The sequence below is a fragment of the Lissotriton helveticus genome, chromosome 3_1 (assembly GCF_964261635.1).
Source record: "Lissotriton helveticus chromosome 3_1, aLisHel1.1, whole genome shotgun sequence".
NCBI classification, from domain to species: domain Eukaryota; kingdom Metazoa; phylum Chordata; class Amphibia; order Caudata; family Salamandridae; genus Lissotriton; species Lissotriton helveticus.
Genome location: NC_136061.1, coordinates 1,533,221,169 through 1,533,290,379, shown reverse-complemented (window position 1 = coordinate 1,533,290,379; position 69,211 = coordinate 1,533,221,169). Strand labels below are relative to the sequence as shown.

At 49.2% G+C, this 69,211-nt stretch overlaps 1 protein-coding gene across 1 annotated transcript; it reads right to left on the bottom strand.

Moving 5' to 3' along the window:
* Positions 1-39,197: 39,197 nt before the first annotated feature.
* Positions 39,198-39,841, bottom strand: LOC144825030 (histone H2A). The gene has a single exon (XM_078683939.1). The coding sequence runs from the start codon at positions 39,747-39,749 to the stop codon at positions 39,315-39,317; it is 435 nt and encodes a 144-aa protein (XP_078540065.1). The 5' UTR covers positions 39,750-39,841; the 3' UTR covers positions 39,198-39,314.
* Between the last annotated feature and the right edge of the window lie 29,370 nt (positions 39,842-69,211).

Sequence of the window (69,211 nt, the reverse complement as noted above, 5' to 3'; positions counted from 1 at the left end):
TAGCTTGCTGGATGTGGTCCTGCGCAGTTGGCGCATTTTGCTGGTTCGGTTTCCCGGTTCCTAGTGCATTGGTTGGAGGTGTGCTCTCCTCCACAGCGTACGCACTTTGGCTTCTGCTTGCAGAAGGCAGAGGTGTGCCCCAAGCGCTGGCAGTTGTAACACATGATTGGTCCTCGTTTCCCTCTAGGTGCTTCTGTGGTGATGACGCAGCCGCAGAGACGTGTGACTCCCGAGAGGTCAGCTGGCTTCCCATCGTGGCTCGCTGACAGGGTCACAACGAAGAGGGGAAATTTCTTGTTCTTATCCGCTGGAGAGGTAATCTGCGCAATATTTTTGACTGGAAGGCCTAGGTCAGATAAATCCCCAGAGATGTGTTCAAGCGATGCGTTTGTTGGGAGCCCCCGTATTACAAAGCGCTGGGCTTTTGCAGTGGTCATTGGGAAGGTGTAATACTCCATTTTCTGGGCGGTAAATATGTCGGTCAAGCACCTGTAGTCCTCTGGGGTGGTGAGCATGATCTTGGCATGGTCCTGCCTGGGCTTGATTGTGTAGGGGGAGGCGCAGTATTCATCCAGTATCCCCACCAGGGCCTTGTGGGTGGTTAGGTTCTTCAGGATGATGGGTGGGATCCTTAGTCGCTTGGTGGGGGCTGGAGAGGTCTCAGGTTCAGTAGCATTGGGGTCTTGCAGGGGGGCGTCCCTGTCCTGGATGTTTCCGAGAGCCATATAACGGTTTGAGGTTGGAACTGCGCTTTCTGCAGGGGGAGGGCGGGCAAGCTTTGATGCTTTCTCTGGTGATGTTGGGCACGAGTCACGTCCCCTCTTCGCTTTAATCTGCCATTGCCCGTCATCTTCGGTGGCAGAGCTGGGTTGAGCCATGTCGGCCTCCATGATCAATTGGTGCAGTTGGGTGGGGGAGGTAAGGCGTGGCCCTTCTCCTTCCCCTCTTTGGCGCGCAGCCTGGCCCCGGTCAAGCCAGGGAGACGCAGGCCCAGCGCCTTAGAGGAGCGGGAGGGAGGGCAGAGCGGGCTGGGCCGAGTATCGATGAGCGAGATAAATCAAGTAAAGCGCGGCTAACTAGGCTGTATTCGGAGTGTTAAAATCAGTCAAGCAGTGAAAATTTTAAGCAGGCAAGCAGAGCGCAGGCGAGCAAATTGGAATCTGAAAAGTAAAATCAAATCAATCTGGCAGTGGAATGATTCTACAAGCAGAGCGCAGCAATTACAATTACAAGGCGCAAACTGTAATTATTATCACGTTTTGGAAATGGATTGAACACAGTGCAGCAATGCAAAATTGCAATCAGAGCGCAGCAATTACAAAGTAAGGAAATTAGTCAGTCAGGCAGGGCTCAGCAAGTCAAATTGCAATCAGTAGCAGCAGAAGTAACAAGCAACAAGCAGAGCGAGGAAAAACGAAATTCAGTGTAAAGCTGTTAAAGTAATGAAAAAGGCCAGATCTACCACAAAGGATAGAAAATGGCGCCTACTGCGTTTCTGGAATCAGCTGATGCAGTCGTCCGTGGTCGGCTCGGCAAATCCACTGGTCAGATCAAGTCCTCTGGGGGCCGTCTCGATCCAGGAAGCAAATGGCGGCAAATGGCGGCCGGGGCGCAGCTCCGACGTCCGAGCACCCACGAGAGGCTAGCTGGGTAGGGGCAACCACTTCTCCGTCCCCTCCTTAGTGCGCAGCCTGGCCCCGGACAAGCCAGGGAGCGCAGGCCCAGCCCCTTGGAGGAGTGGGGAGAGAGCGTGGAGCGAGGAGCGAGGGGAGGGGGAGAGCCCTAATCAGGGGCTGCCATCAGCGTTGACGATCGTCACAGAACTCTGTCATCAATCCAATCTGGAGCTTTGCCGCTCTCCTGCCGGTATATATGCGAATCGTCTCACGGCTGATGACCAATGGGGAAGGGTGTAATGTCGATAGGCGGAGACTAGCCGCCCCCTAACCACTCGCGTGCCATTGTGCTAAGGATGTGATACATACTGACCAATCAGCCCGCGCATTTTCTGCGCAGCCATTGAGAAGAAGTCAGTTAGTGATTGGGTGTTCATCTCAGCCACCGAAAATGCTCCCGGAAATGTTTTCAAGCGCGATATCCCCTAGCCAATCGGCAGTTAGCGCGCGAATATTTAAATAAATAAAAAAAGTAGACGGATAGCAAATCTATTCGAGCGAGGCGCCAAAATGAGCGCGCAGATTTCGGGGTGGGGGAGGGGAAATGTACATTCTTAATTGATTACCTAGTTTGTATCAACTATATAATCGCGCACCCACGCATTTGGAGAGCCCTCGCTTTTTACACACCGGTTTACGGCGTGTTTCATGTAACGCCGCTTTCAACACTGACTTTTTACATTTTACTTTATTTACCCTATAAAGTGTTAGCGCGACCCCTTCCTTTAACACGTGTCCTTTGATGGGGGTATACACGATAGGGTTCAAGATACACTAGTCTCAAACCATTGACGTGCGGATGAGCACATTGGATGCGGCTGAATGGCCGACTTTAAAACCGGGGCACAAAATTCTGTGATTCTGGGCAAATCACTTAATCTCTCGTGCCTAAAAATGAATGTGTCCGTCTGTAACGCAACTGGTGCTCAATTAACTCGCTCGGATACCTCTGGGTCGAGATTGTGCAATATAAAATTCCAAAAATATTATGTATAAAACAGAGTAGCGTTTCCTCAAAGAAGCGCCAATAGACCCGATTTCCGGCTCCCTCGTAAATCGAACGCGGACCCTTTCGATGCAACGTTGACGGGGGGATCTTCACTTCAAATTTCTTTCGGGGGAAGTGGTTTAGCGGCGATACCCTTCATGCTCGCTCTAGTCCATGTGCGAGGTGGCTTTTCATCCGCCTATTAAGCAACATGAGGGGGTTCCCTTCCTACTACCCCACAAGGCAGTTTAAATGCGTGGTATCTTACAACACGTCCCTTCTTCTGCCCAATTTAAAGCAGTGTGCTTCGCAGGGGCGGCTGGTGACATTTGAAAGTGGTGAGGCGTAAACTAATTTGCATATTGCAGCGAGTGAGCCCGAACCACCTTGCATCCATCCATACATCATTCATGCATCCACCCTGCATCCATACATCATTCATTCATGCATCCAACCATCATGCATTCACCCATCATGCATGCATCCATGCATCCATCATTCATGCATCCACCCACCCATCATCATTCATTCATCCACCCATTATCACCCATCCATCCTGCATCCATCATTCATGCATCCACCCATCCATCATGCATGCATCCATCCACCAATCATTATTGCACCCACCCTGCATCCATCATTCATGTATTTTTATGACCATATAACTTGCACACAGCTTGTCAGTTTTCACACCTTAGTCGGAACATCATTTTTATTTGTTTTTTAAAACATCTATTTATTTAACACCAAAGTCATGTATACATTTTTATGGCTCGATAAGAGGCTTGAACCTGGTTTCACAGCACCAAAGTCGGCCGCGCTAACCGTCAGACCACATCCTCTCCCCTTTGGTGTGGTCCTTCAGTTTTGATGGTACATATTCACACCAAAGTCATGTATCCATTTTTACAACTTCACACCAAAATCGGAACATACATTTTGAGCCCAAAGTCATGTATACATTTCTACAACTTCACACCAAAATGGGAATCCCCGCTTTCTCCCATACAAGCTCATTTTGTAATGCGCTGATAGTCACTGAAGAGGGCAGCGTCTGATGCTGCTTGGGAGGCAGAAGCGAACCCCCCTCCCCCTCCCCACACACACACACAGTGTGACATATGTTTGTACTTGTACGGTTTGTACTATGTTACGGTAGCGGATGGTGCGAAGTCACACAGTGATTGGCCTGCACGTAGACCACTGGACCAGCTAATCCTGGCGCTGCATTCAGCGCCAGGATTGGCTAGGGGGGCACCATGACCGCTCGACCAGTCCCCTTTAGAACCCCGGGGGCTGCGGCCCGCCCCCTGGTCCTCTCTCTAAGGGGGACTTCAGCAGGGAAACTATCTGCTCATGTTCGGGCTAGTTTCTGCCCAAACATTCACTTGCGCAGTACTGCTGCAGCTGAGTGGACTGTCACTCAAGCTGCAGCATGCCCCCCCCAAAGGGAAAGTCGGGTGTCTCTCGGATTCCCGGCCGGCGGGTAGCGCGATCATTCTATATTTTTATTTTTATTTCAGTGACGACGCGACGGTGCAGTGGGTCCATGGGGCTTAGTAGGGCTACACCCCTACACCCCAATGGACGCACCGTGCCTGGTGCTTCGGCGTGCTACTCCCAACACCGAGACTGTGTAAAACTTCACTCGAAGCAATGTGGGAAACTTTCCTTCAACGTTTTACCCGAAGCAATTTGTTAGGGCCCATCTAAGCAATGTTTTGTGTAAGTAACACTGATGGAGCAAGGATTCGCACGTAAAGCGACTTGCTTGTATCAAGAACCTCAAATAATGTTAATAAAATATAATCAACCTGTTCGTGTTACTAATATTGCACATTTTACATTACACGGGGTGTCCCCAGTGACGCTTGCTTATGTGTTTACTCATCCTAAAACGCTTGCCACTAAAATGGCTGCTGCTACGCGGGAATTTCTTCTGCGCATGCGTCGGTCATACCCATGTGACGTGACGTACTCGCAGTTCTGGTGGGAATCCTTTGCACTTGCGCATTAGCAATAAGATGGCTGATTTATGTTCTCACACGCCGAAGCTTGCACTGCAGCTTTCCTCTATGCTGTTTGTCTGCACTAATCCTAATGCTATAGTTATTATAAAGTAATGGAAGTTATATAGGGATTCCTGGTATACAGTGTACGCTTTTATTTCTGTTCTAAATTGTTTTCATTTACTTTTCATGTATCGAATCTTTTGGGCCTGGGAGGTGCTTACTACTCCATCTTTGAAGTCCCTACTGCGCATGTCACCCTGGCAGAGGGAAGAAAACCTTGTACCAGTGGAACCCAGCCAGCTGGCTGCCACAGCCAAGATGCTCCTGGGAACCGACCTGTGACCCAGCAAGATGAAGCTGAACTGTACTGCAGTTGTAAGAATTGTATATAAAAATTGTATTCTCCATTGTTCCGTGTAGAAAGCATGTCATGGGAACCCCAAAATCAATAGGCGGTCCGAAAAAAGATGTAAATTAGGGCTTGAGAAAGTCAAATCCTAGTTGGTGTGATGACCTGTCCTTACTTTTGACCAATCGAAATTGGGGATTCTTACATTAGCAACATTTGGGGGGGTGGTACACTGACCCGAAAACAGTATAACTAGCCTAGGTTTAGCTAGAGAAATTGTCCGACTTGTCCGAATAGCTGACCAGTCACTGACCCAACGCACTCAATACCTGATCCAGAAACAGAGGTGCTGTGGAGCACTCTGTCCGACTGACTCACAGACCCATTCGGGATTTTGAGAACCTCAAGTGCTGGCGGAGCTCTTTGCTGGGGAATTCGAGAACCCAATAGGGGTTTTGACTGATAGCTGCAGAGAGGGAGTAGCGCAGGCTTTGCAACTGATCTGCGGGTGCTGGTCTTACCTTGTGATCCTGTCCTGATCCTAATCTGGTTTTCCTGTCCTGGGTTTCCATTCTGCACCTGCTGGCCTACTGGCGACCGTATTTCTTTGGGGTTTCTCCTGTCCTTAACTGACCCGTGGCCAGGGTTGGTCTCCACACTGTTCTAGGTAAATATAACTCTGAGGGAACCTATTTTGCATTCTTTATTTCTTTGCTTTTAATAAAATTGTACTTGCGCATTGTTCCTTTTCTTACTCTCCCTGTGCTGACCAATGATAAAGTCCTACATTTTAGTTGGTATACTAGCATGTTCCATTCTTCCCCATCCCATTAGTACATTCATACCTACAGTTCATGAAATATAGATGTTCCTTTTCTTTACCCATTCCTTTAGTTGATTTAATGTGGGTACTCTGAAGTATATAGTGTGTTCCATTTTTTCCTTCCCTATAGCTACATTTTTCCTTTGCATCTTCTATAGATTTATTAAAGTTCTCCTGCCTGCCCACGTTGAGGGTTATTCAATCTGTGACATTCTAGCATGTTCCTTATTTATCCTGTCCTTTAGTTACTCCACATCTAAATTCCTGAGAATTCTTACTAGCATGTTCCCTGTTCTTATCTTCCCTTTAGGCTTCTAAATGGTTGGTCTTATTATTTTCTTACACGGATATACCCTTTTTATGATGTTGGTTATTGATAGCTTGCTCACTGTTAATTTTCTGCTTGCTGAGATTGATGAAGATTAGATAAAGTTTTTTCCAAAACTTCCTGAGTCTGTGGTTATTACAAAGAGTGCAAATATAATAAATGATAGCGTATTTTGTGGCTGCTTATCTTTTACAGCTAGCTCCCTGATCCATTGTGGTCATTAGGTACCCGTAACGTGGATTGGTAAGTCGGGTACATTGGTAATACATAGGAAGGAACTGGGTTACTGGTAGTAGAGTGTAAGGTTACCCGATTAATAAATATGGTGAATTGAATTTAAGAGCCCAAATGTGCATATGGTAAAAATTATAGTCGGGTGACCTGCGCGCTCTATCAACACCCCTTCCCCAGCAGTGTGTGCGTCTGAGGCACCCTCTTCTAACTCCCCACAGCGATTTCGAGGCGCGATTCGGCTTAACGGCTAGGGGCGGCCAGCTTTGAAGCAGGGAAACCAGGTTTGAGTCAGGCGGGAGACCCAGCCAAACATCTTGTGATTTTGGGTAATATCACCTAATCTCCCCGTGCCTAAGAATGGATAAATAAATGTGTTTGTCTGTAATGTGGCTGATAGATACCCCAAGTTTGGGTCGTTTTCGCGTTATATAACACTGCACACACAACAAAATTACCGCGCGCACTTTTTAGGGCTCGACCTCTGGCAATGCGCATGCGCATTGCAGATGTCGAGACATATTGGGGCTTATCCAAAGCTTAACCAAAGGGGCGATTTGATGCTGTGCCCGTGAAAAAAGCGTGTGCACGCATCAAAGCCACCAGCCTCCCCCCCACAAGCTTCCCCCAGCGTGCGCTCTGGCATTTCTCCTCCCCTAATTATTGACTGCCCACGGTCGGCCGGCACATCAAAGGCTGCTGCTCCCCGTGCGTCTCGTCACCCTTACTCTCACCTAATGCTCCCATTCGCCCCTCCTTTTGCTAGTGTTCTAAAACTACCAGTAGTAATCATTACAGAGGTAGTTCCATATGTAGTAGAATCACATAAGTCGACTGCCAATTTAGAAAGTGCAATATGTAGCTCAGATCGAGTTAATCCGTTATTCCTTTTGGCACACATCATTTTGGGGAATGAGGAATGTGTTGCCTGAGTTGGACGCCAAGCTGAGTGTTAAAGAAAATGTGTCGCAAATTTGGAAACAAAGTAATTCATGCTTTTTATTGTGCCATGCACTCAGTTGTTAGTGTATAATAGAAGCTATTTCTTCTTTGTGTCTGTCTTTGGTTATTTTCATCGCGGTGACTAGTAAGTAGGATTGTTGTGTTGCCTTCCTCCAGTCTGAAGCCATCACACACTTAGGACTGTGTGAACAGCTGTCTGTCCCAATCAGTGGCACAGAACATTCTAGGCATGAAAGTGCCTTCCTATCTTAAATGTTTTGTTGAATTAAATAGCTTTTCTGTGGCCTAAATTTAATCGTCCACGTGATGTACTTCACCCTGTGTTATAAAATGTTCTTATTTACCTGGTGTTTTATCATGACAGATTTTCTGGTTTTCCACACAATAGTCTATTATTTTGCAAGAATCCTAGTTAAGGGACAAGTCAAACAGATCGAAGCACAAGCTTCAGTTAATAACGGCAACACGTCAATGGCACAGACATCACAATCACTTGCATCACAGAAACAGCTTGAGCGAATGAAAGACTATGTATACCCATGACTGAAGGGCGCTGAGCTAGTGTGGAAGCCGCGCAATCTCTGATCCTGTAGCACCATTTCACAGTGCCATTTTCCCACCCACCCAGCCTTTCGCTGACCCACCCACCCTCCCTTTTGCAGACCCACCCTCCCTTTCGCGGACCCACCCTCGCATCTTTTCACCCACCCACGCATCTTTTAACCCTCCCACGCTTCTTTTCACCCACCCCGAATCCATCCATCCATTATCCTTTCATCTATCTAAGCATCCTTTCATCCATCCATCCAAACATCCTTTCATCCATCCAAGCATCCTTTCGTCCATCCAAGCATCCTTTCATCCATCCAAGCATCCTTTCATCCATGCACCCATGCATTCTTTATCCAATCCACCCATTAACTTGTTCTTTCTCCCAGCCACGAATCCTTGCACCCATCTTTCCTGGTAATCATTCATCTTTCTTTCCCTTTTCTGTCATTCCATCTCTCTTCATGCGGTTTTATCTCGTGAGTTGCGGACAGAAGAGGCCGTTAGAGCCGCGCCCCTGCGGTAGCTGCTAAAGCGGGAGGTTTCAGCACGCCCCTGGACAGATTTGCCTGGTACCAGTGATTTATCACATGTACTTGTTGCCTCAGCCTGGTTTGGCAGCTCAGCCGCGCTGTTTTCATCAGAAGGGTGCAGCACGCTGGGTCTTTACTCTTTTCGAACACAACGCTGAAGTTTGACTGCAGCGAGACCCTCTATCCAACGCTGAGTAAATGTTGGTGTTTCTTACACATGCTCCGCCATTGCCAATTACTAAATTGTGGCCAGAATTAATTGAGGCGTTAATTATAGCAACCGCTTAGCAGTTTAGTCTGGTGGAATCGCAGTGGGTGTTGCACGTGATGCCTCCCAAGCCTTCGTCGAAGACTATCTCAGCTCAGCTGGAGGCTGGTCCCCATCCCTGCAGCTCTGGGTGCGGCGAGGTCTTACACCCTTTGCTGTAGGACGCATGTCCACTCTGCAAAACCACAGCGAGCTTTTACTCTATTTTATCGGTTTAAAAACGGTTATATTCAGAATTTCAAGCTAGTACATCACATCATTACGAAAAAGCTGCAATGGATCGAAAAATTTGCAGCAACATTTTTGGATCCACTCCATCCATCCATCCCCCCACTCCATACATCCATCCCCCCACTCCATCCATCCATCCATCCATCCCACTCCATCCATCCATCCCCCCACTCCATCCATCCATCCCCCCCACTCCATCCATCCATCCAACTCCATCCACCCACCCCCCCACTCCATCCATCCATCCCACTCCATCTATCCCCCCACTCCATCCATCTATCCCCCCACTCCATCCATCCCACTCCATCCATCCATCCATCCCCCCACTCTATCCATCCCACTCCATCCATCCCCCCACTCCATCCATCCCCCCACTCCATCCATCCATCCCCCACTCCATCCATTCATCCCCCCACTCCATCCATCCCCCAACTCCATCCATCCATCCCCCCCACTCCATCCATCCATCCCACTCCATCCATCCACCCCCCCACTCCATCCATCCATCCATCCATCCCCCCACTCCATCCATCCATCCATCCATCCCACTCCATCCATCCCACTCCATCCATTCTTCCCCCACTCCATCCATCCATCCCCCACTCAATCCATCCATCCATCCATCCATCCCCCCACTCCATCCATCCATCCCCCCACTCCATCCAACCATCCATCCCCCCACTCCATCCATCCCCCCACTCCATCCAACCCCCCCACTCCATCCATCCCCTCACTCCATCCATCCCCCCACTCCATCCATCCATCCCCCCACTCCATCCATCCATCCCCGCACTCCATCCATCCATCCCCGCACTCCATCCATCCATCCATTCACCGACTCCATCCATCCCTCCCTGCCCCACACTCCATCCCTCCCCCGCCCCACACTCCATCCCTCCCCCGCCCCACACTTCATCCCTCCCCCGCCCCACACTCCATCCCTCCCCCGCCGCACACTCCATCCCTCCCCGCTCCACACTCCCTCCCCCGCCCCACACTCCATCCCTCACCCACACTCCATCCCTCGCCCACACTCCATCCCTCGCCCACACTCCATCCCTCGCCCACACTCCATCCCTCGCCCTCTTGCCCTGCCTCTATCTTTCGCCCTCCCTCTATCTATCTTTCGCGCTCCTTCTATCTATCTATCGCCCTCCCTCTATCTATCTATCGCATCACCACAGCATCACTCAGGGGCACCACAACATCACTATGCGCTACCAGAGCATCACAGAACGCCACAGCATCACTCGTCGCCGCCACAACATCATTCAGAGCCACCACAGCATCAATCTGTCCAACCATTCAACAACAACTGATTCAAATATGTTCTCTCAATGTTTCAAACTTTATTACAAATGTCACAAAAAAATGTTAATATTTCACTTCTGTTCTTGTATTTTCATCACAATAAAATACACTAAACATAATCTTCCAAAAAGTTATTTGCAAAAGTTTAAGCTATTGCCATTATAAATTACAATAACTTTTTTTTAAGTATTAAATATTGAAAAAAATACAACCCATTGTTATTTTTATTATTAATACATCTAAGTCATGTAAATACAACACATATTGCATTACAAATGCTATAGGTGTCACGTTTGCAAAAGTTAACACTATTGGCATTGTAAATGACAAAGTTATTAATTTCGCTATTTTCAAAACAAAAACATAAATAAAAAATGTGTCATTTACAATACTAATACCTCTAACTTTACTAATGCGAGCCCTATTGCATTGCAAATGCTTGTTTGAAAATCCGATGACTCAACTGACTGGAGTGGAGGCGTGGCAGACGAAGGGCGAGGGAAAAAGACAAAAGCCACTTTTGGGGGCGGAGATGCCGGAGAGCTGTACGCTCAAGGAAAAGAGCGAGCAGAGCAGTGAGCGCAGCTAGGCTTTTAAACCTAAACTGGGGGCAGGGAAAAAATATACACATATATTTTTTGCAGTTTTATATAGCACGAACTCGACCTAAAGTTTTCGGAGCACTTTACATGAGCACCAGTTGCATTATCGAAAAGTGGCGTAGTGTGGGGGTGGGGGAGTGAAGCGAAAGGTGTGTGGATGCGTGGTTAAACAAAGGAACATACTAAGGCTATGGAGAACAAGCATTCATAGGTCTTGGGTTAATTAAGTTCGAGCTATTGGCATTGCTAAATATTGCAACACCAACTGCAACAAAAGTCTATAAATTATAGTCCCAAAAAATGTGTATTTATGTTTGTGGCAATGGTGGCATGCTGCGCTTTAGATGAATATGTTTAAAAGTAAAATGTGCCATACTGCGATTGCTACAATAGTTAATTGTGGATGCGTTAACAATTGATATGTGCACTGATGGCTGGTGGTGTGTGTGCCTGTAGAAATTGTGCACTGATGGCTGGTGGTGTGTGTGCCTGCTAGAAGCGTGCACTGCCGGCTGGTGGTGTGTGTGTCTGGTGGAAGCGTGCATTGACGGCTGGTGGTGTGTGTGGCTGGTGAAAGCATCCACTGACAGCTGGTGGTGTGTGTGTGTGTATGCCTGGTGAAAGCATGTGCTGACGTAAGGTGGTGTGTGCCTGATGGAAGCATGGACTAACGGCTGGTGGTGTTTGGGCCTGGTTAAAGTGTGCACTGACGACTGATGGTGTTTGTGCCTGGTGAAAGTGTGCACTGATGGTGTGGTTGTGTGTGCTTTCTTTACTTAAATAGCTATCTTGAAAAACAAGATGCTCCTTAAAACAGCATACATGAAATATAAGGGTGCTTAACTTGGCAAAACCAACAAGCATGGGAAGTGAGGACAGCGCACATTTAAGAAATTAATCCACTCAGAACCATAGTCGGCAAACTCCCGAAGATGCATTTGACGGTGTGACCATAAAGTACAAAACTGTTCGATTACAGCGTGTTACAAAATTATTATTTGACTTGGAAGTCACCGAGCCCGCTTTATTTACCACCATATATTAATGTAGTTGGCTACGATATGGTGCGCGCCTCATACCACGTCACTGTCACACCACTTTCCACAGACGCAAACACACACAATATGAAAACAAGTCACATGAAACATACCTACATATTAGTGACCTCAATCTTTTTCCTGCACTTTTTATGGTTCGTCCACAATGTTCCGATGAAGACCTCTATAAAATTTTAGTGGGGTTGAAACATAGATGAATCTCAGTTTTTGATGTGGATTAAAATACTTATTGTAGAGTGAACGATGTTTAACCCTGAAAAATTGGCCCTGACTAAAATCGAATACGATAGACAATAACTGTTTCTTGAGGGTTGCTCTATTTCACTTCCAATCACTCTTTTCGCAACTCATGTTCAGTGCACTGTTTCACATTTTGGAGCATCCTTCCATGACTTAGATGTCATTTTCTTCAGTAGTGGCATTCGAACACATGACTGCGAGTTCCAATATGTTCTTTTGAATAGGTTTCCTTTTGGGAATATATTCATGAATTTCCCTTGCAAGATGAAAGTATTGTATTGAATGATTGCAAAGGAACCGTTGTTTTGTTTTTATTTTTTCGTTGTGGTTGGCAGCAAAGATGATATAATGGGAAGTATTGTTGGCTACTATGGTGGTTGGCAGGCATTGGTAGGAAATACGAGTGATCCCAAGAAAAAGTCTCACCTCTTAGACACTGAGAATGAATAACCCTAGATGCCAGGGCCTAGCCACAAGTGCTTCCTGTGTATACTGGTGAGTTGCAGGCTGGTTGGTAATTGGCAAGGTTGGTATTGTAAATGACAACTGCAGTAGTAAGGCTGGCACGCACTGTTGGGATGTGAATGCGGTGAGGCAGCACGAACAAAGGTAGGGTGGGTGGGAGTGAGGCAGCATGGACAAAGGGAGTGTGTGTTAGGCAGCATGGATGAAAGGAGGGTGGGTGGGGGTGAGGCAGCATGGACAAATGAGAGGCAGCACAGACGAGAGGGTGGGTGGTTGGGTGCGAGGCAGTACGGACGACAGGAGGGTGGGTGCGATGCAGCACGGACGACGGGAGGGTGGGTGCGATGCAGCCCTGATGACTGGAGGGTGGGTGCAATGCAGCAAAGACGACGGGAGGGTGGGTGCGCTGCTAGGCAGCACGGACGATGGGAGGGTGGGTGTGAGGCAGCAGAGACGATGGGAGGGTGGGTGCGATGCGAGGCAGCAGAGACGATGGGAGGGTGGGTGCGATGCTAGGCTGCACAGATGACTGGTTGTGAGGCAGCACGGATGACGGGAGGGAGGGTAGTGGGGTCGAGGCAGCATAGACAACGGGAGGGAGGGTAGTGGGGTCGAGGCAGCATGGACGACGGGAGGGAGGGTGGGTGCGATGCAGCCTGGACGGGGGGAGGGTGCGATGCGAGGCAGCACAGACGATGGGAGGGTGGGTGTTTGGGTGCGAGGCAACACGGATGACTTGGGTGCGAGGCAGCACGGACAAAGGGAGGAAGGGTAGTTGGGGTCGAGGCAGCACGGACGGATGGCGCGAGGCAGCATGGACGGGAGGGTGGGTGGGTGGGCGCGTGCAGCATGGACGGGAGGGTGGGTGGGTGAGCGCGAGGCAGCATTGATGGGAGGGTGGGTGGACTTGTTATGTTATGCTGGTTTTTTTATAGCGCACGGCTACTCAAAGAGTGTCCCGGCGCTTTGGTTGCAGACCTATCTCATAACACAACAAGAAAAAAAGAAGATACAGAGAAGAGAGAGAAACAAAACCCAGGGCGCAGCTAAGAGGTGAAAAGCCAAGTTTTAAGCCCTTTCCTAAAAGCCAGTAGGTTAGACGTGCTGCGTAGCACCACTGGCAGCGTGTTCCAGAGCTGGGGGGCTAGCAATCTGAAGGAACGGCCCTCCGGTCCTTGCAAGGCAGCATGGACCGGAGGGTGGACCTGCGAGGCAGCATGGAATTGGACTTGCGAGGCAGCATGGGCGGGAGGGTGGGTGGGTGGACTTGCGAGGCAGCATTGATGGGAGGGTGGGTGGGTGGACTTGCGAGGCAGCATGGACGGGAGGGTGGGTGGACTTGTGAGGCAGCATGGACGGGAGGGTGGACTTGCGAGGCAGCATGGACGGGAGGGTGAGTGGGTGGGTGGACTTGCGAGGCAGCATGGACGGGAGGGTGGGTGTATAGACTTGTGAGGCAGCATGGACGGGAGGGTGGGTGGACTTGCGAGGCAGCATGGAAGGGAGGGTGGGTGGATGGACTGGCAAGGCAGCATGGACGGGAGGGTGGGTGGGTGGGCGCGAGGCAGCATGGAGGGGAGGGTGAGTGGGCGCGAGGCAGCATGGATGACGGGAAGGTGGGTGGGTTTGAGGCAGCATGGACGACGGGAGGGAGGAAGGGTGGGTTCGAGGCAGCATGGACGACGGGAGGGTGGGTGCGAGGCAGCATGGACGACGGGAGGGAGGGTGTTCGGATGCGAGGCAACATGGACGAAGGCAGTGTGGGTGGATGCGAGGCAGCACTGACGAACAGTGGGAGGGTGCGAGGCAGCATGGATGACGGGAGGGTGGGTACGAGGCAGCATGGACTTGTGGGCAGCATGGACGGGCACGAGGCAGCATGGGCGGGTGGGTGCGATGCGAGGCAGCACAGACGATGGGAGGGTGGGTGTTTGGGTGCGAGGCAACACGGATGACTGGTTGTGAGGTAGCATGGTCAAAGGGAGGGAGGGTAGTGGGGTTGAGGCAGCATGGACGACGGGAGGGAGGGAGGGTGGGTGCGAGGCAGCATGGACTTGCGAGGCAGCATGGACGGGCACGAGGCAGCATGGGTGGGTGGGTGCGATGCGAGGCAGCACAGACGATGGGAGGGTGGGTGTTTGGGTGCGAGGCAACACGAATGACTGGTTGTGAGGCAGCACGGACAAAGGGATGGAGGGTAATGGGGTCGAGGCAGCATGGACGATGGGAGGGAGGGTGGGTGCGAGGCAGCATGGACGATGGGAGGGAGGGTTGGTGCGAGGCAGCATGGACGATGGGAGGGAGGGTGCGAATCGAGGCAGCACAGACGTTGGGAGGGTGGGTGTTTGGGTGCGAGGCAAAATGGATGACTTTGGTGCAAGGCAGCACGGGCAAAGGGAGGGAGGTAGTTGGGGTCGAGGCAGCACCGAGCAAGGCAGTGTGGGTGGATGCGAGGCAGCACTGACGAACAGTGGAAGGGTGCGAGGCAGCATGGACGACGGGCGGGAGGGAGGGTGCGAGGCAGCATGGACTTGCGAGGCAGCATGGGCGGGTGGGTGCGATGCGAGGCAGCACAGACGATGGGAGGGTGGGTGTTTGGGTGCGAGGCAACACAGATGACTTTGGTGCGAGGCAGCACGGACAAAGGGAGGGAGGGTAGTTGGGGCTGAGGCAGCACAGACAAAGGCAGTGTGGGTGGATGCGAGGCAGCACTGACGAACAGTGGGAGGGTGCGAGGCAGCATGGACTTGCGAGGCAGTATGGACGACGGGAGGGTGGGTGGGCGCGATAATTGAAGATATATGGCCTCTGGTGCGCATAACAGACACCAATAGGCAGTGGGCGGAGCTACGCAACCCCCCATGACCTATTGCGTGTTCTGTTTTAAAAAAACACGCACGCAAAGGCCAATGAAAATGGACCAAGGAAATAACACGCACGAGCTGCGTGGAATTTCCAGGTCCATTTTCTAAACCCCGGGAAAAGGACTCTCGCTGCGCGACACTGCATGCGCAGTGTACGCTAGGCCCGAGACCTAAAAATAGGCAATTGGATCAGCAAGGCAGGGAGAAGCAAACCTAAACTATGAGGGTGGGTTATCCTTCTGCTGTTTACTGTGTGTATGTAAAGCACTCTGATACTTACGGGTCAAACTAGCGCTATACAAAACTTTTAAAATAAAAATAAGGGGTCGCAGGAGAAGGAGAGATTTTGGTCTGACGGCTAGACGGCTGACTTTGATCTGGGAGCCAAGGTTCGAGCCTCGGGGTCCAGTCCACATCCTGTGATTCTGGGCAAAATCACTTAATCTCCCCATGCCTACCAAAAATGTTTTAAAACAAAAATGAATGCGTCTTTATGTAATGTAACCGGTGCTTTGTAAAGAGCTCCAATACCTTTGTGTCGAGTTCATGCTATATAAATCTGCACAAAAAAAAGAAGAAAAACCTAAATAAACGTCGATAAGTACCAGAACAAGCATTGGCACAGCCAATAGATCTTGCCTTTGGGACCTTTAACCCCTTGGCTGCGGGGGTTATTCCCCCGCTGTGCTGTGGAGCGGGGGGCGAGCACAGCACCCCCGTGCTGATGACGAGCTGAGCTCGTCATCAGCCACGGTGCTCGTGTGCTGATGACGAGCTGAGCTCGTCACGGCCACACCTGTTTCCTTAGAACGCTCAGCACAGCGGGGGAATTATCCCCGCGTGTGAGCGTTCTAACGGCCATGACGAGCTGAGCTCGTCATCAGCACACGACCACCGTGGCTGATGACGAGCTGAGCTCATCATCAGCATGGGAGGGGTTAAAGTGTTTAGCAATGCAGCACACACAGGCTTTAAGTTATACATATTTCCTGCACTGGAGCACAGCGTTCTAGGAGACAGTAACCTCACATCTTTCCCAGTTTAAATTCAGAACCACTCTACCATTCTAGGCTTTTCACTTGAAAGCTTTTTTACACCCAAGTAAAGTAAAGAAGAACAAAACGCAACAATAAAAAATCTTATTAGAGCAAAGTAGTGTTATTATGGAAAAGGCAGCAGAAGAAACACTTTACAATAATTTAACACGTTATTAGGAGCGGTTTCATATTTACGCTTGGAATGAATGGTAGAGGCAGTATTATTCTAGCACCGCAAGAACTCACTAAAATTAAATTAAAAAGCAACAATGAGCTAAGAGTAGGGACAGGTGGCAAACAACGACTGGAGGTGGGCTTCGCAGGGAAAAGTTTCGCATGCCGTCTTTGCACCAGATTTATCCTCAACTGAAAAGTCTGCGGTACGGCTGCTACTTCCATGAAAGCCGCTAGTGTCACGGCTCTCTTGGGTCGGTATGACCGGTATTTGTGGGAGTCCCTGCAGCAGTTTCTGGAGTACCTCCTAGGGACAACGGTGGGGGGAAGCATACAACATTACTTGGCAGAGTGGAGAAAAAATACTCAGGACAAGTGAGTGCTGAACATTGTTTGCAATGGATACAGTCTTCGTTTCGTCAGCCCGCCTCCAGCGATTCCACTGGTTTGCTCGCAGTTCCAGCTGCGCGAGCTTCAGGTGGAGGTCGATACCCTGTTAAGACAAACAATGAAAATGCAATAGGTCTCGCAATAGAAGAGTTTAACATTTTTCGTTTTGCAAATGGATGAGTGTGGGTGAGTGGCGTTGCGTGGGTGAGTGGCGTTGCGTGTGTGAGTGGCGTTGCGTGTGTGAGTGACGTTGTGTGTGTGAGTGGCGTTGTGTGTGTGAGTGGCATTGCGTGGTTGAGTGTCTCGTCTTCATAAACGTTGGACAGAGTAGCGGATTGCCTCGTTGACAAAGGCCACATAAATTAGACAAACGGAAATCCAGGTAAGCACACACTGACACGGGAACTGAACAGAAAAAGACAAGCATGCACATGCATTAAAGGACATACACACAAGCTTATGAAAACACATACAATGCTAAACTAAAGCACTAGTTAGTCAGATGAGACGTTATGCAAACTTTCTTTACACAGTAATCCCGCACCAAAATTAAATAGCAGGGCTAGATTTTCCTAGAGGTTAGAGAAGCTATGTGGCCTTTAATTGAGATAGATGGCCGCGTATGACAACTCCATGTTTGTTCTGGAGTGGTTTATTGTCCCAGGAGAGCCGCAGAGTCTCATGTGAAGCAGAGGCTTGAGGAGTGTCCGCATTTTGGCAGCCCCTTTATAACAAGCATGAGATGGGACCCGAAAACACTGGAATGAGAAGGGGCTGAAAGGAGCTAGTGACAGAGTTCAACTGGAGGAGAAGTGGGCAAAAACAATGAAAAGGTGGACAAGGGAGGAGAGAAGGAAAGGTGACAGAGAACTGCTGGAGGAGCAAAGAGGAGAAAAGAAATGCGACACGGCGGGCAGGGGAGGGGGCGGAGCGGGTAAAAAAAAAAACAAGACGGAGGGAAAGGCAGATAAGGGGAGGGGGAGCAGACGGTTGGCAGTGTCCTCGGCTCTGAAGTAAGTGTTTCTTAGCACATGTGTTTGCAGGGATGCCTATCATCAGGAGAAAGGGGTCGGAGGAGGCGAGGATCGGCCGTAAGCATGTGTGCTTTCTGAAAAACAAAAATGTTAGGGGACGGCTGGGGGGGAGGGGTAAGGATAAGCTGAAAACACAAGCTGCAATCACTTGTGTTTTCAGCCGATCCACGTTTAGTTTGCAAAGCAACTAACGAGGATCAGCTGAAAAAACAAGCACTTGCAAACTAAAGTAGGATCAGGTAAGTTAAGTGAAATAAAAGGGTGGCAAATAAATGTTTGGATTTTTGTAACGTGGTAATAATTCAGCCCAAAACGGCTGCAAGGCTGAAAGATGAAGCCGAGGCACTTATGTGAAGTGCTTGTAAGCCTGTGAAGTGAACAAACAGCGCAACGAGGGTTAGGTGGGAGATAAAAAACAAAACAAAGTGAGGCTGCAGGCATGAAGGTTTGAGACCCGGCATAGGCTCAACAACCTGGGAGTGTGGGCAAATCATTCGGTCAGCACGGAGCATGATGGCTTTATTGAGGGAGGCCCCCTGCGGCAGGGTAAAACCCTCGCTGGTGGCATATCACTCGGTCAGCATGGAGCATGTTAGCTTTATTGAAGGAGCCCCCCCGCTGCATGGCAAAACCACCCGCTGCTGTGACCGCATGCATACGCAACGCAGTGTAGGCGGAGGAAAAAAGCAACACGAGGTCTGGTGTTGAAAAAGCGAAAGAGCCGTAGGCGACATGGTAAAAAATACAAGCAACATGAGGTCTGGTGGGGGAAAAGAAAAAGCGCCATAACACACTGATACAATGCCTGGTGTTGGAAAAGCGGAAGCACCGTAACACACTGATATAATGTGCGGTGTTGGAAAAGCAAAAGCGTTGTAAGATGTAGTAGCACACACGCAAAATGAAACCCCACAATTTGCCAAACTGTAAGCAGCTGTAAAAGCGAAAGCGCTGTAAGACGGAGGGAAAGGCAGATAAGGGGAGGGGGGAGGAGAAATGCGACACGGCGGGCAGGGGAGGGGGCGGAGCGGGGAGAGGGTGTGAAAACAGCAGGGGCCTGGAGTGCGGCTGAGGGAACTGATGTGCACGCGCTTTTAAGCTCAATGCACATGCGCATTGAGCTTAAAAGTCACGGGCACTGCAAGGAATCGCCACGATTCCTTGCAAGTTAGTTAAAGAGTGGTTAAGCCCCAATAGTCTCGCAAGCTCGATGCGCATGCGCATCGACAGGCGAGACCTAAAAAAGGGCGATAGAAGACGTCCCTCTGTCTCAAAGGGGAAAGGGTCTTTACTCAAGGTTCTTTCTGGTGTGCAAGAAGGACAAGAACGAGTTCAGGCCCATTCTGGATTTGCGACAAGCAAACAAATGGATTCGCAGGGAAAAGTTTTGCATGCTGTCTTTGCACCAGATTTATCCTCAACTGCAAAGGGGAGACTGGCTTTGCGCAATAGATCTGCAAGATGCGTCCTTCCATGTGCCCATTGCACGGAAACACCGGAAGTTCCTGCGATTTCTAGTCGGCACCAATCACTATCAGTACACTGTACTACCGTTTGGAGTGAAGTCTGCACCCAGGACGTTTTCAAAATGCATGGCAGTGGCAGGGCCGGCTCTAGGCTCACGGAGGCCCTGAGCAGGGAGTGTAGGTAGGGGGCCCGAGGCCGCCAAATCCCTGCCAGGGGCCGCCACGCAAATATGTATCTACGGATATATCTTGGCGTGGCGGCCCCTGGGGTTTGGCGGCCCTGTGCAGGTGCACAGCTTGCACATGCCTTAGGCCGGCCCTGGCAGTGGTGGCAGCGCACCTGAGAAAGAACAAGGTGTTTGTCTACCCGTACCTGGACGACTGGTTGATCAAAGCCTCCACCTTCCAGGAAGCGCAACTGCACTTCAACAGGACGGCCGTTCTGTTGAACCCGCTGGGGTTGCACATAAACATGTCCAAGTCTGTTCCGACGCCTGTCCAGTGCTTACAGTACTTGGGAGCCTCCATCAATACTCTGTCAGCAAGTGTGTCTCCTTCGGAGGAGAGGCGCTTATCAATCCTTCGGAAGGCTCTGGCTCTCATAGCTGTTCCATCTACAACAGGGAGGACGGTGTCTTCTCTACTGGGGTCGATGGCCTCTTGCATCTTCCTCACGCCACACGCACGCCTACACATGAGGCCGTTGCAGGAATGTCTGGAGGATCAGTGGGACCAGAAGTGGGGGAGCTGGGACGACAGGATCAAGCTGTCCCTCCACGCTTAACAGTCCCTGAGATGGTGGTGCTCCGCAGAGAATCTCCTCAAGGGGGTTCCATTCCACAAGGACATTCCCATTCAGACTGTTGTCACGGATGCTTCTCTCCACGGCTGGGGAGCGCATTCAGACCATCTACAGATCCAGGGAACGTGGTCCCCGGTGGAATACACGTATCGCAACAATTTCCTGGAACTCAGAGCTGTGCACTTGGCACTGAAGGCCTTTCATCCGTCCTTCCAGACAAACTCCTTGCTTGTGCAGATGGACAATACGACCACTATGTATTACCTCAACAAGCAGGGGGTTCGAGATCGCGCACACTGTCGCAGGAAGCGCAGGCAATCTGGCACTGGCTACTAGCCAGAGGACTGACGATAACGGCTACCCATCGGCCAGGTGTGCAGAATGCTCATGCGGATGCACTCAGCAGGCTGGTGCAAGAAAACCACGGGTGGGTTCTAAACGACGAAGTGCTAGGAGACATCTTCGACAGGTAGGGTACTCCGGACGTAGATCTGTTCGCCACCGCCGAAAACAGAAAATGCTGAGACTTCGCCTCCAGGTATTACCAACCGGAGACCCATGGGAACGCACTATGGAAAGCTGGTCGAACTGATTTCTGTACGCTTTTCCACCCATTCCCCTGATTTCGGTGGTGCTCATCAAGCTGTCTCAATCCAGAGCACAGATGATCCTCATTGCTCCGGAGTGGCCCCAACAGTGGTGGTTCACGGACCTGCCTCACCGGTCTCTCCTACCCCACATGCGGCTGCCGTGTCGGCCAGATCTTCTCACGAAGTTCGGGGGGCAGATGGTGCACCCCAACCTCTCATCGTTGAGTTTGGCGGCATGGCTCCTGAGATAGTGCAATATGGACACTTGAATCTCCCTGAAGATTGCATGACTATACTTAAGGAAGCTAAGAGACCCTCCACTAGGAATTCCTATGCCTACAAGTGGAAGAGGTTTTGCATCTGGTGCATTTCCAAGCATTATGATCCGACAACCTGCTAGGAAGATGTCATCCTTCCATACCTTTTGCATTTGGCTCAGTCTGGCCTTAATTTTCATTGTATTAAGGTTCACCTAGCAGCATTGACTGCGTATAGGAAATGCCCTTCACAGACATCCTTCTTCCAGATCCCTATGATTAAAGATTTTTTGGAAGGATTGAAGAAAGTGTTTCCTCCTGTCCGGCGTCCTTCGCCATCATGAGAGCTGAATGTGGGGCTGTCCAGGTTGATGAAGGAGCCTTTTGAACCCATCCATAAGGCTTCTCTGCAGCACTTGTCATGGAAGGCGGCCTTCCTTGTGGCCATTACATCAGCCCACAGGGTGAGTGATATTTAGGCGTTGTGTTGCCAAGAACCTTATACTGTATTTCATGCTGCTACGGTTGTGATGCGTACTCACCCTAAGTTCCTTCCTAAGGTGATTTCTGATTTCCATGTCAATCGGACCATAACTTTACCTACGTTTTTTCCAGAATCCTTCCACTCCAGCGGAAAGGTCTCTCCATTCCCTGGATGTCAGAAGGGTGTTGAAATTCTACTTGGATAAGACCAAGGACATTCATAGGTCAGACCAATTGTTTGTCAAATATGGGTCGGTCAGGACTGGTCTTGCCACCTTAAAACAGTCCATCACCTAGGTGGATTGTGTCCTGTATCCAGTTATGTTACCAGAAGGCTAACAAGACCTTAGGGGGTAAGCCTAAGGCTCATTCTACCAGAGGCAAAGCAGCTACAACAGCTTTGTTTCGTAATGTTCCCATTGCAGAGATCTGCAGGGCTGCCACTTGGAAGTCGGTGCATATCTTTGCTAAGCATTACTGTCTGGACTCTGATGCCAGAGCAGATGCTCAGGTTGGGCAGGCTTCGTTGAGAAATCTGTTTGCACAGTAGTGGTGTTGTCTTTTTCCTCCGCCGCCGGATTGGTTGTTGGGATGGGCTTGCCATTATTTTTACTAGATTGACTATACACAGAGATCCCCTACTACAGAAGGAGTAGTTTCTAACTTGTAACTCCAGTTCTGTAGTAGGGGTATCTCTGTTATAGTCATAAGCGCACGCCCTCCTCCCCGGTGGAAAAAATGGTACTGTTTTGTATGCTACAGGCCTTGCTTTATACACCTTCAAAAAGAACTGAAAGTAAAAGGACTTTGGCTGTGCATCCTGGGATACCGAGGGTCTCTGGAGAGTTCCTTAAAGGCACGGTATCCCTTTTCAAGACACATAATGGCAGCCTATGGGGGCTTGTCTGTCCAACCCTTCCTCTCTATCATTTCAAGGATTTTGGGTGAAGGGGAGTTTTCCCTGTGAGGAAAACTTGGTAAATAGTGTAAAACCGGACATGGTAGGCTATCCTTTTCATGGTTTAGATGAAATGGTGGCCTTTGTAGCCTTGTATATGTTAGGCTGCATTATTTGTCTTAATTTTCTCTTAAGTGTCTATGCAGGACTGCAAAGAAGACAGCTTAAGAGATTATTTTTCATTGCTCCGGGGTCCACGCACATGGGCGGGACTATTCACTAGATTATGACTATAACAGAGATACCCCTACTACAGAACTGGAGTTACAGGTAAGAAACTACTCCTTCCTTTGTCTCATTCACATCACTTATGCTTGCCTTCCCCTTGAAACCATGCCCACGCATCTATACTGACCCTGACCCCAACACTGAGCACTACTTTTGATTTATCATTTAGGACGCCATTGACAAGAGACGCCACCCTGGGCGGTACTCCTGAACTTTGAGAAACTGTTTTGAATTTCCACACAACTTTGAACAATATAAGCAGTGCGCTTTTACCTCTAACTTTTACTTGTTGTATCGTACTTGTCTTTGAAGCAAGCTGCACACCACAGAACTAACTACGATCGTACTGCAATTCAAACATCTGGACCAATACAATGCAATATGAGGAGATCAGTAAGAGTACAGAAGCAAGGGCAGACACGTTCGCCTTCCAAGAAGGAGAGGTGTCCAGGATTTATTAGTTAATACAAGAGGAGATTGACCATACATCCTCCAGCAGGACCAAGGCACAAAGCATAAAACAATTACTGTATATCTCAAAGAGACATCAACCAGAAGCTGCATGCTAGCACACTGATACGTTACCATAAGATGCAACGCATACCAAGAGGGCTGCGCATAGCACTGAAGCCTTCCCTATGTAAAAATTCAAAGACTTTCCAAGACAAATGGTACGCTATACTTAATAAGTATTCGCTTGACCTTATTCTGTTGATAATCGAAGAACTTTCAGGAGTTTTGTGTGAACTTAGTAAAGAAATGGAAGAGATTTCAGATGAATTGTCCAACATGATGACAACAGAAGAATTGGCTACAGTCCTGAGGGACATTAATGAACAAATTGAAAAACACACCCAAGATATCAACGAACGAAAGATCAGAAAATTCAAGCGTGACACATTGGACTACAGATTGGGAGAGGTGTACACATGGGCAGATGTGTACGCACAAAGAAGGAGAAACCGTCCCTTTACACCCTAAACCGACACCTCCTCGTCAGGAAGCGACATGTCTAACAAACCATCTTTCACTAAAGGTCAAGTACCCAAGGGAGGCCCTCCTACCACCCATGACGGAACTAGTGGAGATGCAGTACCTATGACATTAACAGATGGGAATACCACACAGGTGTCTTTTTTAGAGCAAAGCCCGGCACAAACCGACGACCCAGGAGGGGAAAACGTTCCTCCAAACACAAGAAGCGTAACCAAAGAGAAAGAGAAGAAAAAACACACGGGCAGGAACACTTAGTTATCAACATCTCTGATTACACACTTACAGATGAAGAACTCACAGTGCTGCAGAAAGGGACGTTCTTTGTCCCCACAATCCAAACAAACTCATTAGAACTTGAGGTTATCTTTTTTAAGTTAATGCGGAAACTGAGACTACGACATTTCTTTGATAACATTTCACCCAGACCATTAACTCAAGAACCAGATCAATTGAAGGGTCTACGACCAAAGAGTATTTTTATGGCTCCCACGAGCCCCAAAACGTTGGATCTATTCGAGACAATTGTAAAACAAGATCTCAGAGAGATTAAATGTGAAACCAAAAGGAAAAAAAACATCACCAACAAAGATTTGAGTCTATTGAAGAATCTGGCAAACAATGAAAATATCACCTGTGTAAAGGCAGACAAAGGCGGAGGCCTAGTCATTATGAACACTACCATGTATCAGAGTAAGATAGCGGAACATTTATCAGACATCAACACCTATGCTCCTTTGGATCACAATCCTACACAAGAATATTTAAAAAAGCTTACAGTCATCGTCTTAAAAGCGAAGGATGATGGAGTGATCACTGAAAGAACAAAGAATTTTCTGATCAAATCTAACCCTAGAAGTCCCACTTTCTATATGATGCCCATGGTGCATAAGAATTTGTTTGATCCACCTTTACGTCCTATTGTCTCTACTAAAAACAGTATACATGAACCCACAGGTCAATTTATTGATAAATATATGCAACCTACAGTGCAACGCATGTCGACTTACATCAGAGACACTACTGACTTCTTAACGAGATTGAACATATTACAAATGGAAACCAATGAACAACTGGTGCTATGCACAGCGGATGTTAAATCCTTGTATACCTCAATACCACATGGAGCGGGAATTGAGGCGATGGAGGAAGCAATACTGACAACAGAATATGACTTACCTTTTCAAACTTTCCTTATGGAATTAATTGTATTTACATTATATCACAGGTACTTTAAAGTTGATAACATCTGGTACCAACAACTGGTTGGAACGTCGATGGGCAATTGCGCAGCCCCAGTGTATGCCAACATTTACATGAAATCGTACGAAGAACACAACGTGCTGAATGACCCTCTTTGGACAACGAACTTAAAAATGTTTGTTCGTTATCTCGATGACATCTTTATTCTATGGAAAAATACCAAAGAATCATTGGAAAGAGCATTATTGGAACTCAATACGAAGGACGAGAGAATACAGCTCACATGGGAAATATCGGATACCACCATCACTTTTCTTGATGTACGAATTAATCTACACCCAGGTGGGATAGAAACAGAAATGTACCGTAAAGAGACAGATAGAAATAACATTCTGCATTTCCAGAGTTTTCACCAAGGGCCATTAAACCAACATCTGCCCGTATCGCAAATGATGTGTGCTAAAAGAATCACATCCGACTCGGAGAAAGCCAAACTGAAGATAAGGGAAATGGGCAACAGGTTTCGAAACAGAGGTTACCCTGACACATTGATCAACCAGTCTGAACAGAAAGTCAACAACATGCAGAAAGCAGATCTACTGAAGACACGCACCAAAGACAAACAAAATAGGATGACCATCGTGTCCAAATACTCCACTGTGAGTTACAATTTCAAGAAAGTCATTCGTAGCCATTGGAATATCCTTAAAGCTTAACCTGATTTCAAAAATGCATTTGATGACCAACCTATTTTTGCTATTACAAGGGGCAGAAATCTTGGTGAACTACTTAAAATCAAAGCAGACCCTATGGAGATTTTTCGTGGAACCAGACCTTGTTTACAATGTGGCAATTGTAATAATATCATTAGAGGAAACTGTTTAACACACCCAATGAAAGGAGATAAAATCAAACTTCGGGTAAACGCTACCTGTGATACATCTAATACCATTTATATGCTGAAGTGCCCTTGTGGGAAGGTATATGTTGGTAAAACCACACGAAAAATCAAAGTGAGACTGAACGAACATAAATCCAAAATCAGAACTGGCAATGTCAAATAATCCGTAGCGATGCATTTTTCTGAAGCACACCATAACATTTCCCAGTTACAATTTCTCATTTTGGAAGTTATCGAAAAGAAAGAAGGTCGTGACAAAAACTGTTTTTTGTTGCAAAGAGAAAATAATTGGATCTATTTGCTAAACTCTCATAAACCGTTCGGTCTCAATGACCGTACGGAATTTACGTGTTACCTTTAACTAATGGCATTTACAGAGCCTTGGACCTGTGACATGGGATGTAAGGTCCTTTGACTTTACGATCCACGCAAGTATTTTTTGGTTATATTACTGCTTATTGTTACTTTTTTTCTTTTGTCATCATTCAGGTTATTGTTATAACTTTATTGAGACTATCAACTACTCTGTTGCGAGTTCACTCGCTATAGTTTACCTTATTGGCCGACTTCCGAGCACGTGATCGGACGCCGAACCAACCAGAGAGGGAGTAACATAGTGGGGATCAAATTGAGATGATACAAGTACAGAGAGTGGCGGCCGTGCACGGCCGCTTTAAAACACCGTGAACACTTCGTATAGCTGGTGAACTTTTGGGGGAGACGCCTCGCGTCTTAATAGTACGTTTTGTTCATAAAACATGCAATCCAGGGCGACTTTTTAACGATGGGAGTATGCAAGATTTAGTGTGTATAACGCAAACTTTTGTGTATTTTCACAGCCGGGTTCCTTTGAAAGCGAATTGATTTACGATCTGATTCAGTTGACAACTCATTCATGTGAGTGCCTGAAGCCAGCTTATACTCTTGTGTCATTTCACAAAGTCACCTGGGGTCTTCACATATGCACACACAGTTGATTGCTATTGTTTTTCTTATTTTGTTCATTTTTTATGTCATATTGATTACACCATTATTGTACCTTGTTTCAGCTTATGGTCCCCGATGAAGGGCCACATAGCCCGAAATGCATTGGACTGATGAATTAAGAGAATGTTAATTGTGATGAAATGAATAAACTATAAGTTAAAAGGACATATAAAGAACATCCTACAGATTTATGAATAAAATAAGATCGTTGGATAAAATGAACTATTGACTCCACAGTATCATTTGAATAAGGAATCCTGGCAACCCCAGGAGACTAGAGAGAAGTGCGCCAGGGGATGCTTTCAATATTCTATTGTGAGCACTACTTTTGATTTATCATTTAGGACGCCATTGACAAGAGACGCCACCCTGGGCGGCACTCCTGAACTTTGAGAAACTGTTTTGAATTTCCACACAACTTTGAACAATATAAGCGGTGCGCTTTTACCTCTAACTTTTACTCATTATAACAGAGATACCCCTACTACAGAACTGGAGTTACAGGTAAGAAACTACTCCTTCCTTTGTCTCATTCACATCACTTATGCTTGCCTTCCCCTTGAAACCATGCCCACGCATCTATACTGACCCTGACCCCAACACTGAGTATACCTATGGTTAGTTTCTAAATCCAGGTTCCAAGCACTAATTTGACACATACTTGGATAACCAGAATACAGGGATAGGAAGATAAAAAAAAAAACATCTGAAGATGCAAATACAGTTATAAGATGACATGACCAATAGTGCAAAGATTACAGTGACATTGGCACAGGGAGAATGCCTTACACTTGGGACTGGGATAGGAGGCCTATGTGTGTTACATAATGACTAAGAGCTTTCGGGACATCTTTTTTGCTACTCTACACCCAACCACTTCCCCCTGTGCCATTGCTTAAAAAAATTCCTTCACCAGTGCCTATTGCAGAAAGCTGAACATTGATGGTATGTGTGCGCTCACAGAAAGAGGATGCGTGTCTATGTATGCATCAAAAAATCTTCCAAAAACAGGTTCAGGTCCCACCACTTGGATGCAGGGTATGTGCACGTTGGGAGATATGGAAGAACATAAGTAGTAGGAGCAACAGTGGCTATAACCCTACCTTCTCCCCCCTTTCAGAGCGCAATTTTAATTTAATTAAGAGACTTTTGATTATTCAGACAACGCTCCTTGGTTGGATTTATAGTTTGTGGACTGCTCCGACTACCAGTGCAGCTCAGCGCCAGTTGATGGGAATGCTCTTGCCATCAGATGGGTGATAAGAGCTGAGTGAATTTCTTTCTTGTCTTTTTACTCTCTACAAATATACTTCCATTTCTCCCACCATTGCTGACAAAGACTCTGAAACAGATGCCCGAGATTTGGGCAGATTATTTGTAACTGTTAAGCGCTCAACAAACCTCAGTTGCACATGGATATTGTCTTCCTTCTACCAAGGAGAATCCTAAAATACCTCTGGTTGTCTCAAGTTAGGTTTGTGTGTGCAAATATTTTGGGAGGTTCCATGCCCTTTATGACCAGGCCCTACGCTGAAAGAAAAAACAATGATTCTGTTGGGTATGCTTAACTAATTTCTTGTACAAGTAATTCAATTATCTTATTTCTTATATGTAATCCTCACATGTAACGCGCAGGGGCGGCTCTAGGCTCATGGCGGCCCTGGGCAGGTAGCGTAGGTAGGGGGCCCGGGAAGAAGGGGTCCGGGCAGGGCGGAGCCCCCCCGGAGCTCAGGAAGGTGTTTTAATAAAACGTCCAGAAAAGGCGTTCGATGACCAGTACCTGCGGCTGCTCCTACCCTTCTGAATTCGTCTCAGAACGATAAAATTTAGGAGGAGGAGGGTAGTGTGACACACGACGTGAGGGAGTGGGAAGGGAAAAAAAGAAGCCAATCAGGAACCAGGAGGAACGCAGGCGCGGAGGCCAGTGAAGGGGGGGGGGGGAGGTCAGGGTGTTTGGAAGTGGAACAGAACCGGAGGCCGCCAAACCCCTGCCAGGGGCTACCGCGCAAATATGTATCCATCCTCAGAGGATTATTATATTAAGGATATATATTGCCGTGAAGGCCCCTGGGGTTTGGCGGCCTGTGCAGGTGCACAACTTGCACATGCCTAAGGCCGCCCCTGTAATGCTAAAACTATTTTATCCATAAGGAACACACGAAAAAGAACAGTTGGATGGGTAATAAGTTGTTTTATATAAATTGCATCATTTATAAGTTACCAATACTTGAATAAACAGCTGTCAACAAGGTGAAAAGTGATCAGTTGACATATCGTGCTCAGTAATACAGTTGAGTGCGTGTTATGTACAAGGTGATTAAAATATGTACACGGGAAGGGAAGGCCAGACTGAGGACAATGACTGCTGCTAATCCAATGTTACGTTTTCGTGCAGAGCCTTGATGTGGACCGAGAAGTAGCATCGACGTTTCAACCCAAACTATGCACTATTGAGTGGTCATTGCAGGTCTTCATCAGGACAATGAGGAGGCGGGGGTCTGGTCACAAGATAAACAGATGTTGCACATAACCTGTGTGGCACTCCTTGTAGGTTCCTTCACAGTACGATGTTGGACCAAAGACAGGAGTCAGTCTTGCGTCTCACCCAAGATGGACAGTGTATCAGCAGTGCGGTACATCAACCATTTTGGGGGTGACCAGATCCAAAGCCCTGTTAAACCTGGCAAAAGACGTTTGGCAGCACTTCCTGTACCACCATGTGTCCGTTACAGTCTAGTACAGTGTTCTTCAATCTGTGGTGGGCGCGACGCCATCCCATGGGGGGCACAACGCCATCCTAAACTCTTACCATTGTTTCCCACGTCGCAAGTCGTTTTCTTTCCGGTATTTCGTTACCGATTTCAAATGGGAATTTTAGATTGGCCAGCTCCGGAACAGCAGCCCAATCAACACATAGGAATGTCACCACTGACGTTCCACCAATGAGGCTGCAGCAGCATAGATGGCAGGAAGTGCCGCGAAATTTGCTTGCAAGTAACTGCTGCATACGCCAACTTGTTTCTTCATTCCTGCTGTTTGTTTCGTGGTTTTACCGCAGCGCAGTGTGATATATATTGTACACACTTTCTGTTATTGTTTAAGCTTGCCTGATCTTCATGAGCTCTAATGTGTGTTCATTCTGTTATTGGCATGTGCGCAATAGTTTTTATACGCGCATGCTGTGTAATTATTATTTTAAAAAGCACGCGTTGAAAAAGCATTCTAATGCTTCCAACCTCCTCCTTGAAGTATGATCGGTCTCAACTTACAGATTCTGTTTGGACTTCAAGGAGGAATGACGCACTCCAGTGGAGACTTCATTATACTTAAATAAATCATCAAATTATCTTCAAACCTGCTTCGTTGGATCTTCTTTATTTTGGCAAGAAGCACTTCCTTTCACACAGGGCAGAAGTTTGCTGGTCTCTTTGCGCCTTGGAAGATCACCAACAGGTAAGTGGAGTGGGCTTTTGTAATGGAATTTCACCCTAATATACTGCTGGGCCATTTAGTGATGCCCAGTTTTCGATGGTAGGTGAGTAAGTGAAGGGATGGGTGGATGTCAGAGTGGTTTAGTGAAAAGGTGAATGGATGGATGAGAGAAAGAATGGATGGGTGAATGGATGAGAGAAAAGAAAAATAGATGGATGGATGGATGAGTGAAATGATGGATAAGTGAAAGGGGGGATGGAGGAATGAAAGGGTGGACGTAAGGATGGATGAGTGAGTGAAAGGGAGGGTAGATGAGTGAAGGAGTGAAAGGGTGGATGGATGAGTGATAGGGTCAATGGATGGACTCATGAGTGGTTGAGTAGATGGTTGGGTGGGTGGATGGAAGGCTGGATGATGCCAAAGAGAAAGGGGGATGGAGAGAAAAAGTGAGGATGGATGGATGGATGACTAAAAGGGTGAATGGGTGGAAGGGTGAGTGACAGGATGGATGAGTAAGTGAAAGAATGGCTGGATGGGTGAAAGGGTAAATGGCTGGAAGGATGGATGAGTATATGGATGGATAGGGTTAAAGGGTGGATGGAGGGATGGATGAGTGAAACGATGGATTGAAGGATATATGATGGATAGGTTTGCAAATGGTTAAATATGTGTGGCCACACAGATGGAAGGACATGGTGAAATGAATGAATGGTGAAAGACTGAATGATGGATGAAAAAAATGATTACACCTTGTAGCCCCATTATGTTCAGAACATTGACTTTCACATTTATATGAGTCATTATCTTTATATAATATGTGCGTGATGTAAAGCACTCCAACACCCTGCTGTACATACTTGAGATGAGTAGCACTATAAAAGAAATCAAATACACATGAGGGACGGTCTATGCGAAGATGAGGGGCACCAATGGAGGGTGGTAGCAAGGCGGACTGGCCGCACCGAGTATCAGGCATTTCTCTGAGAGGCTGGAAAGGTGGGGGCAGGTTTGTTACTGGGGTCTGACACTGCAAAGTTCCTTATATATCCAGCATTCTTTAGGCAACAATAAAAGCGGCATCACATATTCAGGTGTGGTTCACCAGGGTCTGGTGACTAATATACCTGCTGGAAGATTGAGTTTTGAGATGTGTAATAAGCCTGTCATACAACCACACCCATTCACAAACCTGCAATTAGCCTAACACACTTATTGTGTTGGACATTATTTCCCGGATAGTGCCCGAGATATGAAGGTGGCGGTCGGCTATGTGGTGGACGAGATTCCAGAAATTTGTGTCAGGTGGCGGGGGGCCAACATTTAAAAAAAAAATCAGCTGGGGGGGGGGGGGGGGGGAACTCAGTCTACAAAACTTTGAAGACCTCTGGTCTAGTATCTTCCCTGTAAAGCACATTGGGTGGCAGATTGGCACTACTGTCATCTCCTTGATGCAAGTCTCTAGAAGCTGGATCCGGGGGGTCTTCTCCAGGTTGTCTGGCAGGTATGGCCCCTTCTCAGTGGGCCTGTTGGACTCCTGTGTGGACCATTTCAACTGGACACCGGATCCCATGGCTTTCTCAACAGATACCTTCCTTCAAGATTGGACACCTGAGGGGCTATGCGTTTCCCCTGTTTTCAATGATTACCAGGGTCTCAGCTCAAGTGAGTACCTGTGGGCAGGTATATGCCACAGCACATTTAGGAAGAGCGATGACAAAGGTGCTGGACTACGTTAAACAAGCAATGTTCTTACTAGGTATCTTGGTTCACAATAAGAACAAAGAATAATACTATAACTAATAATAACGTATTCCAGCACTTTTGTCATCGCTCTTCCTAAACGTGCTGTGGCATATGCCTGCCCACAGGTACTCATTTAAGGTGGTCCTGGTCACTCTTTTCTGGAGATCTAAAGTTTGGTCCTCAGTTCTGATGGAACGTTCTTCGGATTCTCCAATCCTTCTGGCCCGGTTTCAATCGCTTCTTCTCAACCCCAATCACACACCTCACCGGTTGGTGACTGACAGCTCCCAATGCCTGTTGGCATGGCAGATTGCAGGCAACAATGACACATCCCGGTCCTTTTGAGATACATTGAGAACCTCTTGTCCAAAGCCTGGGCAGACAACACTGTCAAGCGGTATAGATTGGCTTGGATGAGCTGGTGTGTACAACGAGACTTGTATCCCATGGTTGCAGATGTAGTCTAGAGTCACAATTTTTTGTCTGCCCTCAATTTGGAAGCATTGGCTTACTAATCAAGTACTCTTGACGAATTGGTTAGCAACTGCCACAAAGGCAGTCAGTGGAATATTTGTGAAATAAAATTTACTGATGCAGTGAAAAAATCCATCAAACGGAAGACCCTGTGCTTCACCCCAAACAACCATTGTGTCTGATATACTTGGCTGTATACCTACATTTTAGTCACGGAGATCCACGCGCATCTTAGTACTTTTATCCCAGCCTTGAGCAGCTACGAGATTATTCCACTCTTTCCAGCGCTTCATTTCAATAGTTCTAACATTAAGGTTGAACAGTTATGTACCACCATGTTTGCCCCTTTTTTCAGTACTCATGTCAAAAGCTTTCCAGCACTTCAAGTCTCTCCTCAATCACCCTCTGGAAACTTCTTAGTGTTATCTTCGTCAACCCCCTAATGACGAACCAGTATTACTTGCTGCGCAACATTGGGATTAAGCATTGTGCCATAATGTCTCTCTCCCAACAAATTGATGCATGTTTTGGCCACATACTTTACCTACTGTATCAACGTTTGGACATCGTTTTTATCCATCTAAAGCCAATCTAGGTATTAACCTAGCTGCCTGTAATTATGTCTAGTTCCAGTAGTTTGCCTCATCCACAAATACCGTTCTCCTCATTTTATTGCCAAAAAAGGTGCTCTTGAAACTGTTGGTAGTGTCCCGACTTTCCACCCCACCGTCACCCTCCCGCAAAACAACCTTTTCATATCGACTTTCACCTCAATGGCTTGAAAAACAATGTCCTTCATACCTTAAATCACTTCTATGCCGAATCACATAATGGCTGTTTATCATACTTCCTGCAGTTGTTAGCAAAGCATGTTGCACTATTTAGTATGTATCCCAAACTTCCACACCTGTCTTTCCAACCATGATTTTGCTACTATTCTCACAAACACTAATCTTCTGTTATGTGCTTTTTTTTTATCACATCGAAAACCTTTTATCCTGGTAGTTTCACCCATATTGCTGAATCGCTTTGATCCACCCTAAAGTATGTTCCATGCCTCAAGTAGTGCAGTTGGGATTCGATGCCAAAAGTATCTCTTGCACCATTTTGCATTGCTGGTGCATGGTACCAATTGGATTCGCATTAACAAGTTTTTAAATGTACATGTGGGGAACATGTCCCTTAGGCTTGCAGCGTAATTATATGGGATTTGGAAGGCAATCCATATTAGTTTCTGGGAACAGGCCCGCAGCAAGCGACAAACATAGAAATACTGGAAGGTCACTGAATGGACACCATGCATAACTTTTACCACGCATATGCCTTTACCGTGAATTGTGTTGTAAAGGCATGAATAGTAGAGCCATGTGTTGTAAAGGTAAGCAAATATATAATAGAGAAAATATTTTTATATAAAGGGTTTAGGGTAATTTTAGGGTTTTGGGTGGGTATGGATTTTTGGGTGGCAGGGGTAAATAAGAGGGCGGTATGGGGTCATAGGAAGGCGATGTGTATTTATATATATATATATATATATATGTATTTATATATATATATATATATATATATATATATACACACACTTCAAAGTATTTGTGTGAAAATATATAAAAATAAACAAAATATATGCACATATTGAAACAGATCGATGTATTCAAGAAAGGTGTTTGTCCTGAACTATTTTTTTTTGCAAGAATGTGCCTTTACCAGGCATGCTTTTATCACATGACTAAGTATTTTACAGGAAAATATAAACCCTTTACTTATGTATATATAGGGTTTATACTTACATATGACATACTTATAATTGCTTGTAAATCCATCCAATGCATATGCCTTTACAACAGAATGTGTTGTAAAGGCCTATGCACTGTAAAAGTGTGGCAATGTTACATGTAAAATTGAGAGCGAAAATTGTTCACAAAGTATGCCTTACCTAATTTCTTGATTGGGAAGCTCCAGATGAGATTCGACAGGAAGGGTTAGGGTTCAATTGGGTATATTGGAAACAAATGCTTTCCCAGATGTAAACATTAAGGGGGATATTTACTAAGTTTTAGATCCGTGTTTGCATCACTAAAGCGACGAAAAGCATCACAATCTTTTTTACCCTAATTTACTTTCATAACAGAAAAGTAACGTGAAGCAGCGCATTTCACTGCTGCGCGTTCCTTTGCGCAATGGGTGGGGGACGTGCGTGCCAAGGGCGTTCCCATATATATATATGTATTTATATATATATATATATATATATACACACACTTCAAAGTATTTGTGTGAAAATATATAAAAATAAACAAAATATATGCACATATTGAAACAGATCGATGTATTCAAGAAAGGTGTTTGTCCTGAACTATTTTTTTTTGCAAGAATGTGCCTTTACCAGGCATGCTTTTATCACATGACTAAGTATTTTACAGGAAAATATAAACCCTTTACTTATGTATATATAGGGTTTATACTTACATATGACATACTTATAATTGCTTGTAAATCCATCCAATGCATATGCCTTTACAACAGAATGTGTTGTAAAGGCCTATGCACTGTAAAAGTGTGGCAATGTTACATGTAAAATTGAGAGCGAAAATTGTTCACAAAGTATGCCTTACCTAATTTCTTGATTGGGAAGCTCCAGATGAGATTCGACAGGAAGGGTTAGGGTTCAATTGGGTATATTGGAAACAAATGCTTTCCCAGATGTAAACATTAAGGGGGATATTTACTAAGTTTTAGATCCGTGTTTGCATCACTAAAGCGACGAAAAGCATCACAATCTTTTTTACCCTAATTTACTTTCATAACAGAAAAGTAACGTGAAGCAGCGCATTTCACTGCTGCGCGTTCCTTTGCGCAATGGGTGGGGGACGTGCGTGCCAAGGGCGTTCCCATGCAACCACTCAAGGTTTCTCACGCTAAACCCACTTTACTAAACAAAGTAGATTGGGTTTAGCGCAGTGGTTCCCAAACTTTTTTGACCCGTGGCTCCCTTGACCTAATTGGCAGTTGACCGTGGCTCCCCACCAATTTTTTTTACCCGCGGACCGGGTACCGCGGCGCTCCCTTAAGGGAACCACTGGTCTACATGAAGAATCAAGCCTAGACCTGATGAAGGATTCAGAGAGTAGCCATCACTACAGAGCATAAGGTGCCCACCCAACGCTCTCCACCAGGCCTCTGACCCTGCACCCACCCAACGCTTTCCACCAGGCCCCTGACCCTGCACCCACCCAACGCTCTCCACCAGGCCCCTGACCCTGCACCCACCCAACGCTCTCCACCAGGCCCCTGACCCTGCACCCGCCCAACGTTCTCCACCATGCCCCTGACCCACCACTCACCCACCCAACGCTCTCCACCAGACCCCTGACCCTGCACCCACCCAACGCTCTCCACCAGGCCCCTGACCCTGCATCCACCCAACGCTCTCCATTAGGACCCTGACCCGGCCCCCTCCTTCGCAACGCTCTCCACCAGGCCTCTCACCCTGTACCCACCCAACAAGAAGCACTTACTTATGCAGTTGTTCATATGAAACATCCTCCACATGGGCCAGTGCCAATGAACAAAGTGCCAAAACTCAGGCCACTTGAAAGCATTTCACCTATCCCTGCACAGGAGCAGTACTCGCATACAAAGTGCCAAAGTCCAGGTCACGACTTGGCACTCCAACCATTCATTCACAAGTGCTAGTGCCCCTGTAGTGTACAATATGCCAAAACCCAGGCCATTAGTAGGCTCCCTACCCATTCCTCCACACGTGCAGTGTCCGGTACCATGTGCCACAACACGTGCCACTTGTAGCGCTCCACCCATTCATCAGTGTGTCAGTGTCTTGGTACAATATGCCAAATCTCATGTCACTAGTAGGCTCTCCACCCGCTCCTCCACCTGTGCCAGTGCCCCTGTACAACGAGTCAAAACTCAGGACACTTGTAAAACCATACACAAAATAATGTGCCCTTGTGTACTGAAATTGGTGCTGACGTAAAGTGCTCCAATACCTTGGGTCGAGGTTGCGCTATATGATACGAGAAAGGAATCCTACATTAAATGTCCTATTTTCATAAACTTGGGCTCGCAAAAATCAAAGGCTCCAGAGATTTAAAAATGAATACGAGGAGACGAATTAGTAATAACCCCCACCACTGCGAAATAGACTTAAACAGGTCTCTTAGACATAGGTCCCTCGGGATGGGGGACAATAGACATACCTTTCTTACTGACGCGGTTCCGTTTCACAGGATTGTGATCGGAATTCTGCTTAAATATCGGCTCAGTCAGCCAGAAAGCGTGCACGCCCATGCTTGGTTGAGCTGCAGCTGAGTGCTGTTCCCTCAGTAACAGAGCGGTGGAAGCCCTGCGTGTCATATGCGAGGGCCGTCAGCTGGTCAAGCAAACACTTCAAGAGGATCACCTGACCTGGCAGCACAAAGGAGGGGGAGGAAGTTCGGCTTCAATGTCAATGACCCACATCCTGTGCCGCGCCGCGGCGCCCCTGGCTTCTAAGCACTGCGCACCAGGGCGCCGCGGCGCACACTTTGGGAACCACAGGTTTAGCGTGAGAAAACTGCGCCCTTTTAAACTAGGCGCAAAGGCGGGAGAAAGGCTTTCATTTCTCCTTTCTTTCCGACGTTGCATGCATGCTGCACTGTACAGCACGCATACAAAGTCCGAAAAGCTTTCCCTCATGTCTAGGCATTGAATTTTGTACAGAAGGGTACCCGTCGTGTACAAAACCTATGCTTCACTCACTCACCCTGGTGCCAAGGTGTCTGGGTGGCACACGGCAGCTGGAATTGGAGCCGGCGCAAGGTGAAGAGAGCAACTCTGAAAACATGGCACTCTCCGCTTCCTCCATGTCGCGGGGCTGCGGTGCCTGAATTTTTCGTAAATCTCCCCCTAAATGATTACATCAGAAGTGCAAGGTCATCCAGCTGGGCTGCAACCAGACACTTATAGATAGTGGAAAAGATGGTGAGAAGAACGTAACAAACCCTTCAATGTACGGTTGGGGTATGGTAAGACAAAGCTTCGAAAAGTCGGTAAAAGGCAAGTTAAACAGCGAAATAAATTGTGGCTTCAATTATTTTAAATGTAAAGTGATGTGTCCTGAATTTGTGAGAGAATGGCTGACCCACTGTGATGGCTGTAGTTAGTGTGACGATAACCTATAGTTGTCTGCAATTTTGAGTGTTCGCTTATACAGGGATATACTAGTCACCTTCGCAAATAATTAAACGCCAGGAAAAGCTGGTAAAAAATAAGCAATGAAATGGTCACGTCTTTGAATGTTACAGAGTTTAATATTTTTCGTGCAAACTCGTTTTGGTCTTTCTTTTTTGTAGCATTCGCTTGCAATATATAAATCAACTAGTGTAAAGCTTACCAGAGCACTGCATATGGATTTTGCCAATAATTGTTTCTGAAAAGGCGTAACAGATTCTCTCCACCCCCCAAAACAAACTTTGAATCAAAGGTAAACCCCCAATTCCTCGCCCACCGCAAAATAGAACAGATTGAACCCCACAACGAGCGCCCCAATGTCTCCCCCACAGAACTGAGGCATGGCAGTACGGCGCTATTTACACACAAGTAACATTTTTTTCTCCAAATAATGGCATGGGGTACATGGATGGAGAGAAAGTAAAGGGTGTTGTAAACGACTTAACAGGATGCCATATGTAGCTCGATGCAGAATACACAGTGCAGATGGACAGAAAATTGCAGGCAGAGGGTAAAAGAAAGAAGTGTATGGAAGGCATCAATTGGATAAGATGCATGGTCGTAGCCGGGTGTAGATGGTGACGGGCAGCACGAGTAAGCAGAATCAGTGTAGCTAACACTAAAGCAAGACTGGGGTGGCGGTAAGAGGCAGTAGATTGCAGCAAAACGAAACACGGAGAGTTACGCGCAACAGGATTGGTGGGGGAGAAACGCCCAGTCGATGCACAGAAATCAGAACTACAACAGACGGATGAGTGGAGAACAGAAGAGACCAAGGCAGAAATGCGGGAACCAAAGGGGGTGGTGGGGGTGCGGGCGGCGCGCTTAAAACGGGGTGATGAGGAAGAGAAAGGAGAAACGTGGTACTTCTGGTGGCGGGAATAAACGATATGACCGAAAAGGGTATGTCGATAAAGCAATTAAGGTGCAGCAAATACTATCTCGGGAGGGAAGGGGGGCGTGAAATGTATAAAGGCGCGATAGTAGGTTATGGAGAATACGCGATAAGGAAAAATACCCCCCAAAAATTAATACGGCAACGTTGGGCAGAATGAAGAGAAAATCAGAGCGTGAAACAGGCAAAAATGAAATAATGGTCAGGGTACAACAAAGGTATCTGGTGAAAAGTGTTGGAATGTAACTGCGACAAGCGAAACATGGTGGTAGAAAAGAAACAGATGGAGATAAAGGTGCAGCGCAAATATGAGCTGCAAAAGAAAATTGTGTCTGATAAAATAAACACAGAAAAGGAAATTGCACATTAAGAAACCAGAAACATGTCAAAAGTCGCAGCGCATGGACACAAGACACATTAAATGACACTATATTCTCGTAACTTTTAATTCCTGTCAAACTAGTAAGTTAGCTCTTTCGTGAAGAGTTAGGTGGCCCTTAAAAGGGCCTTTGGGTCTTTGTTTTAGCCGTTTTTCTCCGCGGGGTCTTTAGTACTCTTGGCTCTGCTGGGAGCTCTTCTTGCCTTTGCCCTTGCTCGGAGAGGGTGCAGCCGCCGCTGCGGTCTTCTTGGGCAGCAGCACGGCCTGGATGTTGGGCAGTACACCGCCCTGTGCGATGGTGACGCCGCCCAGCAGCTTGTTGAGCTCCTCGTCGTTGCGCACGGCCAGCTGCAGGTGGCGGGGGATGATACGGGTTTTCTTGTTGTCGCGCGCCGCGTTACCGGCCAGCTCCAGGATCTCAGCCGTTAGGTACTCGAGGACGGCGGCCAGGTAGACGGGCGCGCCGGCGCCCACGCGCTCGGCGTAGTTGCCCTTGCGGAGCAAGCGATGAACACGGCCAACGGGAAACTGCAGGCCAGCGCGGGAGGAGCGGGTCTTGGACTTGGCGCGGGCCTTGCCACTGGTCTTGCCGCGTCCGGACATGATGACGATTCTGGGGCGAGGCTACGAAACTGAAGAAACCGACTGGAAATGGAGCTTTGCCGCTCTCCTGCCGGTATATATGCGAATCGTCTCACGGCTGATGACCAATGGGGAAGGGTGTAATGTCGATAGGCGGAGACTAGCCACCCCCTAAGCCACTCGCGTGCCATTGTGCTAAGGATGTGATACTTACTGACCAATCAGCCCGCGCATTTTCAGCGCAATTGAGAAGAAGTCAGTTAGTGATTGGGTGTTCATCTCAGTCACCGAAAATGCTCCCGGAAATGTTTTCAAGCGCGATATCCCCTAGCCAATCGGCAGTTAGCGCGCGAATATTTAAATAAATAAAAAAAAAGTAGACGGATAGCAAATCTATTCGAGCGAGGCGCCAAAATGAGCGCGCAGATTTCGGGGTGGGGGAGGGGAAATGTACATTTGTTGTAAAGAAGGATCTGACAGCGACGTACTTAAGATGAATATTTATTAATAGAAAGGCTCACAGGTGGTACCGGGAGCAGGGATCTTTTATTTATTTATTTATTTATTTATTTATGCATTTTTATATAGCGCGGACTTTACCCGAAGGCGTCAGAGCGCTTCACATTAGGAACAGAAATGAAACATAATGAGAAACATTACAAAATAACAGATTGCAAAAACATACATTACTTACATAAGGTAATAGTGACAATTGTGAGCAAACAAAATACATGAGGTAGTAAAAATTGTGAGCAATAAAAATACATGAGGTAGTAAAGGTAATAGTGACAATTGTGAGCAAACAAAACATTTGTGGTGGTAAAAATTGTGAGCAACCAAAAATACATGAGGTAGTCAAAAGTGCACAAGAGGAAAAAGTGACAAGTGTGCAGTTATAAGAGAAAACAGAGTATAATTTGAGGTATAGTACTGCAATAAGTGCTAGACACTCAGGCACAAGAACAAGCGTTACGTAGGCAAGGTGGCACTTGTGCAAGTATCAAAGGTAAAAACATGTGAGCAGTAGCAGATCTGGTCAGGGACAAAGATGAGGGCGGAAAGCCGAGAACACAGGGTGACGTCACATAAATACAGAACTAACATTCCAAAATGGAATGTGTGACGTAGTGTCACCAACATGAGGAAGTACGGCGACAGCGACATACGGTCGCTGATAAGGACCAAAGTTCAACAAATCACAACATCTCCCTTCGTCACACATTAAACGGTATACAGTCAATCATGAATGTAATCCTCAAAACGTTTAGGCATTCTAACTTGCCTTCCACTTCTAGTTTGAGTACATTTACCATCCTGTTTTGTATCAACTGCAAAAGGACTGTCCATATCTTTTCCACCATAACTCCCATCCAATATGTCAGCTTCTGCCACACCTCCTACACTAGATGAGTTAAAGCTTTCATTTTCGATTCTGGAATGATGCCTATCAGACACTTCATCCCATTCTAGGATGCTATCATTGGCACCATTCTCCTCTATTCCTCTACCATTAATAATGATTTTCTCTTGTCCCTTCTTTAACTTGACTACATCATCTTTGCTTCGCCAACCTTTTCCATCAATGTAGACAGCCCCGCCGGAGGCGTTCTGTACTTGCATAGGACTACTATATGTTGACTCTCCTTTTGCCACCATGGAAGGTATCTTCGTTATCACCCAATCTCCGCGTACTATTTCTTTTACTCTCGCTTTGTTGATTTGATCCGAATATCGCTTGGTATTATCTTGTTTGCCCGTGATATTCTCTCTCACCTGGAGCTCGCTGTCCTTTATTTGTTCAGTGTTTCCGTCGTTTTTGTACCAGTCGTTAAATTTAGGCGTGAGTATGTCATTACTCTCCTTACCTCTCGTCAGGAAGAATGGCGTAAACTTGGTTGTCTCATTAGGTGTTCTGTTGTAAGTGTTTATCTTTTCTCGGATGCTTTCCTTCACATTCATCTTCGATGCATTGGCCAGTTGGATCCCTTCTTTTATGAACTTATTCATTCTTTCCACTTGGCCGTTGCTCTTCGGGCTATACATTGGAGTCTTTTCTTGCTTGATGCCTGTTTTTTCAAAGAACTCAGTCATTTGTTTAGACACCAGCTGAGTGCCGTTGTCGGAGACAACAATCTTGGGTTGTCCCTCCATTGCAAATGTTTTCTTGAGGAATTTGATCACTTGTTCTGTTGTGATTGAGTGCAGAAATTTGTAATGCACCCATTTAGTGTAGTAGTCCGTCATAACAATTATGTATTTGCAGTCATCATCTAACCCGTAGAACGGGCCCGCGAAATCTATAGCAACTTTCTGCCATGGTCCGCTGGGTATTTCCAGCACCTGTAACTCTCCCTTGCATATTTTCCAATGCTTATTGGCTTTTAGACATGACTCACACCTGTCGATAAACTCATTCACATCATTATGCATTCCTGGCCACCAGTAGTGTTTTTTAATGATATTTTTTGTAGCACTGCTTCCCGGGTGCCCTTTGTGTGCAAACTTTATTATTTTCTCTCTTAATGCCGCAGGTGGTATGAATTGGTCACACCTCCATAGGAATCCGTTCTCTATTGTCAGCTCCTCGCTTATTTGTTGATAGCTTTTGTATTCATTCTGCATATTTCTGATAGGAGGCCATTTTGACTTCGTGTTGTGGGGAAAGGGTCGTGTTGTGGGGAAAGGACCAAAACCGCACCTGACGCCGAGGGACTGCGAGGACCAGCAGGCTCTCTGCCTCCCAGCTGCTGCCTCTTCCCTCGGCGTTCCCGCCCCCCAGCCTGGACACTACAAGGACCTATCGTGGCCCCCGCTCCGCGGGTGTCGCTCACGGTGTTCTCTCTGTGGGAAGGACGACGAGGGATTTCCTGCACTCTGTTAGCGCTTGCCAGCTTGTGAGGGTCGTGTTGTGGGGAAAGGACCAAAACCGCACCTGACGCAGAGGGACTGCGAGGACCAGCAGGCTCTCTTCCTCCCAGCTGCTGCCTCTTCCCTCGGCGTTCCCGCCCCCCCGCCTGGACACTACAAGGACCTATCGCGGCCCCCGCTCCGCGGGTGCCGCTCACGGTGTTCTCTCTGTGGGAAGGCTCTGTGGGAAGGACGACGAGGGATTTCCTGCGCTATGTTAGCGCTTGCCAGCTTGTGAGGGTCGTGTTGTGGGGAAAGGACCAAAACCGCACCTGATGCCGAGGGACTGCGAGGACCAGCAGGCTCTCTGCCTCCCAGCTGCTGCCTCTTCCCTTGGCGTTCCCGCCCCCCCGCCTGGACACTACAAGGACCTATCGCGGCCCCCGCTCCGCGGGTGCCGCTCACGGTGTTCTCTCTGTGGGAAGGACGACGAGGGATTTCCTGCGCTCTGTTAGCGCTTGCCAGCTTGTGAGGGTCGTGTTGTGGGGAAAGGACCAAAACCGCACCTGACGCCGAGGGACTGCGAGGACCAGCAGGCTCTCTGCCTCCCAGCTGCTGCCTCTTCCCTCGGCGTTCCCGCCCCCCCACCTTCAGAGATTTAAACTTGAACCTATTCCCGCGACGCGGGACGCGCGCGGGATCTAGCCCGGGGCTAAGCCCGGGCAAAGGGCGGGCCCTCTGTGGCCCTCAGAGGCCCGAGGAGGACGGGACGGGCTCCGCCACTTGGTTTTTCCGGAGGAGGTAAAGCCCATTTTACATACTGTTCCGGTCAATAGTATTACCCCAACAAACTCTATTACCTTGTCCACATCCAAGCTATATCATGAACCAGAAAGGGGTTGCCACAAAACTAGCGCCTCGGCCGAATACCTGTCTGAGGTCGCAAGATAAGTACATAAATAACATAATGCTACCCTTACCTATAGAGGCGGATAAAAATAACTGCCACCAGCCTGTAGCCAGTCTATCTTGTAATCACTCTCCTCCTCAACCAAACAATACAATGTGTAGACTCTCACTGTTGGAGGAATTAAACAGTTTGTGTAAGACCAGCTATGCCCCTGCAGGATCACCAGCCCCTCCAAATAATATTAATTTATTAACTACAAATAAGAGAATGCTGGAACCTTTCCCTATATTTTCCAAAACAAATATGCAATGTCGAGTATTCGCCCGGGCCACACCTAACAAAAGTAAGGAGGACGGGGATAAATACAACGAGATCCAATCGAAAGTACAATTAATACAATTTGAATCCACAACCTCGAGTCCACCCCCATCATTCTTCCCCAAACTGGAGAGGTGGTAGATAAATTAGACGACCTTGCTCCCTCCTTCCAGAGTGCCCTATTGTCAATGATAGAACAACTGATCAAATCCACCATAGACCCCCTAATCGAAAAAATAAACATCCTGGGGGATAGATTGACAGGGATTGAGGAAAAAATAAACTCTAATCTGCTAACCTCTACCCATGCTTCTATACCCCCCCATCCTTTGACAACTGTTACCTTAAATAAGCCCATACCTGCCATTCAAAATAAAGTTACCCAAAATAAAGTTGCCCAAAATCGAGTATCAGTTCCCACTAATCTTCCCCTAAATATTTCTAAAGCCTTTCTTAATTCCACTACACCGAAAATTTCTGTCCCCACGGTAGAGCGAAACAGGGTTCTCAGAATGCATCTACCTCCAGAGGCAGCCCCATTTGTATGCATCCTCTCGGGAGTTCCGCAACCAAAAAAGGGTAAAATAGAGAGACAGGAAGACCTGTTAAATAAGGTTCAGTTTTGGTTATCAAAAAATAGACCCCTCCCCCATGACTGTGACGGTGGGATTGTGAGCGTGAGGAGAGTAGGTTGGCTGGGCCCCCTCCCGAAAAACATTATTGGTGACCTGATATTAATAAGATTCAGAAGCAGAAATATTGCCCCACTTCTTCGAACTTGGCAACCTAAAGAAGGGGATGGTCCCATATCCATCTGGGACCTACATGACTTCTATCCTAGCACATTGTATACTCGCGCCGCTAGGCCAATGATTGGGGATTGTACCAGCCTGGGTAGAGGATCTTGTTTACCGCTTGTTTGTAGTATTTCCGCCCCAAATAGATCTGAAATACCGTTTAGCATTTCTTAATCACTGTTACCCCTTGCACATTCCCTTTTGATGAAAAGGAAGAACTGATATCATGAACATTGTAAAGTATGCTATTGGTAGGAAGTTATATTCACAGGATGAGCAAATGTTTGTTTATTCTTTTATCTTGGAGATATCTGTGTTTCATAAGTATGTACCTTATTTTTAATTATGAATGTATTTTAAAATTGTATGCTTTTATGATTTTATACAAAAAATCGAATAAAAGTTTTTTGAAATGAAATGACTTCACATAGTTTACTACTTTCCTTAGTGTCTTGTCTTCTTCCACCGCTTCTTTCCACTCTATTTCCGTTATAGAGCCACTGTTTATTTCCATATCCTCCACCAAAGCTACTACACATTCCACATCATCCAGTGTTTCGTTGTCTTGTTTGCCCACTGGCAGTCGTGACAGGCAGTCCGCTCTGCAGTTTAGACCTCCCTTGATGTGTCTGATGCTGAACGTGAACTCTTGGAGTTTCGACAACAGCCTTATTAATCTGGAGCTAGCTCTTCCACTTCCATGACCTTCTCCGTCCACCATAAACACCAATGGTTTGTGGTCTGTCACTATCTCAAACCTTTTTCCCCACAGATAGTTTTTTAATTTTTGAACGGCCCAAACACACGCAAGCGCCTCACGCTCAATCGTACTGTAGTGTTTTTCTGTATCACTCAGCCTTCTAGATATGAACGCAATAGTGTTTTCTTGGCCTCCTTTACCTTGGCAGAACACTGCTCCTATGCCCTTGGCACTTGCATCTACAGTGATGACGTTCATCAGCATGGGGTCATAAGCTTTCAAAGCAGGTGCTTCAGCTATTTCTTTCTTTATTGTCTTAAATGCCAAGTCCTGCTCACTGGACCAATTGTAGATCACATTCTTTCTCAATATTTTCCTCAGTGGTTCCACCTCATCAGCATACCCCTTTATGAATTTTGAGTAGTACTCGCTAAGTCCTAGGAAATACTTTAGGGTCTCTTTGTCTGTTGGTTCTGGGGCCTCTCGGATAGCTTGCACTAGATCCTCCTTAGGGGTTATTCCATCGGCTGATAGCACGTGTCCTAGATAGTCTATTTTACTCTCCATAAATTTACACTTTTCTTTTGAGACTGTTATTCATTGGTTATTTAGGATGCACAAAACCTTACTGAGTACTTGTAGGTGTTCTTGTTCACTTTCGGTATGAATTAGGATATCATCCTGGAACGCCTCTACTCCTCTAATCTCACCAAACAGGATGTCCATTAGCTTCTGGAATACACCAGATGAGGATGCCAGGCCGAATGGCAGCCTAACATACCTGTATGCCCCGAATGGTGTCACAAATGTTGTGAGCTTTTTTGACTCCTCTGACAGCATCACCTGATGGTATGCAGCTTTTAGGTCAATCAAGGTGAAATACTTTGAACCTGTTACAGATTGCAAAATGTCTTGAATCATTGGGAGCGGGTGGCAGGCAGTTCACTAAAATATTTTTGTTTAGAGATCTGAGGTCCACACATGGCCTTATTTCCCCTGTCTTCCTTTTCTTTGAGACCACAATTGCGGACACCCACTCAGATGCATCGGTCTCCTCAATTACACCTTCCTTACACAATTTTGTTAGCACTTCTTTCAACTCCGATCTTATTGACAGAGGAATTGTTCTCACTTTGTGTTTGGTGGGCTCTGCACCTTCTTTTAACTCGTGTGTGAATCCTTTTACGCACCCTATCACGTCCTTGAAGACCTCCTTGTACTTTTCCAAAACTCCTTCTATGCTTCCTTTCTTCTCCTCTATACATATGTTATTTATGAAGTCTTCTCTAAGGATAATTGGTTCTTTAGCTCCAGGTTGAAGAATCACGCCTAACTTCGCCAGATCCTTTCATCCAACTAATATCCTGCCCTTAACTGCTACATATATTTTTGTGTTTATTTCTCTTCCTTTGAACATTAATGTATCACAAAAATATCCCACCATTTCAATATCTTGTTCCCCAAAAGCCTTCGGGTTTACGTCTGTGTCATGTAACTTTACATCATGCCATTTTTCTTCAAACAACTTATCTGATATAATTGTTATAGGTTACCCAGAGTCAGCAGTGAATTGTAACTCCACATTTCCTATTTTTACCTCTCCAATGGGTCCCTTTATCCTTCCATCCACCATTTCAACATATAGTACAATTTTGTCACACATTTCCTCATCAAATTCCCCACAGTATTTACTTTTACATTTTCAGTTTGTCTTCTTGTTTTTCATAACGCTGTGTAATGTCCAAATCGTTTACATTTCATGCACTTTTTACTAATTGCCGGACATGACCTACAATCTGCCAGATGGTCCTGCGACCCACATCTGAAACAATTTAAATTTCTACCTCCAACCTTTTTGTCTCCCCAACTTCTCTCTGAACTTTTTTGTTCATTTTTCTTCTTATCCTGTAAATAAAATACGTTAGCATTACTACTACTGCATGACAACACTTTTGCGGTGATTAACGATCTTTCAATGGCTTTTGCAATATCCGTTACATCTTGTAGTGTGGGGTTCCTGCATGTTAACAGCCTCTCTTGTACCTTTTTTGAGTGACAGTAAAACACCACTTGGTCTCTTATATAGATGTCAGTCATTTCGTTGAACTCACAATCCTTCGCTAAGACTCTTAAGCATGCTATGTACTCTTCTATAGTTTCACCTTCTTCCTGCTTCCTCAACGCAAATTTATGCCTACCCACCATTATGTTGCTTTCCTCATCATACTGTTTTTCAAGCCTTTTTATTGCTTCTTGATATTCATTGAGGGGAATAAACACTCCAGGTAGACTTTCATATTCTGGTAGGCTATCGAATACCTCCTGACGAGCTTTTCCCAATAATCCAAAAATAAGTCATTTTTTCCTTACAGCATCATATCCCTTGCCATCTATGGATATAATATAGTTCTCAAAGGCTCTTAACCAGCTCTTCCACTTCATTGTGGGTTTCCCGGGTGGAACACAGATATTATTACTTTGAGCCATATTTGATTTTTCCTCCTCCTGAGACTGATGTTCAGTTATTTTATTCTCTTAGTTTCTATATTGCTTTTTATACTCCTTATAGTATTGTTACTATCCCTTTACACCAACACTTTCTACTCCACTTTACTTTTCCTCCATTAGCTCAATTTAGGTTGCTTGTAAATAGTGCACCTCAGGTACTGTTTACTCGGCGTCTAATTTTCCTTTTGGTTAATACATCAACTTGTATTATACTTATTTTATTGTCCAACTATTTCACACACTGGGGCGAAGTTCGTTTATTAACGATTTCATACGATGTGCGCTTCTTTATATATGTCGCTTACTCTTTGCGTGTTAATCTGACAGGGTTTCGTCCATTTCACAACTCAAAATGGCCGCTCGCTGCTACGTCATTTGATGTCGGGCCAATGAGCTTCCAGCACTGATCGGGACTAGAATCTATTCCGTCATGCTTCACGCGCGTCCGTAAAGTTTCTTGAGAGCCTCCTCACTCGCAACGATCAGCGGTGGCACATCAAGGTATAGCACTTACTTCAATATAGATTTCTTTATTGTTCACTCCGATTCCCCGTATTTACCCACTGCAATTCTTCTGTGTCAGCATCACACTTTGCCGATTTCCGAACCGTTCGTGAGCCTCTCTATCACCATGTCCTCGTCGCCATTGTTGTAAAGAAGGATCTGACAGCGATGTACTTAAGATGAATATTTATTAATAGAAAAGGCTCATAGGTGGTACGGGAGCAGGGGTCAGGTCAGGGACAAAGATGAGGGCGGAAAGCTAGAACACAGGGTGACGTCACATAAATACAGAACTAACATTCCAAAATGGAATGTGTGACGTAGTGTCACCAACATGAGGAAGTACGGCGACAGCGACATACGGTCGCTGATAAGGACCAAAGTTCAACAAATCACAACAACATTCTTAATTTATTACCTAGTTTGTATCAAATCCGGCTCCCCTCATGAACCTATTCCCATTAATGTACTAAAACAACTGGATGCCCCCTCTCTTGAAATCATTGTCGATACGTTAAATTCCTCCTTTGAATTTTCTACAGTTCCCGCACTTTGGAAACATGCCATGATAAGCCCGCTACTGAAGAAGCCCACAGCTAACCCTGAAATATTATCAAACTATAGACCTATATCCCGGCTCCCTGCCTTTTCGAAATTATTGGAAAGACATGTCCACTCGGTCTTAACCCATTTTACTGAAGAAAATTCTCTCCTCCATCCGTCGCAATCAGGTTTTCGAGCCGGTTTCTCCACAGAAACTGCTCTGCTGGGAGTCACCGAAAACATCCGGAAACTCCTTGACGACGTTCAAACGGTTGCCCTCATTCTCTTAGACTTGAGCGCGGCCTTTGACACCATATCGCACGAAAGGCTAATAGCCACGTTAAGAAAAAAGGGAATCTGTGGTGTGGCACTTGAGTGGATCAGGTCTTATCTGAAACAACAGACGTTCCAAATTACATCTTCTTCAGCATGCTCTGGAACGTTCAGTGCCCCACACGGAGTGCCCCAGGGATCTATTTTGAGCCCACTGTTTTTTAATCTTTATCTTAGACCTCTGGCCGACTTAGCGGACAGATCAGGACTCACCCTCATGACCTACGCCGATGACTCACAGATCATCTCCTCTCTGTCAGAATCCAGCCCATCATTCCCGTCTCCCCTCAAACAAGGTCTCCACAACATTTTCAGCTGGATGACTAGAAACCAGCTGAAACTAAATGGAGAAAAAACGGAGATCCTCCTTCTGGGGGAACAACAGAACCTGTGGAACCCCTCCCACTGGCCTTCCCAGATGGGGAAACCTCCCAGTACCAGCCACCCAGGTACGCAATCTGGGCGTCATTGTGGATAGCTCCCTCTCCATGAAACAACAGGTCAGCAAAGTCGTCGGCCTATGTTTTACCATCTTGAAGTGGCTGAGGTAAAGCATCTGGATGCTGCCCATCTCCACCCAAAAAAACATAGTCAATGCCCTGATTACATCTCGGCTTGACTACGGTAACATCCTGTACCTTGGCTCAAATAAAGCTGTAGTACGGCGGCTGCAGCTTGTCCAGAACTCAGCTGCCAGGTTGCTGTGTAGAATTCCCAAAACCACCAGGGTCTCGAATTACCTACGTGACCTGCATTGGCTCAGGGTAGAAAACCGGATTAGATTAAAAGCCCTGAATTATTTTATTTATTTAGGAATTTGTAAAGCGCTGACTGTCACCATTGCAGGCATCCTGGCGCTAGCATAAAAAAAAAAAAAAAACAGAGGAGAGCGGGGAATTGCAGTGTATTAACCAGGATAAAGCCAAGTTTTCAACTTTTTTCTAAACTGCAGAAGTTCATCAATGTGCCTCATTTCAGTGGGGAGAGTGTTCCATAATCTGGCGGCCGCCACCTCGAAAGACCTACCTCCAGCTCTGACCTTCCTAAATCTGGGCACAACTACCAGTTTAGCGTCAGAAGAACGGAGATGTCTGGTGGGGACATACCATAAGAATTTAGATTGTAGAGGGACTGGGCCGCAACCATGTAGGGCCCTAAAAACTATACAGAGGGCCTTGAATTGAATTCTCTGCCTAAGAGGAAGCCAGTGTAGTTTTGCCAATGCAGATGGTCCATGAGATCTTCTCGGCCACCCCAGTGCCAGTTTCGCAGCCGCCAATTGGACCCTTTGGAGTTTATCCAGCAAAAACTCGGGGGACCCAAGCAGGAGGGCATTGCAATAGTCCAGCCTGCTCAGGATGGTGCATCTGACCACTTGGGCACGCGCAAGGGTGGGTAGAAGGGGCAGAACCTTCCTGAGTGAGCGGAGGATGGCAAGGCAACAGGCCGATGTTTTAAGCACATGTGTCTCCATGCTGAGCTTATAGTTCAGCATGACCCCAAGGTTGCGGACAGCGTCCGCAGGTCGTACGTTGGAGCCAGTTTCCAGGGGCAGAAGTTGTTGGGGAAAGGACGAGGGGTCCTCGAACCAGCACTAAAGAGCACCTCAGTTTTCCCGACATAAAACTGAAGTGAATTATCCTTCAGCCACCTTGCCGTGCTTCGTAAACAGTTATGTAGGACCTCCACAGAGATGGAATCCTGAATTATATGTTCAGAATAAAAGAGGGCACTGCACCAAAATACCTACTAGCACTAGCCCATCCCTACACTCCCAAACGCAACATACGGTCACAAACAGCAGCCAACTTTTGTGTGCCTAGGTTCAAACTCTCAAGAATGGGAGGCAGATCCTTTTCACACCTAGGACCAACCCTCTGGAACGCACTCCCTCCTTACACTCGCAAGGAGGAAAACTACGCTAGGTTCAGAAAGAACATCAAAACCTGGTTGTTCGAGCAATAACAGAACAACCCTGTGAACCCTTGCCACTCTTCTGTGCTGTGTCTCGGCGCCGGGAAACCCTTTTTGGGTAGCTGTTGCGCCTTATAAGTTAAAAAAAAAAATATATATATATAATTGCGCACCCACGCATTTGGAGAGCCCTCGCTTTTTACACACCGGTTTACGGCGTGTTCCATGTAACGCCGCTTTCAACACTGACTTTTTTATTTACCCTATAAAGTGTTAGCGCGACCCCTTCCTTTATCACGTGTCCTTTGATGGGGGTATACACGATAGGGTTCAAGATACACAAGTCTCAAATCGTTGACGTGCGGATGAGCACATTGGATGCGGCTTAATGCTGACTTTAAAGCTGGGGCACAAAATTCTAGTGTGGTAGGAGGCTCAAACATACTGTGATTCTGGGCAAATCACTTAATCACTCGTGCCTAAAAATGAATGTGTTCGTCTGTAATGCAACTGGTGCTCAAGTAACTCGCTCGGATACCTCTGTGTCAAGTTTGTGCAAAATAAAATTCCAAAAATAATATGTATAAAACAGAGTAGCGTTCCCTCAAAGAAGCGCCAATAGACCCAATTTCCGGCTCCCTCGTAAATCGAACGCGAACCCTTCCGATGCAACGTTGACGGGGGGATCTTCACTTCAAATTTCTTTCGGGGGAAGTGGTTTAGCGGCGATACCCTTCATGCTCGCTCTAGTCCATGTGCGAGGTGGCTTTTCATCCGCCTATTAAGCAACATGAGGGGGTTCCTTTACTACTACCACACAAGGCAGTTTAAATGCGTGGTATGTTACAACACGTCCCTTCTTCTGCCCAATTTAAAGCAGTGTGCTTCGGCGTGCTACTCCCAACAACGAGACTGTGTAAAACCTCACTCGAAGCAATGTGGGAAACTTTCCTTTAACGTTTTACCCAAAGAAATTTGTTAGAGCCCATCTAAGCAATGTTTTGTGTAAGTAACACCCCTTCTTCAGCAGTGTGTGCGTCTGAGGCACCCTCTTCTAACTCCGCACAGCGATTTCGAGTCGCGATTCGGCTTAACGGTTAGGGGCGGCCAGCTTTGAAGCAGGGAAACCAGGTTTGAGTCAGGCGGGAGACTCAACCAAACATCTTGTGAGTTTGGGTAAAATCACCTAATCTCCCCGTGCCTAAGAATAGAAAAATAAATGTGTTCGTCTGTAATGCGGCTGATAGATACCCCAAGTTTGGGTCGTTTTCACGTTATATAACACTGCACACACAACAAAATTACCGCACGCACTTTTTATGGCTTGACCTCTGGCAATGCGCATGCGCATTGCAGATGTCGAGACATATTGGGGCTTATCCAGAGCTTAACCAAAGGGGCGATTTGATGCTGTGCCCGTGAAAAAAGCACGTGCAAGAATCAAAGCCACCAGCCTCCCCTCCCACAAGCTTCCCCCAGCGTGCGCTCTGGCATTTCTCCTCCCCTAATTATTCACTGCCCACGGCTGGCCGGCACATCAAAGGCTGCTGCACCCCGTGCGTCTCGTCACCCTTACTCTCACCTAATGCTCCCATTCACCCCTCCTTTTGCTAGTGTTCTAAAACTACCAGTAGTAATCATTACAGAGGTAGTTCCATATGTAGTAGAATCACATAAGTCGACTGCCAGTTTAGAAAGTGCAATATGTAGCTCAGATCGAGTTAATCAGTTATTCCTTTTGGCACACATCATTTTGGGGAATGAGGAATGTGTTGCCTGAGTTGGGACGCCAAGCTGAGTGTTAAAGAAAATGTGTCGCAAATTTGAAAACAAAGTAATTCATGCTTTTTATTGTGTCATGCACTCAGTTGTTAGTGTATAATAGAAGCTATTTCTTCTTTGTGTCTGCCTTTGGTTATTTTCATCGCGGTGACTAGTAAGTAGGATTGTTGTGTGACCTTCCTCCAGTCTGAAGCCATCACATGCTTAGGACCGTGTGAACAGCTGTCTGTCCCAATCAGTGGCACAGAACATTCTAGGCATAAAAGTGCCTTCCTATCTTAAATGTTTTGTTGATTTAAATAGCTTTTCTGTGGCCTAAATGTAATCGTCGACGTGATGTACTTCACCCTGTGTTATAAAATGTTCTTATTTACCTGGTGTTTTATCATGATGGATTTTCTGGTTTTCCACACAATAGTCTATTATTTTGCAAGCATCCTAGTTAAGGGACAAGTCAAACAGATCGAAGCACAAGCTTCAGTTAATAACGGCAGCACGTCAATGGCACAGACATCACAATCACTTGCATCACAGAAACAGCTTGAGCGAATAAAAGACTATGCATACCCATGACTGAAGGGCGTTGAGCTAGTGTGGAAGCCGCGCAATCTCTGATTCTGTAGCACCATTTGGAGGGAACATAATGTAAAAAGCACAAAGCCCCCCCACCCATGCATACTTTGCCCACCCATTCACGGACCTACTTTTCACAGTGCCATTTTACCACCCACCCAACCTTTCACTGACCCACCCACCCTCCCTTTTGCAGACCCACCCTCCCTTTCGCGGACCCACCCTCGCATCTTTTCACCCACCCACGCATCTTTTAACCCTCTCACCCTTTTCACCCACCCCGAATCCATCCATCCATTATCCTTTCATCTATCCAAGCATCCTTTCATCCATCCAAACATCCTTTCATCCATCCAAGCATCCTTTCATCCATCCAAGCATCCTTTCATCCACCCAAGCATCCTTTCATCCATCCAAGCATCCTTTCATCCATGCACCCATGCATTCTTTATCCAATCCACCCATTAACTCGTTCTTTCTCCCAGCCACGAATCCTTGCACCCATCCTTCCTGGTAATCGTTCATCTTTCTTTCCCTTTTCTGTCATTCCATCTCTCTTTATGCGGTGTTATCTCGTGAGTTGCGGACAGAAGAGGCCGTTAGAGCTGCGCCCCTGCGGTAGCTGCTAAAGCGGGAGGTTTCCGCACGCCCCTGGACAGATTTGCCTGGTACCAGTGGTTTATCACATGTACTTGTTGCCTCAGCCTGGTTTGGCAGCTCAGCAGCGTTGTTTTCATCAGAAGGGTGCAGCACGCTGGGTCTTTACTCTTTTCGAACACAACGCTGAAGTTTGACTGCAGCGAGACCATCTATCCAACGCTGAGTAAATGCTGGTGTTTCTTATACATGCTCCGCCATTGCCAATTACTAAATTGTGGCCAGAATTAATTGAGGCATTAATTATAGCAACCGCTTAGCAGTTTAGTCTGGTGGAATCGCAGTGGGTGTTGCACGCGATGCCTCCCAAGCCTTCGCCGAAGTCTGTCTCAGCTCAGCTGGAGGCTGGTCCCCATCCCTGCAGCTCTGGGTGCGGCGAGGTTTTACATCCTTTGCTGTAGAACGCATGTCCACTCTGCAAAACCACAGCGAGCTTTTACTCTATTTAATCGGTTTAAAAACGGTTATATTCAGAATTTCAAGCTAGTACATCACATCATTACGAAAAAGCTGCAATGGATCGAAAAATTTGCAGCAACATTTTTGGATCCACTCCATCCATTCATCCCCTCCACTCCATACATCCATCCCCCCACTCCATCCATCCATCCATCCCCCACTCCATCCATCCATCCCCCCACTCCATCCATCCATCCAACTCCATCCATCCATCCCCCACTCCATCCATCCATCCCACTCCATCCATCCATCCCCCCACTCCATCCATCCATCCATCCCACTCCATCCATCCCCCACTCCATCCATCCATCCCACTCCATCCATCCATCCCCCCACTCCATCCATCCATCCATCCCACTCCATCCATCCCCCCACTCCATCCATCCATCCATCCATCCATCCATCCATCCATCCCCCCATTCCATCCATCCACCCCCCATTCCATCCATCCATCCCCCCATTCCATCCATCCCACTCCATCCATCCATCCATCCATCCATCCCCACTCCATCCATCCACCCCCCCACTCCATCCATCCATCGCCCCACTCCCTCCATCCATCCCCCCACTCCATCCATCCATCCCCCCACTCCATCCATCCATCCATCCCACTCCATCCATCCATCCCCCCACTCCAATCATCCATCCCACTCCATCCATCCATCCATCCCACTCCATCCATCCATCCCCCACTACATCCATCCATCCCCCACTACATCCATCCATCCCCCACTACATCCATCCATCCATCCCCTCCATCCATCCCCTCCATCCATCCATCCCCCACTCCATCCATCCATCCCCCACTCCATCCATCCATCCATCCATCACCCCACTCCATTCATCCATCCATCCCTCTCCATCCATCCATCCCCCCACTCCATCCATCCATCTCACTCCATCCATCCCCCACTCCATCCATCCATCCATCCGTCCCACTCCATCCATCATCCATCCCCCCACTCCATCCATCCATTCATCCATCCACCCCACTCCATCCATCCATCCCACTCCATCCATCCATCCCACTCCATCCATCCATCTCCATCCATCCCACTCCATCCATCCATCCCCCACTCCATCCATCCATCCATCCACCCCCCACTCCATCCACCCCCCACTCCATCCACCCCCCACTCCATCCATCCCCCACTCCATCCATCCCCCACTCCATCCATCCCCCACTCCATCCATCCATCCCCCCCACTCCATCCATCCATCCCCCCACTCCATCCATCCCCCACTCCATCCATCCCCCATCCATCCATCCCCCCACTCCATCCATCCATCCATCCCCCCACTCCATCCATCCATCCCCGCACTCCATCCATCCATCCCCGCACTCCATCCATCCATCCATCCATTTGCCCGACTCCATCCATCCCTCCCTGCCCCACACTCCATCCCTCCCCACCCCACACTCCATCCCTCCTGCCCCACACTCCATCCCTCCCCCGCCCCACACTCCATCACTCCCCCGCCCCACACTCCATCACTCCCCCGCCCCACACTCCATCCCTCCCCTGCCCCACACTCCATTCCTCGCCCACACTCCATCCCTCGCCCACACTCCATCCCTCGCTCACACTCCATCCCTCGCCCACACTCCATCCCTCGCTCTCTTGCCCTGCCTCTATCTCTCACCCTCCCTCTATGTATCTTTCGCCCTCCCTCTATCTATCTTTCGCCCTCCCTCTATCTATCTATCGGCCTCCCTCTATCTATTGCATCACCACAGCATCACTCAGGGGCACCACAACATCACTATGCGCCACCAGAGCATCCCTGAACGCCACAGCATCACTCGTCGCCGCCACAACATCATTCAGAGCCACCACAGCATCAATCTGTCCAACCATTCAACAACAACGGATTCAAATATGTTCTCTCAATGTTTCAAACTTTATTACAAATGTCACAAAAAAAGTTAATATTTCACTTCTGTTCTTGTATTTTCATCACAATAAAATATACTAAACATAATCTTCCAAAAAGTTATTTGCAAAAGTTTAAGCTATTGCCATTATAAATTACAATAACTTTTTAAAAGTATTAAATATTGAAAAAAATACAACCCATTGTTATTTTTAATATTAATACATCTAAGTCATGTAAATACAACACATATTGCATTACAAATGCTATAGGTGTCACGTTTGCAAAAGTTAACACTATTGGCATTGTAAATGACAAAGTTATTAATTTCGCTATTTTCAAAACAAAAACATAAATAAAAAATGTCATTTACAATACTAATACCTCTAACTTTACTAATGCGAGCCCTATTGCCTTGCAAATGCTTGTTTGACAATCCGATGACTCAACTGACTGGAGTGGAGGCGTGGCAGGAGCAGGGCGAGGGAAAAAGACAAAAGCCACTTTTGGGGGTGGAGACGCCGGAGAGCTGTACCCTCAAGGAAAAGAGTGTGTAGAGCAGTGAGCGCAGCTAGGCTTTTAAACCTAAACTGGGGGGCAGGGAAAAAATATACACATATATTTTTTGCAGTTTTATATAGCACGAACTCGACCTGAAGGTTTCGGAGCGCTTTACATGAGCACCAGTTGCATTATCAAAAAGTGGCGTAGTGTGGGGGTGTGGATGCGTGGTTAAACAAAGGAACATACTAAGGCTATGGAGAACAAGCATTCACAATGCAATAGGTCTCGGGTTAATTAAGTTTGAGCTATTGGCATTGCTAAATATTGCAACACCAACTGCAACAAAAGTCTATAAATTATAGTCCAAAAAAATGTGTATTTATTTTTGTACCAATGGTGGCATGCTGCGCTTTAGATGAATATGTTTAAAAGTAAAATGTGCCATACTGCGATTGCTACAATAGTTAATTGTGGATGCGTTAACAATTGATATGTGCACTGATGGCTGGTGGTGTGTGTGCCTGTAGAAATTGTGCACTGATGGCTGGTGGTGTGTGTGCCCGGTAGAAGCGTGCACTGCCGGCTGGTGGTGTGTGTGTCTGGTGGAAGCGTGCACTGACGGCTGGTGGTGTGTGTGGCTGGTGAAAGCATCCACTGACAGCTGGTGGTGTGTGTGTGTGCCTGGTGAAAGCATACGCTGACGTAAGGTGGTGTGTGCCTGATGGAAGCATGGACTAACGGCTGGTGGTGTTTGAGCCTGGTTAAAGCGTGCACTGACGACTGATGGTGTTTGTGCCTGGTGAAAGTGTGCACTTACGGTGTGGTTGTGTATGCTTTCTTTACTTAAATAGCTATCTTGAAAAACAAGATGCTCCTTAAAACAGCATACATGAAATACAAGGGTGCTTAACTTGGCAAAACCAACAAGCATGGGAAGTGAGGACAGCACACATTTAAGAAATTAATCCACTCAGAACCATAGTCCGCAAACTCCTGAAGATGCATTTGACGGTGTGACCATAAAGTACAAGACTGCTCGATTACAGCATGTTACAAAATTATTATTTGACTTGGAATTCACCGAGCCCGCTTTATTTACCACCATATATTAATGTAGTTGGCTACGATATGGTGCGCGCCTCATACCACGTCACTGTCACACCACTTTCCACAGACGCAAACATACACAATATGAAAACAAGTCACATGAAACATACCTACATATTAGTGACCTCAATTTTTTTCCTGCACTTTTTATGGTTCGTCCACAATGTTCCGATGAAGAGCTTTATAAAATTTTAGTGGGGTTGAAACATAGATGAATCTCAGTTTTTGATGTGGATTAAAATACTTATTGTAGAGTGTACGATGTTTAACCCTGAAAAATTGGCCAGACAATAACTGTTTCATTGACGGTTGCTCTATTTCACTTCCAATCACTCTTTTCGCAACTCATGTTCAGTGCACTGTTTCACATTTTGGAGCATCTTTCCATGACTTAGATGTCATTTTCTTCATTAATGGCATTCGAACACATGACTGTGAGTTTCAATATGTTCTTTTGAATAGGTTTCCTTTTGGGAATATATTCATGAATTTCCCTTGCAAGATGAAAGTATTGTATTGAATGATTGCAAAGGAACCGTTGTTTTGTTTTTATTTTTTCGTTGTGGTTGGCAGCAAAGATGATATAATGGGAAGTATTGTTGGCTACTATGGTGGTTGGCAGGCATTGGAAGGAAATACGAGTGATCCCAAGAAAAAGTCTCACCTCTTAGACACTGAGAGTGAATGAATGAATAACCCTAGATGCCAGGGCCTAGCCACAAGTGCTTCCTGTGTATACTGGTGAGTTGCAGGCTGGTTGGTGTTGGACCCGGCCTCATGGCGTGGTCCTACCCCTCCCGCATGGCGGGCCCCGGATGACATCGGCCCTCCACCCAGCATCGGGCAGCCCTTTTGCCCGACACTGCACGCCCCAACATTGCTGGTCCGGCCACCATCCCGGACCCCCACTACCGACCTGGCTCCAGCGTGGGCCCCTCACGACCCAAGCACGAGGCCGCGCCCGACTCCATCTTGGGCCCACCACGTCACGACCACGTGGCCTCGACCCCGGCCCCAGCGCAGCCCAGACATCGAGGCACCAAGATCCACCCAGGTGGTCGAGTGGCCACTCGACAGATCCCGGAGAAAAGGGGTGTTTCGATGGCCCTCCAGCCGTCCCCGGACGCCTGGTTTCGATCGCCCTCCGGCCTCCCTGGGCGCTGGCTCCACCCCCCTGCTGGGTGTCTGGACACCATCATCCCAGCCCCTCTGACCCCCCAGGCGCGAGGGTCCGGACATCAAAGGACTCCAGTCCTATATCTGGGCCAGCCCCGGAGTAGGACGGCAGTTGTATCCTGGACTGGAAAGCCCTGCTGACGCGGTCACGGCCGACCCCAGAAGAACTCGTTTTCCTGGAACCTGAAGAGACCTTGAGAGCCTGCTGGCGCTGCCGCGGCCCACCTTTGCCGAACCATCTTGAGAGCCTGCTGGCGCTGCCGCGGCCCACCTTTGCCGAACCATCTTGAGAGCCTGCTGGCGCTGCCGCGGCCCACCTTTGCCGAACCATCTTGAGAGCCTGCTGGCGCTGCCGCGGCCCACCTTTGCTGAACCATCTTGAGAGCCTGCTGGCGCTGCCGCGGCCCACCTTTGCCGAACCATCTTGAGAGCCTGCTGGTGCTGCCGCGGCCCACCTTTGCCGAACCATCTTGCGAGCCTGCTGGCGCTGCCGCGGCCCACCTGTGCCGAACCATCTTGAGAGCCTGCTGGCGCTGCCGCGGCCCACCTTTGCCAAACCATCTTGAGAGCCTGCTGGCGCTGCCGCGGCCCACCTTTGCCGAACCATCTTAAGAGCCTGCCGGCGCTGCCGCGGCTCACCCTCTCGGAACCCCCGGCTCGAGGATTGAGAGCTGTGTGCAAGGTATCCCTTCCTACTCCCCAACCGAGACTGTCCCGCTACCCTGATCCCCTCTTGCGAGACTTTACAGACCCCTCGGTCTGCTTGTACATATCGCTGAGAACCAGCAACCTTTATTTCCTGATAAAGCTTACGAACTCGACCTCTGGTGTGGTGTCAATTTGTAGTGTGTGGTTACTCTGCTGTGCGATCCTAGGAGAGGGCCCTCACCCAGGAGGCCTCTCAGTAACGCTCGGCTACTTCTTAACGGAGAGGTGGACCTAGGGGTGGTCAGTCAGACATCTTCTGCCTCCCCCGGGGTCGCCTTTCTAACATTGGTGGCAAGCGACGGGATCCGAGCCGACGCAGATCGTACAGAGAGAAATTCACTCACTACCGAGAAAAACACACCGCGACCATGACTACTCAGGAAACCAGACCGACAACGGAATTCCAGAAAGAAAAGATGGAAGATTACAGCCACAAGGAGTTAAAGCAATTTTGCAAGGACCTAGGCATCGCTACCACGGGCCTCAACACCAAAGAGGACTTTAAATCAGCCCTGCAAGCCTGGGCAGACGCCGATAACGTGCCGCCCCAGAATGAGGATAACCCGGGCCCGAATGGACGCCCGGAGACCGACGCGAACCCAGCGGGGGAAGGACCCGCAGACCTAGACACGGGCCTCCCCCACGGAGACACCCGAGAACGAGAGAGGAACCGGCTCCACGAGTTGGAGCTCGCCCGACTCCGACAAGAAGGAGAGATACAGCTGGCAGAAAGGAAATTAGCCCTCGAGCAACTACGGCTGGAAGGAGACCTAGAGGAAAGGAGAAGACAACGAGACCTCGAAGAAAAGAAACTCATGCTCGAGCATGAGCGCGGCCTCAAAGAACTGGAAATCAAGGCCAAAACAACAGAGACCGGCACCGCCGGGGGTAAGACCTCACCCCCGCCGGGGGACACGAAGGTGCACATACCCAAGGAGGTCGTCAAAGAATACTATAAGAACGACGACATCCAACAGTGGTTCAAAGCCTACGAGGTCGCCATGACCGCCCATCGAGTACCCCTCAAAGACTGGGGCGCCGGCTTATGGGGAAAGTTCATCAACGAGGGGAGAGACGCCCTGCTAGAGCTCCCCGACGCCGAGATGACCTCGTACGAACACATGAAGACCGCCCTCCTCACTCGCTACGGACTCACCCCCGAAATGTACCGGCAGCGATTTCGAGACTGTAAAAAAATCCCCGGTACCACTTGGGTGGAGTACGTGAACTTTTACAGCAGAGCCTTCGAAGGGTGGATCAGAGGCTGCCAGGTCACCACCTACCAGCAGTTGGTCGACCTCATCCTATGGGAGCATCTTTCCAATAACTGCTTCGTCGAACTCCGGCAGCACCTCCTTGACAGCAAATTGACAGAGCCATGAAAACTCGCTGTCGAGGCGGATAGATGGGTGAGCAACCGAGTTCCCCGGAGTCCGATGGGAGACTACGGCCGGGGATCCCCGGGGAACCACCGACCCCGAGGCGGCGGAGGAGGCCAGAGCAGGGGCCGAGACACCCCCGAGGGGTCATCCCCTACCTCCCAGTCGCCATCCATGGGTTGGAGGGGAGGCCCCCCAGCCAGGCCCGGGCCCCGCCCGAATGTTACGTGCCACAGATGCCAGCGACAGGGCCATTATGCGAACGACCCTCTCTGCCCGATGAACCAGCGACCCGGCACCACCGGTCCCCCGAGCCGCCAGATCGCGGCCGCCGCCCTGAGTGCAGAGGGAGGCGAAGAAGAGGGCGACGACCCCGAGCAAGCCGAGTGGGAGCCCGCAGCCATGATCTTAGCATGCCTGGGTGATCGAGACATGATCCCCCGAGACCCGATTCCAGGTAACACCCAGAAATACTGCCAATGGGTCACCATCAATGGAAGCCGGGCCGAAGCCCTCCGGGACACTGGAGCCAGCGTGACGGCGGTCCGCTGCCACTTGGTAACCCCAGAACAAATCCTCCCCAACGTCTTGTGCCCAGTGCGGTCGGTTGATAACTCTGAAAGTTTGTGCCAGATGGCCCGCATCCCCTTTGAGTGGGGAGGGGTGTCGGGCATGCTGAAGGTGACTGTCCGAGACGATGCCCCCGTGGACTGCCTTCTCGGGAACGACCTGGAAAGTTCCCTCTGGGCCGGCGTAGAGCAGAAAGAGCATCTGGGGATGCTAGGCCTTCCCGAGTGGGTTTGTGCGACCACCCGCTCCATGTCCGCCCGGGCCTCCCCCCCAACGGAGGAAGCCCCAATCGAGGAGCCGGAGTGGCCCGCACCTCCACCGCCCGCCATCCCTGAGGATACCGACCCTGAACCCGGCCCCCCGGGGCTCAGCCATGAGGAAATCACCGAGCTCGGCCACCTGCCGGAACTAGCTCAGTGGCGCCAAGAAGGTGGCCCCACCCGCGAACAATTCCGACAAGAACAGAGCACCTGTCCCTCCCTCGAGGGACTTCGACGACAAGCCGCCACTCAAGCCGCTGGAGACCCTGCGGGGTCCCACTGGGTCTATTGGGACAACGACCTTCTCTACAGTGAACAGAAGATTGCCGAACTAGGGGCCAGCCGCGTGCTGGTCGTTCCCCTCCGATTTCGAGACTTCCTCTTGAACTTAGAACATGATGTGCCCCTCGCCGGGCACCTGGGGCAGGACAAAACTTACAGCCGCCTGGTGACTCATTTCTACTGGCCAAAAATGCGCAACGATGTGCACAATCACTGCAGATCCTGTCAAGCCAGCGGGAAGAGCGGGGGGAAAGTCAAGGCCCCGCTCCAGCCGTTCCCCGTGGTCACCACCCCCTTCGAGCGAGTGGGGATAGACATCATGGGGCCCCTGGACCCCCGCACCCCTCAAGGACACCGCTTCATCCTCGTGCTGGTGGACCATGCCACCCGATATCCGGAAGCCATCCCCCTCCGAACCATCACGGCCCCAGTAGTAGGCCGAGCCCTAATGGGGATCTTCTCCAGAGTCGGCTTCCCCCGGGAAGTCGTGAGTGATCGGGGCACAAACTTTATTTCCAAGTATATGCGATCCCTGTGGCAACAGTGCGGGGTCACATACAAGTTCACCACCCCGTATCACCCCCAAGGAAACGGACTTGTGGAGCGGTTTAACCGAACACTGAAGGGAATGATCAAGGGCCTCGAGGAGCCACTACGACGCAAATGGGATGTCCTGCTGCCCTGCCTCCTGTTTGCGTACCGCGAGGTACCACAGAAGTCCCTGGGGTTCAGCCCCTTCGAACTATTGTATGGGCACCCCGTCCGGGGCCCCCTCAGCCTGGTCAAAGAAGGCTGGGAGACGGCTGTCCGAGGTGCTCCACCAGATGTCTACCAGTACCTCCTGACCCTCCGCAACCAGACGCGGAAGTTCCGGGAACTTGCCGAAGCCAACCTGGAAGCCAGTCAGGAGGAGATGAAACGCTGGTATGACCAGAACGCCTCGTCCATCGAATTCGAACCGGGCCAGCAGGTCTGGGTCATGTCCCCGGTTGAACCTTGTGCCCTCCAGGACAAGTGGACGGGGCCCTTCAAAGTGGTAGAGAGCAAGAGCCCCGTCACTTACTTGGTGGACATGGAGTCCCCCAGGAACCCCCTCCGGGTCCTACACGCTAACCGGCTCAAGCCGCACTTCGCCCGCACTGAACTAAGCCTGCTGTTAGCGACCGATGAAGGAGCTGAAGACGACTCCGAACCACTGCCGGATCTCATGAGCCCCACTGAGAAGGACGGCTCCATCGAAGGGGTCATGCTCTCCTCCACCCTGACCCTGGAGCAGCACCATGACTGCCGGCAGCTGCTGGGGCAGTTTGCAGATCTGTTTTCCCTCACCCCTGGAGTCACCCGGTGGTGTGTCCACGATGTAGACACCGGAGAAAGCCCGCCTGTAAGACACTGAGCTTTCCGAGTGCCCGACCGAGTTCGGGCCTGCATCCAGTCCGAGGTGGCCAAGATGCTAGAGCTGGGGGTAGTCGAACCCTCCGACAGTCCGTGGGCCAGCCCAGTTGTCCTGGTCCCTAAAGCCGCCGCCCCCGGCACGCCCCCGGAGCTCCGGTTCTGTGTTGACTACCGGGGGCTGAATGCCGTCACCAGGACCGACGCCCATCCCATCCCCCGTGCGGATGAACTGATCGATCGCCTGGGGGCTGCGAAGTATCTCAGCACCTTCGATCTCACGGCCGGGTATTGGCAGATCGGCCTCACCCCTGGAGCGCAAGAGCGATCAGCCTTCTCGACCCCGGATGGCCACTACCATTTCAAGGTGATGCCCTTCGGCATGAAAAACGCCCCGGCCACCTTCCAGAGACTCGTGAATAGAGTGCTGGCCGGGCTAGAAGAGTTCAGCGCCGCCTACCTAGACGTTGCAGTGTACAGCCTCCGCTGGGATGCACACCTGACCCACCTCCGGGAGGTCCTGACGGCCCTCCGACGGGCCGGACTAACAATAAAGGCCAGCAAGTGCCAGATCGGCCAAGGGTCCGTGACTTATCTGGGACACCAGGTGGGAAGCGGCCGGGTGGCTCCCCTCCAGCCAAAGATTGACGCCATCCGGACCTGGGAGCCCCCAATCACCCAAACCGCCGTCCGAGCCTTCCTGGGGCTCACAGGATACTATCGGCGCTTCATCAAAGACTATGGGAGCATTGTGGGGCCCCTCACAGAACTGACCTCCAAGAAGCTACCCCAGAAGGTGTGCTGGACCCCAGAGTGCCAAACAGCCTTCGAGACTCTCAAGACTGCCATGTGCACCGCCCCTGTGCTCCAAGCCCCCGACTACAGCCGAGAGTTTGTGGTCCAAACCGACGCCTCGGAGCACGGCATTGGGGCGGTCCTCTCACAAGTGAACCCTGAGGGAATCGACCTTCCCGTTGCCTTCATCAGCCGGCGGCTGCTAGCCAGAGAACAGCGCTGGACACCATCGAGAGGGAAGCCTTCGCCGTCGTGTGGGCCCTAAAGAAGCTCCGGCCCTACCTCTTCGGCACCCACTTCCGGGTCCAGACCGACCACCGGCCCCTGCGGTGGTTGATGCAGATGCGGGACGAGAACCCGAAACTGTTGCGATGGTGCATCTCCCTGCAAGGGATGGACTTCACTGTGGAGCATCGCCCCGGCAACGACCACGCCAATGCTGACGGCCTCTCCAGGTTCTTCCGCCTCGGCGAGGAGAATGCCCAAGAAGATGGGTGACGCGTGTTGGACCCGGCCTCATGGCGTGGTCCTACCCCTCCCGCATGGCGGGCCCCGGACGACATCGGCCCTCCACCCAGCATCGGGCAGCCCTTTTGCCCGACACTGCACGCCCCAACATTGCTGGTCCGGCCACCATCCCGGACCCCCACTACCGACCTGGCTCCAGCGTGGGCCCCTCACAACCCAAGCACGAGGCCGCGCCGGACTCCATCTTGGGCCCACCACGTCACGACCACGTGGCCTCGGCCCCGGCCCAGGCCCCAGCGCAGCCCAGACATCGCGGCACCAAGATCCACCCAGGTGGTCGAGTGGCCACTCGACAGATCCCGGAGAAAAGGGGTGTTTCGATGGCCCTCCAGCCGTCCCCGGACGCCTGGTTTCGATCGCCCTCTGGCCTCCCTGGGCGCTGGCTCCACCCCCCTGCTGGGTGTCTGGACACCATCATCCCGGCCCCTCTGACCCCCCAGGCGCGAGGGTCCGGACATCAAAGGACTCCAGTCCTATATCTGGGCCAGCCCCGGAGTAGGACGGCAGTTGTATCCTGGACTGGAAAGCCCTGCTGACGCGGTCTCGGCCGACCCCAGAAGAACTCGTTTTCCTGGAACCTGAAGAGACCTTGAGAGCCTGCTGGCGCTGCCGCGGCCCACCTTTGCCGAACCATCTTGAGAGCCTGCTGGCGCTGCCGCGGCCTACCTTTGCCGAACCATCTTGAGAGCCTGCTGGCGCTGCCGCGGCCCACCTTTGCCAAACCATCTTGAGAGCCTGCTGGCGCTGCCGCGGCCCACCTTTGCCGAACCATCTTGCGAGCCTGCTGGCGCTGCCGCGGCCCACCTGTGCCGAACCATCTTGAGAGCCTGCTGGCGCTGCCGCGGCCCACCTTTGCCGAACCATCTTGAGAGCCTGCTGGCGCTGCCGCGGCCCACCTTTGCCGAACCATCTTAAGAGCCTGCCGGCGCTGCCGCGGCTCACCCTCTCGGAACCCCCGGCTCGAGGATTGAGAGCTGTGCGCAAGGTATCCCTTCCTACTCCCCAACCGAGACTGTCCCGCTACCCTGATCCCCTCTTGCGAGACTTTACAGACCCCTCGGTCTGCTTGTACATATCGCTGAGAACCAGCAACCTTTATTTCCTGATAAAGCTTACAAACTCGACCTCTGGTGTGGTGTCCATTTGTAGTGTGTGGTTACTCTGCTGTGCGATCCTAGGAGAGGGCCCTCACCCAGGAGGCCTCTCAGTAACGCTCGGCTACTTCTTAACGGAGAGGTGGACCTAGGGGTGGTCAGTCAGACATCTTCTGCCTCCCCCGGGGTCGCCTTTCTAACAGTTGGTAATTGGCAAGGTTGGTATTGTAAATGACAACTGCAGTAGTAAGGCTGGCACGCACTGTGGGGATGTGAATGGGGGTGAGGCAGCACGAACAAAGGTAGGGTGGGTGGGGGTGAGGCAGCACGGACAAATGGAGTGTGTGTTAGGCAGCGTGGATGAAAGGAGGGTGGGTGGGGGTGAGGCAGCACGGACAAATGAGAGGCAGCACAGACGAGAGGGTGGGTGGTTGGGTGCGAGGCAGTACGGACGACAGGAGGGTGGGTGCGATGCAGCACGGACGACGGGAGGGTGGGTGCGATGCAGCACGGACGACGGGAGGGTGGGTGCAATGCAGCCCTGATGACTGGAGGGTGGGTGCGAGGCAGCACAGATGACGGGAGGGTGGGTGCGCTGCTAGGCAGCACAGACGATGGGAGGGTGGGTGCGAGGCAGCACAGACGATGGGAGGGTGGGTGCGATGCGAGGCAGCAGAGACGATGGGAGGGTGGGTGCGATGCTAGGCAGCACGGATGACGGGAGGGAGGGTAGTGGGGTCGAGGCAGCATGGACGACGGGAGGGAGGGTAGTGGGGTCGAGGCAGCATGGACGACGGGAGGGAGGGTAGTGGGGTCGAGGGAGCATGGACGACGGGAGGGAGGGTGGGTGCGAGGCAGCATGGACGATGGGAGGGAGGGGGGGTGCGAGGCAGCATGGACGGGGGGAGGGTGCGATGCGAGGCAGCACAGACGATGGGAGGGTGGGTGCGATGCGAGGCAGCAGAGACGATGGGAGGGTGGGTGCGATGCTAGGCAGCACGGATGACGGGAGGGAGGGTAGTGGGGTCGAGGCAGCATGGACGACGGGAGGGAGGGTAGTGGGGTCGAGGCAGCATGGACAACGGGAGGGAGGGTAGTGGGGTCGAGGGAGCATGGACGACGGGAGGGAGGGTGGGTGCGAGGCAGCATGGACGATGGGAGGGAGGGTGGGTGCGAAGCAGCATGGACGGGGGAGGGTGCGATGCGAGGCAGCACAGACGATGGGAGGGTGGGTGTTTGGGTGCGAGGCAACACGGATGACTTGGGTGCAAGGCAGCATGGACAAAGGGAGGAAGGGTAGTTGGGGTCGAGGCAGCACGGACGGATGGCGTGAGGGAGCGTGGACGGGAGGGTGGGTGGGATGGCGCGAGGGAGCATGGACGGGAGGGTGGGTGGGTGGGTGGGCGCGAGGGAGCATGGACGGGAGGGTGGGTGGGTGGGCGCGAGGCAGCATGGACGGGAGGGTGGGCGCGAGGCAGCATGGAAGGGAGGGTGGGTGGGTGGACTTGCAAGGCAGCATGGACGGGAGGGTGGACTTGCGAGGCAGCATGGACGGGAGGGTGGGTGGGTGGACTTGCGAGGCAGCATGGACGGGAGGGTGGATGGGTGGACTTGCGAGGCAGCATGGGCGGGAGGGTGGGTGGACTTGCGAGGCAGCATGGGCGGGAGGGTGGGTGGACTTCCGAGGCAGCATGAACGGGAGGGTGGGTGGGTGGACGTCCGAGGCAGCATGGACGGGAGGGTGGGTGGGTGGACTTCCGAGGCAGCATGGACGGGAGGATGGGTGGGTGGGTGGACTTGTGAGGCAGCATGGACGGGAGGGAGGGTGGGTGGGTGGACTTGTGTGGCAGCATGGACGGGAGGGAGGGTGGGTGGGTGGACTTGTGAGGCAGCATGGACGGGAGGGTGGGTGGACTTGTGAGGCAGCATGGACGGGAGGGTGGGTGGGTGGGTCGATTCGTGAGGCAGCATGGACGGGAGGGTGGTTGGGTCGACTTGTGAGGCAGCATGGACGGGAGGGTGGGTGGGTGGACTTGCTAGGCAGCATGGACAGGTGGGTAGACTTGCGAGGCAGCATGGACGGGAGGGTGGGTGGACTTGCGAGGCAGCATGGACGGGAGGGTACCTTGCGAGGTAGCATGAACGGGAGGGTGGGTGTATAGACTTGCGAGGCAGCATGGACGGGAGGGTGGGTGGACTTGCGAGGCAGCATGGAAGGGAGGGTGGGTGGCCGGACTGGCAAGGCAGCATGGTCGGGTGGGTGGGCGGGCGCGAGGCAGCATGGACGGGAGGGTGGGTGGGCGGGCGCGAGGCAGCATGGACGGGAGGGTGGGTGGGTGGGCACGAGGCAGCATGAACGGGAGGGTGGGTGGGTGGGCGTGAGGCAGCATGAACGGGAGGGTGGGTGGGTGGGCGCGAGGCAGCATGGAGGGAGGGTGCGTGGGCGCGAGGCAGCATGGATGACGGGAGGGTGGGTGGGGTTGAGGCAGCATGTACGACGGGAAGGAGGGTGGGTTTGAGGCAGCATGGACGACGGGAGGGTGGGTGCGAGGCAGCATGGACGATGGGAGGAAGGGTGTTTGGATGCGAGGCAACACAGGCAAAGGCAGTGTGGGTGGATGCGAGGCAGCACTGACGAACAGTGGGAGGGTGCGAGGCAGCATGGACGTGCGAAGCAGCATGGACGATGGGAGGGTGGGTACGAGGCAGCATGGACTTGCGAGGTAGCATGGACGGGCGCGAGGCAGCATGGGCGGGTGGGTTGGTTTGCGCGAGGCAGCATGGAGGGGAGGGTGGGTGGGTAGGTGGGCACGAGGCAGCATGGACAGGAGGGTGGGTGGGTTTGAGGCAGCATGGACGACAGGAGTGAGGGTGGGTTTGAGGCAGCATAGACGACGGGAGGGTGGGTGCGAGGCAGCATGGACGACGGGAGGGCGCGATGCGAGGCAGCACAGACGATGGGAGGGTG

What these genes read in the sequence shown, in the direction of transcription:
- LOC144825030 (XM_078683939.1), bottom strand. Translation starts at nt 39,749, where the DNA reads ATGTCCGGACGCGGCAAGACCAGTGGCAAGGCCCGCGCCAAGTCCAAG.